This window comes from Camelus ferus, chromosome 2 (genome assembly GCF_009834535.1).
Source record: "Camelus ferus isolate YT-003-E chromosome 2, BCGSAC_Cfer_1.0, whole genome shotgun sequence".
In the NCBI taxonomy this organism is placed as follows: Eukaryota; Metazoa; Chordata; class Mammalia; order Artiodactyla; family Camelidae; genus Camelus; species Camelus ferus.
Genome location: NC_045697.1, coordinates 32,132,848 through 32,193,795, shown reverse-complemented (window position 1 = coordinate 32,193,795; position 60,948 = coordinate 32,132,848). Strand labels below are relative to the sequence as shown.

General features: G+C 36.7%; 1 protein-coding gene across 1 annotated transcript; it reads left to right on the top strand.

The window, feature by feature from the left end:
- Positions 1–976: 976 nt before the first annotated feature.
- On the top strand, positions 977–26,034 carry YIPF7 (Yip1 domain family member 7). Its single transcript, XM_006193896.3, has 6 exons — positions 977–1,087; positions 2,562–2,678; positions 9,931–10,091; positions 16,656–16,801; positions 22,082–22,263; positions 24,737–26,034. Exons 2-6 carry the CDS (start codon positions 2,563–2,565, stop codon positions 24,897–24,899), a joined length of 768 nt encoding a protein of 255 aa, XP_006193958.1. The 5' UTR covers positions 977–1,087; position 2,562; the 3' UTR covers positions 24,900–26,034.
- Positions 26,035–60,948: the final 34,914 nt, after the last annotated feature.

Genomic DNA, 60,948 nt, shown 5'->3' with positions numbered 1-60,948 from the left:
TCAGGAGCAGTCAGATGGAAGAGATGCATAGGGCAAGGTGTGGGAGACGGTGAGGGAATGCCATGCCCTCTCCACGGGGGTGCTACTCTTCCAGAAAATCTGCATGTTCACCAACCCAGAAGCTCTCCAAACTCCATCCTTCAGGGTTTTATGAAGGTTTCATTACATAGTCATGGTTGAGTAAATCATCGGCAATTGGCAGTTGATTTAACATCCAGGTCCTCTTCCCTCCTCAGAGGTTGGGGGTGGGACTGAAAGTTTCAACCCTCCAGTCACCTTATTGGCTCCATTGGCAACAATCCCCCATCCTTAGAAGAAGTGCAAAAATCACCTTGTTAACATACCAAGGGACACCTTTGTCACTCTCAACACTTAGAAAGTTCCAAGGATCCATGGACAAAGACCAAATATATATGAGAAATATGTTTTGGTCATCTGAATAACCAAATACATATTTTTTCTTATAAGTCACAATATCACAGATGCCTTCCAGTGGTCAAGATTGGCTGGAAAATGGGACAGAACATGCCCTTTATGTAAGGAGCTCTCCTAGATCACATTAGTGTGTCCATCTTGGGCTGCGTTGGAGAAGTAAGAAGCAGGGGGAAAATCAGAGGTACGTCGTGAATAGTCTTCCTAAATGCTGTTTCTATAACACTCATTTTCAAATTGTTCCTAAGATTGTCTAGGGTGAATATATTCTTATAAGCCATGAAGTGGAAGGAGTGTTAAGGCCTCTTACTTTTCATTGTTGACCTCAAATAAATATTTTAAATCAGAGGTTAATGGTATATTATTCACACAAGGAAACTGAATCTACCATTTACTTTATCAAATTGTTTGTCTCTAAATGGTTCACTGTGTTTGTACCCTTTAACAAGTGTTGGAAGGTACTGTGTTGGTTTTGGCAGGCTGTTTTTTTTTTTTTTTTTTTTTTTGGCTGCAGCATCTGTTCAGAGTGTCAGAGTACAAATTTAGAAACTTGTATATGGAGAAAGCAAGTCATCTTTTCATGAGCTGATTTGTTAAAAATTTCTCAAGGAAAGCTACATTGTTGGAGGATCTTGCAGCATAAAATAATATAAAGGTATGTGTCTGATCCTTCTAAAGAATTTGGCATTTAAACAAAATATGAAGCTGGGTTATGTAAGGACTCTAATGCCAATTGTCACATTACATGATGATTTGCATGTTCTGAACACTTAGTGTATTCTCCAGTAAAGTTACTCTCTATGCTTTATAGTAACATATTTTCATGGACTGAGAAAGTTATGCTGTTAAATTTTAAATTCTGTGAATTACAAGCTGCTAAAAGATTTAACACTCTCCCAGCCTTGATTTTTAGTTTATAGAATTCACAGCTACTTTTATATACGTTACTAATGAAAAATCTTAATTTATTATATCAGATGTTTGAATCACTGCATCTAATTTTAGAAAAGCTTTCTGTATTTCCCCTGAGCTGTAAAAATTTGATATATTGGACAATTGTTACTTGACTATTTCTGATTAATAAGGCCCCTAGAACTAGGGACATTTATGCAATTTCATTTGAAATTTATTATGAGTTATATTCTATAGATTATTATAACTATATGAATTACTTTTAGTGATTTTTAAATTCACTCTTTTGAAATAGAAAGTTTTTCAAAGGAAAATAAAGGCTAAAATGTTGAGTTGAAAACCACATTTGTCCAATTGAAAAGAATCTTTACTCCAACCCCTAATTTTCATCCAAAGAGCCACTATTACCCACCTCACTATTACTTTCTTCCCCCATCTGTTCCTCCTGTCAAGTCTTTCTTCTTCCCTCTAATCTTCTAGCCATTAGGTCTAAATCAAGGCCCTGCACTCCTCTTCATTCTCAGAAGTGAGTAGATACAATGTACAGGGTGTATGCAAAGACAGAGTCCATTCCTTTAGCCGAGTTAAGTCTTTCTTCGTCTGACTCAGCAGAAGCCCAAGTGCAGCAGACAGGGCAAGAGAAAAGGAAAACGTTCTAACCACCTTTCAGGAAATAGAAAGAACTGGGAGATTAATTTTTAGGGTTTGTCTTGTTTTAGAGAACAGAGAGGATGTTATTACCCTTTAAAGCTGTAGGAAAAATCAAACTCAAATAGTATTATTATTATTAGCCATTTGCTTTTTGGCTTTGCAATAAATGTGTGTGTGTGTGTGTGTGTGTGCACGTGCTCGTGTCCTTAAAGTGAGGAACTAACATTGTTTAAGAGAAAACCTTCTAGATGCATACTAACTTTTAAACTTTCTCTTAAACTGCTGAGAATGAGGTACTAGGTGAAGAATGTTTTTCAGATCAATTAAAGTCAAGTTTTTCAAAGTCACAGTCCTAGTGAATGAAAATTTCAGAAAAGTTAATTGAAGATATAGGTTTTATAAATGACTTTCTGCCATACATTTCTACACCCTTTCCCCATTCAAAGAATATTTTGTTCTCTAACAGGAATCCAGCCATAATCACATTATCTATTAATCCTTGTAATATCTAAAAAGAAGTTTTATGGACTCATAAACTTATCAGTTTTTCACTCTTAATTTTTCAGGATGTCCAACTTGGGACAGTTTGACACTGACTTTTACCAATCTAACTATACCATTGATAATCAGGAGCAGAACTGCAATGATTCCAATGCCTATGAAAATTTTTATGGATCTAGAAAGTAAGTACTTGATATTGAGAAAATATGTTCTCATTTTAAGAAGTCATCATATTTGGTAGGGGGTTTCAGGTAGGGAGGTTTCCTTGGGGGAAGCAAAACCTCTCCCCATTATATCTTAGTAAAGTGCTTAAGAAGTGTCAGGAAAGGGCAGAGAAATGAATTCAGTTCTCCATGAATGCCTTTGATCGCCTCAGGCCCATTTATAGGTGAACAAATTGTCTTCCCTTTTCAAAATATCACTTAACAGGGAGCATGAATACAGGCCCTGGACAAACAGAAAACATTTTCCTTTTACCTGATATTTTCCAGGACACGCTTAAGAAATAGATTTTATTCAGTTTAAAAAATATCTATCAAGGGCCTGCTTGTGTGTCAGGAATTAAGAAAGGTGCTATAAACCCAAAGATAAAGAAGAAATCTCCAATCTTTTCCCTTACAAAATTAAAAAATTTAAGTTGGAGAGGGCTGCCATTAAGTCACCAACATAATTCAGAATGTGTTAAGTTATTTGAGTTGACAGTTCAAGTTGAGTTGAAAATAAATTAAAAAATGATTGAGAATTTAGCATTTACCCTTAACTAGTGGCCCAAATAAGGTAGCTCGAGTAACAAGAATTTGGTGCAAGTTCTGGCTCTCATATTTGATTTTTTGTGGCATTGAGAAAGACAACTTCCCTTGACTGAGTGTCTTCCGCTGAGAAATAAGAACATCAGTAATGCCTACTTTGTGGGAACTGTCCGAAGAACAATTGTGAGAATGTGTGGGAAAGTGTGTGTTAAAATAAAGCTATTATGTAAATGTTATTTTTTCGTATAATTATAGCTTGCAGAAGCCATGGACAGTTTGTTGTCTAGTCACTTACACTTATTGTATTTGGTTAGACATTCGTTTCTTTGGGTATTCTTTTCTGGGTTTAGACTAATGAACTGGGAAAAGGGTCAGACCTTACGAATTTCATAATAACTAACATTTATTGAGTTCTTACTATGTGTTAGGTACTCTTCTGAGCTTTTTGTAAATTAACTCATTAGATCCTCGGACAACCTGGAGATGTATATTATTACTATCCCTATTTTACACATGAGAAAGCAGGGACCCAGAGAAATTAAGGAACTTTTCCAAGGTCACCAGCTAGTAAAAAGTGGGTTTAAGATAATTAGACCTAAAACTAGAGTGGGCATATAATTTATTGTAAAGTCAAGATGTTTTTCAGAGTAAAATGTGTGCTGTTAATAACAATGTTGGTACAGTAAGAATAAACTGGCTCCTCGTAGGCAAACTGGGATGTGGTTACTGTGCTATTCTAACAAGTTTAAGGCAAATAATCACATAATAAATATCTCAAATTTATTAATTCTTGAAGTTTATTTTTCAAACACATGTAAGTACCTTGAAATCCTCGGAAGGAGGAGGGAAAGACAGAATAAATACAACACATAGTGGGGACTCTTCTGTTCCATCTTTGCCCAGGACAGCATGGACACTGTTTTCACTGGATGGTCACCCCTACAGATACAGGCAGGTCGGTGTGTTTTCACAAGCCCGGTCTTAGCGACTCCTGCTGACCGGCTGCTCTAAGGCGATGGGGAAAGGTATTGGTACATAATGTTTTTAAAACTGTAGAACCTAAGTATCTGAAATTTTACCTCATTCATGTCCCTAGCCTTTGCTTTCTAGCATTAAAAAACAACCCAAACCTTTATCTATCTATCTGAATATTATCACCAGGCAGAGTAAATGTGTTTAAAATATTTATATGAAAATTCGGAGGGAAGGATTAGGCTGTAGAGAATTGGCTCAATCATTGCAGAATCCAACAACAGAAAAGGAACTTAATTTTTTTCATTTATGATTTACAATTTGGAGGGTCAAGAGAAAGCAGAGAAGTGTGTGATGGCACATGGAGTAGTTTGAGCGTGAAGGTATTAGAGGACAGTGACTCAAAATACAGAATCCACATGCGAGCTACCTCACAGGCCTTTATCCGGCTCTGTTCTTCTCCTGTTTTACTGAAAGAAAGCAGTCGCCTTCTGTTTCTTTTCTTCCTTCTCTTTTCCAGATGGAATACCTGAGTAGCATCTGCAACCTACATTGTCAGACTAAACTAAACTAAAAAGTCCAATAAGACAGGGACAAAAGGTTTCTCCCTTAAGCAGAGACTCACAGACCACAGCCTTCTCCCCCACCCCACTTTACCCAATTTTCTTTTTCCATCTGATTGCATGTATCAATGTTGCCCAGAAATTACAATGACAAAGAGGTGGAAATTAATATAGCCAAATGAGGAAAAGTTATGATTATCTTATGTCAGGTTATGGCCTAGCCTACTTCAGATGCTTGGCATTTAAGTCCAAGTCCTGATTTGGATGTGGTAACATTTAAATTCCAACCCACACTGCCAGTCTCAGGAATTAGGAAAGGGCATATTAGCTGTGGTAGCTTTATGAGGTACATAAAACACAGAGTCAGGTCAGCAGTTTACTAGTGTACATCAAATAACTTGAGAGATTTGATCTTTTAATCATACAGGGCATAGTTCAATTAAAATATAGCCCAAATAAGAATAAGACACTGATCATACTGGCAAAAGACATAGGAATCCAGTAGAGAATTTTAATCAATTAATCTCGGTCCTTAATTGATTAAATCTTTAAAGATTAAATCTTTGATTGATTAGTTATAATCAATTAGTCTCCCTGCCCTTGCTCCATCCCCCTCATACCCCCTTCATATGAGAGCTTGTTTTAAAAAACTTGTTCTGCTCAATGAATAACATCGTGATCTGAAAGCTGGTTGAGTGGGCTTACTAAGACAATGAAGATATTTATGTTTAAAAACAAGTTTTCTAATAGAATGAGCAAGCAGGAATTTTGGCATTAAAAAAACTTAATTATCCAGTCGTTCTGATAGCCATTCTTTCCAATACCTGCAGCCAGTTATCTAGGCTACATTTTCCCACTATATTTTTCCAATTTTTGAAGTGGGAAATCTATTCCAATCATTTAAAGTAAGAAGTTGCTATTTCTACAGAAAGGTGACAACTGGAAAATTCTCTTTGAATGTCCTCAGTAGGACTTTTCCAGATCGATACTGAATCACCAGCTCTTCTGAATCCCTAGACCTGATCTCCCTCTAGTGTTTCAAGCATGGTCAATGGCTCTGTCAATGGCACTTCCTAAAACACATGCCATCAAACTGACCCTACATGAGATGTTCTTACCAAGGATACTTAGAATGCATGTTTACTGGCTCAATGGGAGACTTACATAGATAAAATGTTTCTGGGCATCCAGACCAATTTTTTAGCCTACAGGGTATTTTTGTTGTCTTAACGCTGTTTCGGATGATAGAGTTGCAAATTCTGAAAACCTTCATAGTCTCAGGTTCCTGGAGGGGTGTGATGTCACCTGACTGTGTGAAATATGCACATCCTTGAATTCTAGTCCAAGTTGGAGGTAGATGTATAATGAATTGTACTTACCTGATGGTACATTCCTTACCACCTGATTTACACTCCAGCTCACCATGTGACACTGGGAATCAAGTCATCTTGCCCCATCCGCCCAGGTAGGGCTGACAAAGGAAAGCAGAATCAATTGACCACCATGATGGGAGTCCAAACTGAAAGTTCTGGAAAAACAAAACCTCTAATCAAATATGTAGCTAGCGATTATGTAATGGGACACAGAAAACTGACTGGGTACAATGAACATATTTCTGCAACCACTGAAATTATAACTGAGTCTTCTAACAGTGATTTATATTTACATTGGAAGGTAAATGTTAAGTCCTGCTGCCTGAGATTTCACTAGGTGGAGACTATGTCATATCTTAGCACGACATCATCTAAGTAAAGATGGGCCTCCGCAGGCTGGTTGGAGCTGTATAACCCCAATGTTAAGTGGGGTTTTTGGTGGTACAAGGGAGAATATTGAAGAATTAGTGAGCATACAGAGGGTTTGTACATGGACCAGGTGTGTGGCCATGATTCCAGGCTTGGAGACAGAAGTCCTAGCACGAACATAGTAGAGATTCTCCAGGTAGGAAAACGCAGAGTGAGTGGGATGTTGTGGGAGTCAGTCTGGGTGTTTCAGGGAGACCAAAATGGGAAAAAGCTATAGATGATCAGCACAGAAGGGATGCAGACTCTTGGCCTCCTATTCATGCTGTTTTCTCTGAGGAAGTGACAGACTGAGAGACAACGATTTACAATAGAGAAGATGCTGTTCCAGGGTGTGTGGAAAGTATCTGAGCTAATGCTTATCGATCACTTTTTGTGTGCCCAACACTCTTCTAAGGGCTTTGTTTATCTCAGATAATTTAATTCGTAACACCTATGAGTTCTATTATTATCCTCATTTTACAGATAAGGAAACTGAGGCACAGAATGTGAAGTGATTTGCCTACTATTGTAAAACTGGGACTTGAACCCAGGCAGCCTGACTCCACAGGCCATGTTTGCTAACCACTCTACCTGGTCCAGGATGCATCCTACTGTAGGAGTATCATTACAGGTAGAGATTTAGCACACAGAGTCGGAAAGCAAAAGAAGGGAAATGTGGCAAAGAATGTGGCCCGTTGTCCTAAAGGAGCCCTTTGCAATCACTTCACAGTTGTTTAAAGTGACTTTTATAGGAAGAGGAGATGCCCGCTAACAAAGCTAACGTTTAAATCCTACCAGCCAGAGTCCAGTGTTTCTTTTGGTCTAACTCATTTGCAATTTGGAATAATGTGCTAAGTTGGAAATCATCAAAATTTCAGTATCTACCTTATAGAGCTATTTAAGATACTGTGTAATCAAGGAGAAGAGGACTATTTTGTTGGTATACTCTGCAAAACTCCCATTGCTGTGTGGAGTACAGATATAAACCTAAGTATTGGGTATACTAATCTGACTCATGCAATTGCCTTTAATTAATTAATAATTCAGGGATGTAGGCTTAACAAAGTAGTTAGTAAGTTGCCCAGTCCCAATCCCACTGAATTGTTTTCATGAAACGATACTATAAGCTTGAAATATGTCACTAAAATTATAAGATAACTTCATTGGCATAACCATTCAGAGCTGACACCATCTAGTAAAAAAATGATAACACTAGAATACGTGGGACTAAATGCAGTTCAAGATAAATGGTTAAAATTATGGTTGTTTATAGCAATTTTTGGAAAAAGGCTTAAAACATGAGAATAGGGTTATGATGTTACAATTTACAATTTGCTGGGTGGGACTGTGAACTAAAAATGTAATTATTTTAGTATTGCCTAAGTTTTGTTCATTTTGATGTAATATTAAATGTTATAGTCAACATGTACAAAATCAAAGAGAGAATTTTAATTTAGATAGTGACAGAAGGAGACCATGGTAAATTATATAGGATAAAAATTTTGAATAAAGGATCTTTTATCAACAAACAAAACATTCAGGTTCTTATTTGTAATTCATTTCTACTAGAACTTTTAATAGTAGGCCTCCTTCACTGAGAAAAATAAAAATAGGAACATGCCACGAGACTAAATGAACAATAACAGTAATTGGCATTTTCTGTGAGGGCTTCAAGAAGACTTAAGCCAGGTCCCTGCCCTTAATGAACTTACAGCAGAGTTAGCAGATGATTAAATGTATGCAGCTCTTTCTATCGCAGTAGCTTTATTTTCCAGAAGAAATTGTTCTGTCTGGCTTACTCAATAAGGGAGGTTGAATATATTATTCTTAGATTTCATATTAACGTAGGAAGGAAAGTATGAGAAGCCATTTTGTAAATATTTTAACACAAAGAGACCACAGGGAGCTACAAAGTTCAAAATCCTGTATTCTATTTTTAGCTTAGCTTAAGGAGCATTGATGAAAGAAATGTAAACTCGTTAATAAGGACAACTCTTTATGTTTCTTTTTCTTCATGTAAAAACAATTCAAAATGACCAAATAACCTCATAGACTAACCCAATTTTTCTGTCTTCCTTTCTCTAGCTCTAGCAAGAAGTCCTTTACTAAGATTGTTGTTTTCCGACTGTCTCACACAAATTGTGGAATAAAAACCAAATAAAAGCACAGTCAAGGAAGTATTGAAACATCACGTTTCAACAGAACTAAATTGCACATTTCAGAAGAGGGACAGTCAAACACTCCAAGGTCATTCAATCAGCAATAATTGTAGGGAATGGCCAGAGCTAGAAAGTCTACTTTATGGACAAGACTCAGTTTACATATTTATTTTTCCCTATGAATTGACTATACTAGAAACTTGTGATTTTTTTTAATTGCTGCTTCCACAGATTTATAGAGAATGTCATATTTGGTGATTGCCCCTGAAAATCAGTGAAAAAAGCAGCTCTATGTAGGGAGCAGAGCACTGCTCCCACAGACAACTTCAGTTCACAGTCCAACACCTGAATGTTACTGTGTGAGACTGTCATCCAGTCTCCATGATCTTCTTTTTTTGTAAGATGGGGTTAAAATTACAATACTGCTTGGCCATAAGAAAAGAATAAGATAATGCCATTTGCAGCAACATGGATATACTTGGAGATCATCATACTAAGTGAAGTAAGTCAGAAAGAGAAAGAAAATACCATATGATAATCACTTATATGTGGAATCTAAAAAATGATAAATGAAGTTATTTACAAAACAGAGACAGACTCACAGACATAGAAAACAAACATCTAGTTACCAAGGGGACAGTGGGGTAGGGAGGGATAAATTGGAAGTTTGAGATTTGCAGATACTAACTGATATAGAATAGATGAACAACAAGGTCCCACTGTATAGCACAGGGAACCATATTCAATACCTTGTAATGCCCTATAATGAAAGGGAATATGAAAAGAAATATAAATATATATATGTATAAATGAATCACTATGCTATACACCAGAAATTAATGCAATATTGTAAAGTGACTATAATTTTGAAAAAAATTTTAAAAAAAGGTCAATAAGGCCTACTGGCACCCCCTCAAAAAAAAAAAAAAACTACAATTTTTACCTTGAAGAGTTTTGCATGATAAAATGGGGGGAAAGTGTCCAGCACATTGTACATCATTAATAAATGTTAGTCAATATGAGTCATTCTTCTAGAGAGTTTTCTCACAACTAATTACCTTTTTAAAAAGCAAGTTAATTGTTTCATGGGTGAATGCTCACTAGCATTCACTAGGAGAATTCAAAAAAGGGAATTTGTGGTTTCTATCCTTGATGTGTCATGATATCCCTTTCTTAGATGTATAAATATCAGTATTTCCCTTTTTTCTAGACAACCAGCTGGTGAGCAGCCTCCGTCTGCCTTCATCCCACCAGAGATGCTCATGTCACCAGGTTACGCGGGACAATTTTTTCAGCCAGCATCCAACCTGGATTATTATTCACAATCTTCTTACATTGACAGTTTTGATGAAGAGCCTCCTTTACTAGAAGGTAAGTTTAAGGAAGTGCTATTAATGTGTGCACAGCCCGAAGAATAAAAGCAATAATCAGCACTTAATGTGTGCTGACGGCATGCCGAATACCATGTTTTATGTGTGATTGTTCCACTTATAAACAAAGTCTGCCTAAACAGCATGCTTAAACTATTGGGAGTTCATCTCACAGTTTCTGTGGGGAGAATTAGAAGTAGATACGTGCTATCGCTGTGCTAGTCTTGCAGTTTCTAAATGTTTCTTCACTGTTTCTTAAATGTGAACGCCCTGGCCATATCTAGACAACAGTGAAGACATCTTTTGGCAGAATGATTATATCAGAGTAACCACCTTTCCTACCCCAGTGAATGAAGCTTCTTCATAACAGCATATTTTATTATTTTCTGCTATGTTTGCCTGGGAGCAAAGAGGGTAGTTTCTCAATATTGTTTTTTTGTTGACATGGAGAAAAGACAATTTTTTTCTCCTTCCTGGATCATATAAGCTGCCTCATCTCAGCCAGGTATGACTAAGTAGGGAGGAATTTGACTCCAATAAGAAGCACTGATGGCAGCAAGGAAATCTGGGGACTCGTGCAGTTAAAGATTTCCCCCAAAGATTTCAGGGATCTTCCATCCATTGATTTTTTTTTCAATCCAGCCAATTTACATCCCCTTATTTTGCTCTTAAACAATGTCAACATGATGCTAGAAACAGGTGCTAGAAAACTAAAATTCAAGATTTTTTTTCTAGCTCTCTTCTTTTTTAAAATTTTTTAAAATTGAAGTATAGTCAGTAACAATGTGTCAATTTCTGGTGTACAGCATAATGTCCCAGTCATGCATGTATATACACATATTTGTTTTCATTTTATTTTTCATTAAAGGTTATTATAAGATATTGAATATAGTTCCTTGTGCTATACAGAAGAAATTTGTTTTTTATTATATTTATATATAGTGGTTATCACTTGCAAATCTCAAACTCCCAAATTTATCCTTTCAAATTTGAGAGCCATTGAAAAATATTCACAGGCTAACTGCTCTCTTTTAAATGGAGCCCAGTGGATAGGTTAAACTTCCCAATATTTTTACATCAAAAAATCATTGCTTGCTTCTTAGGAACACAGTCAGCCACCTGGCATTAAAACACTCTTCTCTCTTTGCCTTCAATATTGAAAAAAAAAAAGGGAAAGATTTCTGCTGTTCAGAAAAGCACAGAGAATTATATAATAGATTTGTTGGCTCTTTAGAAGCCAGTTAAGTTTTTGGATCAATTATGTTTAAGCAATTCATTCTAATTTGCCTCTGCATCTAATAAACCAACACCTGAAAATTATAAGCTATTCTTATTAAATGTTTTCCTTGACTCCACAAACATCTCCACTTACAAAAACTTACCAATTGTCTAATTATAAAAGTAAACTATATTCAATATAGGAGTTTGAAAAGTATAGAAACATATGAATAAAAATATAAAAAACCACCTAAAATTTTGTCTCTGAGACATGACTACCATCAACAATTTGATGTAATTTCTTCCAGCCTTTATTATAATTTTATAAATATATATACACTTAAAATGAAATACTATTTCTTTGAATATGTGTCTATTTATGAATACTTAAGAATGAAAGTTGTATCATACTAGGAATATGAATTTTTGTATTTTTGAAAGTTACCTCATAGACATTTCTATACATACGTTTTTAACATCATTAAATATCATTTGAAAACATGATATGTATAGTATTCTTCATAATATCTTATCATATACAAGGTTGTTCCTTTATAATAAATACGGCTTTGGTGAATATCATCGTAAACAACTTTGACCTGAACAGAATCTCTCCTTAGATCTAAAACATTGGGATTACTGGGTCAAAGGTATTTACACTGTCAAACTCATCCAGAAAAATGATGACCCCATACACCTCCAGAGTAGAATATGAAATGTCTTTGTTAATTTTATAGGCAAAAAGTAATACTTTGTGTTTCTTGGTTACCAGAAAATTTAGACCTTTTTCATATATTTATTGACTGTTTTTACTTCTTCCTGTTTTTCCAATTCTTTGTCAGATTTCCTATTGGAATCTTAAGATTTTTTTCCTTTCCTATTTATAGAAATATTTATATGGTAAAGATATTAATTATTATCTGGAATATGTATTTCAAACTTTTTTTGCTAGATTGTGTTTGCTATCTAATTTGTTTATGGGACATTAGGACATATGGACATTTTAATATTTATGTTTTCAACTCCACAAAATTTTTGTTGATAGCTTTTCAATTGCTTTTTAATTTAGAATATATTTCTCCAGCTTTAGCTACTGCTCATATCCTCTTGTAGATTCTTAAATTTTTAAATTATATTTTTGTTTTGCACTTAAATTTTTGATTCATTGAAAATTTTTTTAGGTTAGTATGTGAAGGAGGATTTAATTTAATTTTTTTCTTTAGTAATTAACCAATTTGTCCTGTAATGTTTATTGAAAACAATCTTTTGTTTTTTACTTGTCTGAAATGCCTCCATTCTGATATTCTAAACTACAATACATCTTCCCCTAATGTCTCCTTAAATTTCAAATAGGAAATATACTAGATTTTCCCTCCTACTTTAGATAGCTCAGAGAAATTTCTAGATTTTTTCTCTTTGTGATTGTTTTAACCAAATGTATAGTGTATTAGAAGAAAGAGTGTCTAATGTAATTTTGCATTTTAAGTCAGTGAAATTTCTAGACTCTGATTCATTATGCTCTTCATGCTGGGTGATTTGTGAAAGCCTCAAGCTTCATCTGTCTAAAAGATATAAAAAGGCTTTAGGCAGGATTTCTAAGATAAGGTGATAAATGAAATTTACTAGTTTATATTGAGCATACACTAAAACAACCTATAAAATTATGAAGCTATAATAATTAACATCCCTTACACAAAAACGTTATTTGAAAATGTGCTTGTTTATTCCTTTAATAATTTATTGTCTAAAAGACTTGTTCGGTTTTATGTAAGAAGGATAACTTGCTATTTGATAATGTCAACCAATACGTTAACAAATACATTTTGAAAAATAATAGTCAGTTCCGGTCTGTCAGACTAGAAAAATGACTGTGATATTTGGTATTTATATTTGTAGCATAGCTTGATGTTTATATTTGAAAGGCCAATGCCACAATTTGCATAGAAAACAAAGATACTAATTCACTTTTATAGCTTATATATCATATACTTTACTACCACTAGATGACAGCAAAACAATGAATTTTGCATTCAAATTTCACAGCCGTTTCATCTTTTATCTGATAAAGTAAGGTGTTATATTTGGGTATCTACAATTAATAAATACGTACAATCTCACTTGCATACCTTGCAGCAAATTTGAAAACAAAATATTATGGAGATGTATTTTGGTAAAAACATAAAATCTTTTTTCTTATGAAAATATTTAGTAGAGCTGATGTTCACTCATTGTTTCATGATTCAATGTTGAAGCATGTGCAAATGTTAATTATGCCATCAAATAAATGGTTGAAATCAGTAATAATGTCTCATAAAGCATTTTCATCTGGATTTCTTCAGGAATAATTATGCTTTTTGAGGGAAAGGATACTTTGAAGTAAAAGCCACTTTATTGTGGTAAATACTGAAAATATATTGTTAACAGAATGTCTAAATTAAAAATAAAATTTGAAAAGCACATAAGCTTCAGGTGAAATTAATTTAGATTACAGCATGTCTCAGTTTTTAAAGTCTGCTATTCTAAAACTCACATTAGACATTCTAACCTATTTTAAGCTTGGTTAACTAACTGCTTATATTCTCCAAACTGTAATTTCACTAAGAAATACAAATATACTGTAAAAATAAAAGGGGAAGTTGAAATGTAAATGATTTGCTATTAATTTACCCAGTCAAATTCTCTCTTTGCAAGCATGGGTTGGATAGCAATTGTCAACCTGGTTGTGAAAAGGGTGATTCAGACCTGGTTCAGACCATGTCTGGCTGACCTTCTGAAAATGTCTAGGTCCCTGTTAGAACAAGGCTCCTCTATGTCGTGGCTATCATTGAAAGTCCATCTGAGATTCTGTGTGTAGAATGGCAGCTTTGCAAGGTGTTTAGTTGGTATATACCACTGTAAAAGAAGTTGAACTATACCCTGTCTCTGAGCAAAGAGGGTTACTAAATCCTGAGAAGGAAAGTTGAATGCCACATACAAATGATTTAGGGAGACAATCCTTCATGTAGGAGAGTTGGGCTCACTTAAAAAATATACAAACATCATGAGATTAGATGCACATTGACTTGACCACAGCTTTGTGGTTAAAAGCATTGTTCTTTTTTTAAAAATTTTTTTCGTATCCTTTCACGAGCCACTTTCTATTTCCCCTACTTCTAGCCCCTGGCAACCATTTTTCTACTCTTGACTCTGTGAGTTTGACTTAAAAATTTTTTTAGATTCTACGTACAAGTGATACCATGCAGTATTTGACTTTCTCTGTCTGTCTTATTTCACTTAAATCACTTAGAATAATGCCCTCAAGTTCCACTTGTGTTGTCACAAATGGCAGGATTTCCTCATTTTTAATGACTGAATAGTATTCCATCATGTATATACACCACAACTTTTTCATTTGTGCATCATTCAATGGACACTTAGGTGGTTTCTATCTCTTGGCTATTGTACGTAATCCTGCTGTCAATACAGAGATGCAGATATCTCTTTGATATCCTGCTTTTGTCGCCTCCAGATATATTCACAGGGTGGCATTGCTGGTTCATATGGTAGTTCCGTTTTCTTTTTTTAATTTTTGAGGAACCCCCACACTATTTTCCATAGTGGCTATACCAATTAACATTCCCCAAAACAACGTACAGGATTCCCTTTTCTCCACATCCCCATGATCTTAAGTGTTTGATGTTAAGCCATTCTAACAGGTGTGAGATGATATTGTGATTTTGATTTGCATTTCTGTAATGATTAATGGTGTTAAGCAACTTTCTATATACCTGTTGGCCAGCTGGATGTCTTCTTTGGGAAAAATGTCCATTCAGTTCCTCTGTCCATTTTTTAATTGGATTTTCTTCCTTCCTTCCTTCCTTTCTTTCTTTCTCTCTTTCTCTTTCTTTCTTTCTTTCTTTCTTTCTCTCTTTCTCTTTCTTTCTTTCTTTCTTCTTCCTTCCTTCCTTCCTTCCTTCCTTTCTTTCTTTCTTTCGTGGTTTCTTGTGTCAGATTCTCCAGTGCCAGAACCTAGATTTTCTGTTACTAGCTCTGTGACTTTGGACAGCTACTTAATCTCTCAAAATCTCAGCCATCTGATGCACAGAGTAGAAACAAAGTAACAGTACTAGCCTCATTGCATGGCAGCAAGACCAATGCATGTAAATCATGTAGGGCTCCCAGCAAAATTCAGTAAAAACATTCAGTAAAAATAAGTTCCACTCTCTTTAGTTGAAATATGCACTTTATAGTAGTTTAGCTCCAGTTTTTCCTAACCTCCACCTCACTCTGATTTAAATTTAAAATGATAGAAGGAGGGTAATCAGCTTGATTATTGGTTCCTAAACGTGAATTTATATTCTTCTCTGTGAATTTTTTTTTTTTTTTTTTTTAGTTTTTTCCTGCTCAGGATGCATCTTAGTTTATGGAAGTGGTGAGAAAACTAACCGATGTGGTGTTGGTATTTATTTCCATATTCAGTGAATGTCAGATGACTGGGATACTTTTTTTTTTTTTAAATAAAAAGACATATAAGAGGAGCAGAATCTAGCAGAGGGATCTGTAAGGTGGCAGACAGAATTCTTTGAAAAAAACAAGGCATTGGAGAAAAACTTGGAAATTTCTGAATAAGTGAGGACTCATGGACACTGGGCCCCACTGATTTTGGGTATTTAATCTACCATCACCCCTCGTGAAAGGGAAAGGTTAGCTTGGCTCAAGAACTTAATCTCTGGATACACAGACTCAACAACACAGAGCATTGGCCTTGTTAAAATATATGTACACATCATGATTACTCTCACTTGCTGAGATAGCCATTGCCTTTGCTGGAGTTTCAGGCGGTTAGCAAAGACTTGCTCTTCCCACCAGGCAGGGTGGAAGGACAATCCCAAATCTGGACTAACTACCTTTACTTTAGTTCACACAGCTAACTGAAAATTATGCATGTTTGATACGACAAATTTTCAAAAGTGTTAGCAAGAGAAAATGCAGGAAAAGGAAAGGTCTAAATAGGTGATAAGATGGGACTTTCAGTTTGTTAGCTACCATTTAATTTTATTTTTTACTATAGAATGTCCATTTCCTCTTTTTGGCTCTATTTTAAGCTTGTATTTGCTACATAAGGCAGGGAAATTTTCCTTGATGGAATTACTTCTCTAAAATGTATCTTTTAGCTCATTGTGTAGGGAAAAAGTCATTTTTTAAGTTTGCTATATATTACATACAACTTTATGAAGGTATAACGATCAGATTAAAGTTCCAAGTAAATGAATCGTATATGTCAACTTCAATTAAAGAATTTTACTCATATTTGTTTTTCTATATTTGTATTATCTCTTTCTTTCTCTCTCTTTTTTTTCTTATGCAGAACTTGGAATTAATTTTGATCACATATGGCAAAAAACCTTGACAGTGTTAAACCCACTGAAGCCAGCAGATGGCAGCATTATGAATGAAACAGACCTCACGGGGCCCATCCTGTTTTGCGTTGCCCTAGGAGCCACGCTACTTCTGGTAATGGACACCAGCAAGCATCAGATCTTTTCTTTTTTTTTCTTTTTTTTTTTAAATTGAGGTAACTTTGACTTATAACATTATCTAAGTTTCACATGTACAACATTATGGTTCCACTTCTGTATATGCTACAGTGAAGTATCAAACTTTAACGCATGCCCTTTCGAATGTGATTTTTGAAGAGATCTTTGTAAATATAGAAGAAAGCGTGTCACTTTACAAGGTGAATATTGTTTAGCTCATAACTACAATTTTTTTTGAGAGAGACATATTTAATGGAAACATAATGACAAAGAGAAACTTCCATCACTTATTACAACAGATGAAAAAAAAGGTAAATTTAAACAGAATTTCAAAAAACAAATCACCAAGTCAAATTTTCAACAAAGCAGGAAATCATATAAATGATTTTCTTGTTATTAAATCTTTCTTTCTATTAAGAAAAGACTATCAATCCCCAAAATTTGGAGGAACATATGGATTTGGGAGAGAGAAGATCTAAATTTTATTTCTTGTTTTCTGTAAGATTTCTGTTGTGACACTGGACAAATTCCTTCTCTTTACTCATCCTTTTCTTTGATGGGGTGTACCTCTAGACTATTTCAAATATTCCATGAGGTATGAGATAAGTCTCCTTGTTTCTGGCTATGCTACTACGAATAAATTGACTTGCAGTGATAACCAGTGATTTGTTTATTCAAACTGTGTATTTCCCATCATTTTAGTTTTCTGTTTTTTTAGGAAGTTATTTCCCACCCCACCGAACTTCACTATTTGCCTTGTGTGTGAGCCTCATTCACTTTTTTTTAAAACATTTTTTTATTGAGTTATAGTCATTTTACAATGTGTCAAATTCCAGTGTAGAGCACAATTTTTCAGTTACACATGAACACACATATATTTGTTGTCACACTTTTTTTTGCTGTGAGCTACCACAAGATCTTGTATATATTTCCCTGTGTTATATAGTATAATCTTGTTTATCTATTCTACATATGCCTGTCAGTATCTACCAATTTTGAATTCCCAGTCTATCCCTTCCTATCCCCCTCCCCCTTGGCAACTGCAAGTTTGTATTCTATGTCTATGAGTCTGTTTCTGTTTTGTATTTATGTTCTTTTTTTTTTTTCTTTTTTAGATTCCACATATGAGAGATCTCATATGGTATTTTTCTTTCTCTTTCTGGCTTACTTCACTTAGAATGACATTCTCCAGGGACATCCATGTTGCTGCAAATAGCATTATGTTGTCATTTTTATGGCTGAATAGTATTCCATTGTATAAATATACCATTACTTCTTTATCCAGTCATCTGTTGATGGTCATTTAGGCTGTTTCCATGTCTTGGCTATTGTAAATAGTGCTGCTGTGAACAGTGGGGTGCAGGTGTCATCCTGAAGTAGGGTTCCTTCCAGATATATGCCCAGGAGTGGGATTCCTGGGTCATATAGTAAGTCTATTCCTAGTCTTTTGAGGAATCTCCATACAGTTTTCCACAGTGGCTACACCAAACTGCATCCCACCAGCAGTGTAGGAGGGTTCCCTTTTCTCCACAGCCTCTCCAGCATTTGTCATTTGTGGGCTTTTGGAGCCTCATTCACTCTTTAAATCTGAAGGTAATAACATTAGGGGTCACCAAGAAAGAAAAACATATTTCCACCTAAGTTAAGTTTAGAAGACATTCTAGCTTATAGTTTAGAAAAAAATGTTTTCTCCCCTCCTCCCCTCAAAGGAGATTTAGAAGACATGAGAAAGTTCTGTGATTTTATACTAAGGAGATAATGACAATATATTAAAAACAGTGGATGAAAAAATATGGTCAAAACATCTGAAAAGTACAGTTTCATTAAGGCACAAAGAGATAAACTCGGCAAGAGACGTGACATAGGAAACCAAAGATTCTAGGAAAAGACCTTAAAATAACTATTCAGTTTATTTCCCCTTGTTATAGCTCTCCACTTCCCATTAAAACAACTGCTTTTTCCCCAGTGTAGCTATACTTCTCAAAAGTAGCTGTAAAAAGTATTCCCAATTAAATCAATTTTCATTTTTCATTATTAGATACATAATGCTTATCAAAATTCTGATAGAAATCTAGTTTCTGCATCGTAACATGGTCAATAAACACATCATGTTTATCCCATACAATAGTACTTAGTTGTAGCATCTTATTTCTTCCTTTGAACTACATTAAATCCAAGTACTCTGCAAATCTAACACTACATTAACTAGAGTTTTAATTTAGTCTCTAATATGACTTCTGTCTTTGTCTTGGTAATTTGATAATCTTAGATTAAGCTGCTAAGTAAGATCATGTGAATGAAACAAATAGTCAGAAACAATTTAATATATTAACTCATCTTTCTTTTTCAAGTAATTTGCAACATAACAGCTGTTTGTTTTTCCATGGAAAATACTACCATTACCATCTCTTAAAGGAAAGCATTAATCTCATTAAGATCTTTTTTGGGTGCATAATGTTAGTTGGAATTATTTAAATATCCTCTTTTTTGTTTTAAGTGCAAAGCAATACAGGCGAAGAACTGAAATGGAAGTGAAAAAACTGGATCTGCCCCTAACTTTGCCTCTAGGTGTGGTCCTGAACCTTTTGTTTCCTATTTCTAGGCCTTCAGTTTCTTCATTTTGAAGACAAAAAAGAAAGGTTTTTAGAAGTGGTTCTTAAGGTTCCTTTCAGTTCTGAAATTTTGGAGAATAGATGAAAATGCATATTTTCTCAAACTTTTTAGGCAAACATTTTCACTTCAGTTTTACCATTAGACGTGATTACATCAGTATTGATTCTGATCCATGTAGAACAATAAGGACAAAAATGTCAACTGGGTGTTAATAAAGCCAGATTTAACAAAGAATCCATTTGAAGCTAAGTTAACCCTGCCCTGAGTATTGGAAATTAAAATATAAAGTATGATTTTCTGGGCTGGTATATGCATTATACTAGAGAAAGCAAAACTAAATCCAGAAACAATATTCAAATCTGTTCATTATCTCTGCAGGTGTAAGATTCATAGTCTCATACTTGATTTATGTTGAAATAAGACTTAATACCTTTTAGTGGACTTTCTTCATGTTGAAGGAAGCAAACCATAAAGAACAGCTTCAAACGCACAACACAAATTTAATTTCACTTACTCTTCCTCCTAAAATTATTTTCATCTCAAAACACGAACACAAGTATTTTAAAGCTATGATTCCATTTAATTTTTCTAGTTGAGCTGAGAGTGTGATCTGCAAAAGGAACATACACAACCAATGCAGAAGCATAATCAGAACAATAAGTATTTCAAATAAAAATATAGTAATCAGGGTGGTACACGGATGATCTGAGAAATTTTGAAGTTAAAAAGAAAATGAACATTTATTTTCCATTTCAACTACAAGTCCTTGTTAGAATTTGAAACAAATTAAAAAACGAGAGTGGCCCCTGCCAAATGGAATTGCACCTTAAATTGGATAAACTAACAAGAAAAAGGGATAGAGAGGTCAGTAACTCTTACAGAAGAGAACAATTAGACTACCAAATTAGTCTTACCTACTCTCTACTTATTCCAGTCACAAAACTGGTAAGGATCATGGTCCAGCTGTGTGTCCTTTGCGTGTAGGGAAGTAGTGTTTCACCCTTATGACGATCCCTACCTAAGAATTATCCCATCCAACTAAAATATTAAGTCGAATGTTTCTCTAGCACATGAAAGTGATTTGAAATTGTCACTATTTTCCAACAGACTCACACAACAGAGATATGTTTCATGCCTATTAGCATTATTAGCATTATTTAGCATTATTTAGCATGCCTATTAGCATTATTAGCATTATTTCACAAAATATTCAGAAGCACTTATGGCTAATGCAGCAGAGCATCCTGCCACATACAGCCCAGGGACATTTTGTGAAAGGCCTTAGTAGTGTTCAACTTCCCCAACTGCAGAGGAAGAAAAATTCAAAATAGGTGGGCAATTTTTAACATTTAAAATGGTCATAATATTCTCCATTAATTAACTGCAAAATAAATATCTCTTTATTCTGTGAGACATAAGAACTTCATGGATAATAGCTATGGAAGAGGGAAAAAAAGACAGCTAAAAAAGTTCTCTCACAATCAATTTACCAGATTCTTCGTTGTTTTTGTGTAATTGCCATGAAACTCGGAGTCAGCCTCCTCAAGCTTTCTCTATAATTTCTGACCAGCTTAATGTATATATAAGCAGCTTAATGTATGTATAAGTATTCTCTCCTGGAGCTTCGGCATTCTCAGGTAGCAAACATCTAAACAGCCCCTGTTGAATCAGTAGTAGTTTGTGACCTTCCCTGGGTGAGTTAAATGGAGCTACTTCAGTGACAGGTCTCCAGTGTTCTGTGGGTGGTGGCTATTTTTCTGACTCCTCACAAGATCAGTGGTATATCCTTAACACTACTGACTTCCTTTAACAATACTTCCTTTGTGATTCATTACCCACTGATTTACACAAATCAGCTTTTCAAAAGGTCCGTTCAGTCAAACCAGTACTAGGCATTATGAAAACAAAGGATTCTGCAGGTCAGATAAGTTTGGGATATGCTGGGTTAAATAAGGTTAAATAAATTCCATTGTTTTAGAACTTATGAGAGCTCCTGCCAACGGTAAGGACCTAAATTTTAGAGCCAGGCTGCCTGGGTTCAAAGCCGAGCTCCACTACTTAGCATTATTTTACCTTGGGCACTTTATTTAACCTCTCTGCACCTCAGTTTCCTCATGTTGTATAATGGATACAGTAATGGTACCCACTCATTGTGTTGTTGTGTAGATTAGATAAATCAGTATATGTGAAATGCTTAGAATAGAACCTAACATAGTAAATCCTATAGGTGTCTGCTGATACTATGAATATGTCTTGTAAATCTCCAAGACTAAATTGAGATTTTTTTCATTAATTTATTCATTCTTTTAATTATTCAACAAATATGGGGAGAAAATACATCCTTACTTGTGCTGGTACCCTTAATAGATAATCTATGACAAAAAAATTTAACCTAGAAATATTTTGTCTTTTCTATAGAATGCCTGTGCCAACCCATGTATAGTTGGGGGTGTCTGTTTTCACGACGTGAATCCGTATCATAGCCAGTGTTTTTTCCAGAACTCCCAGTCTCCTGATGCTTATCTGACAAAGATACGAACAGCCTTGAGCCGACTGATTCTAAACTACTCTCTGCTTTGTTGACATTCTGATTTCTTCTTGATGTTTGTTCTGCGTTGAAACTGTTTTCTTCCCGTTGTTCCAGGCAGGAAAAGTCCAGTTTGGTTACGTGTACGGCATGAGTGCCATCGGCTGCCTAGGGATTCACGCCTTACTAAACTTGATGAGCTCCTCAGGGGTGTCCTGTGGCTGCGTGGCCAGTGTGCTGGGTTACTGCCTGCTCCCCATGGTCATCCTGTCCAGCTGCGCCGTCTTCTGTTCCCTGCAGTGAGTGTCTGTGGGCGCTAATTGACCCCATGTGCGCAATCATCGCTCAGGCTTGCCACACCCATGCAACGGTTAACCTCTTTCTGATCATTTTGGTAGTGGAATTGGGTAAACAGGCTATTAAAAGCCACATAGAGAGTCAGGAAAGTAGGTCAGTTTTGGCTTAGGTGCAGTTCCTATTTCAATGATTTAAAAAAGAAATTAAACCAAGTTATCTTCAAATCTGGCACTTTGTAAGTTGTCGCATTCTTCAATGTGAACTACTGTCATGGGTCATATACCAAATACAGAAAATTCACTTGTTTGAATTTGGAGGAGTAAGACAAATTGCTTCAGCTCCCAGGCACTCTGGCTTCTACGAGGGAAGCAACTGTTCCTTCTTAGCCGGGCTCCTTGTAGTACAGAATCCCCAGGAACCCTGATGAGGATATTAATGCTAGAGAACTTTATGGCATATATGCTCAGTCATATTTTTTTTTCTTTTTTACTTCCTGGGCCATTAGGATTTGCAATTCAAAAATATTAATAAGGATCCAGTAGATATGCTTCTGTGGGGCATGTCCCCCAGGCATTTGCACATCACTACCACTTTGGTTGAGGACAGCAAGTAATCACATAGCCCTTTGCACCTGCCATGCTCCAAACACAGTTAGAAATAAGCATTTGCCATCAGGGCGCATTCTTCCACATCCAAAGGAGACACAATTCAGATTTTTCGTGGGTGATCCAAGTTTTAGGTTATTAACATTGGATTAGGGTATTACATAAAGAATTTGCCAATGCCAAAGATAAACATTTTAGAAGGCCTTTAATATTTTCATTTAAATCTCAGATAATTTCTTCATTATGTTATTGAGGGAAATGCTTTTTTTGTTTTAATATGGTTTCACTTTGAAAGCGGCATTCTTGAGAATAGCATAGAGCAAACCCTTAGTTTACCAGCGAGTAAAAAAAAGGAATACAGCAGAAAATGGAAACCTTGAATGTGTAAATACGATGTGAGTTATAGGTATATTTATTGTCTTGTCCGTGGAAAAATTCCGCTTTTTGTATGTCATGTTCTTTAGCAAGCTATTCTGTTTACTACATTATTTGGTACGGATGTCTGATGAGTTACTACAGAGTTCAGTTTTACAACTTCTATTTTGTCTGATGCTTTTGCCAAAGAATACTATAATGATCCACCATTTAAAAGTTCTAAGTTTTAGACATTATTTCTAGCAAAGTTGAGCTTTGGGGTGTCTTAAATGGCTCCAGATTATTAGGGAAAGAAGATAAAAACAAGTCCTGAATTTTGAGAATCATCAGAAGTCTGGACCTTTTCCATTAGATTTTCATTCTGAAATGTAAAAATTTAGAAATCCTTTAAATTTTATTAATGAAGAATAAACTATTTGACCCCTAAGACCATTAGACTGAAATTGCCTTTTAGGGCATATTACTGTAACATTCAAATTAATCATGTATAATCTCACATTTTTGTTCACAAAAACCTGTAAATGTAATCACTCTAAATTTTATTTTTAACAGAGATTAATGAAACCAATAAATAAAATATTAATGAAAGTATCTTGAAATATTATTTATTTATTTATAATCTAAGGCATTATAAACTATATTGTACACTTTTTCACTTATTTTGCTTTGGTTCAGTTATTAAAAGGAGGTATGTTTGTCCTTCTCACAAATAAGAAACACAATTCTCAATTACAGGTTCAACCAGGATCAGGTGAGGCAGTGGAGTTGGTGGTGACTAGAACCATCTGCCCGGAGTTGCAGCTCTGGACCTAATGCCCATTTTACTGTGCAATTTTTGTCAAGTCACTTTATTCCCATTTCTCCCTAAAGAACCAATTGCCTCCACAGTTCCTTTTGAAGATACCAATTTGAACAAATAGATTTCAATATTATTATAATCCACATGAACACCAACCGAAGGGATCTTTAGCAATGAGGTAGGAGCCACACACATCAAGTGCCTCCCCTACTTGAGCCTCGTGAGGCTTTGCTGTCTCAGATAGAAACCTGGAAACGGCCCTGGGAGACTGGGGAGTAGGAACCCCACTGGAATGCAAGGCCAGTTATTTTTCTGCCCATATTGCAGGTAAATTCAGGAAGAAAATGGGGCAAAGAAATCTGTAGCTATAAAAAAAACCTCTAAACTGTTTACATAGAAGAATTTCAGAAGTTGGGATTTGAATATTAACATATGAGAGTGACTGCAGGTCAGTTCTTCTGTTTGTGTTAACCTGAGTTTTACTGACCTATACAATATTTAGCTTCTGTTCGTGAACCTGACTCAAAAATTTTCTGACTGGCTGAGGCCTTTGAATTTTTTGTTTCCTCACTCTCATTTTACAAATGGAGAAAGTCGTTATAAATATTGTACCAAGGACATTCCAGAGGCAGCTGTGATTCAATAATCTCTTTTTCTCCAGGTGTAAGATAACCATCTCTTTTGTCTTTGCCGTAGGGGCATCTTCGGAACAGTGTCGGCCCTGGTCATCATCGGCTGGTGCAGTCTCTCAGCCTCCAAAATTTTCATTTCTGCCCTGGACATGGAAGGACAGCAGCTTCTCATTGCCTACCCTTGTGCCTTACTTTATGGACTTTTTGCTCTCCTAACAGTTTTTTGAAGAGCGTTTGAGACAGCATTACAGGATTCTGTTTGTTTGCTGTGCAGATTATCCTGGAAATGTATTAGCATTCAAATTTGGTAATATGATTTCTATTTTATTGCTGTTGAGAGAATAATAAGCAGAGAGACAAAACAGCACTTAAGGATGGGGCTCTAATAGGCTGTTTGGTTTGAATGATGATTTGCTTTTGGGTTGGTGCATTAAAACATTTTAGAATGCTTTATAAAGGAAGATAGTTGTACTGATGGACCCTGCTTTTCTCAATAGATGTATTTCTGAGAAATTGTGAGTAAATAAAATCATAGGCTGACTGGGTAAAGGAAATCTGCAGTGAGTCTTTCTAGAAAACTTCATGATGACTCAGGCTGTGTGCAAGTGATTAAAGTCACATTGTCCAGCACCTGTGGAGAATTGTAGGGGAGGGTTATTTGGGGTTTTATTTACCTGAGAGTCAAAGAATCTCCTGTCTTTCAATTCACTTACTTTCACAACTGTTGTTTGGTCCCATGTGAACAATGCATTGACTCACCACTTTTTCAAGCCCTCACGTCCTTCTCACTTGGTTTAGACGTATGGTCCGTTACTATATGTTCTGCCTTGAATACATACATCCTCAGTAACCTTGACATTTGCTCCCTAAATAGATGAATGTAACTGGAGGAAATCCAACTTGTTTCTCTTTAATTATATTACTGTATCTTAAATGGCTGCTCAGTATTGCCTTTTGAGTCCTATTACATTACCCTATAAATTTGCTTTCTCACTTTCTGAAATGATTGTGACACACCATTTCTTCACTGCTCAAATCTGCAATATGCCTTTCTTATTGTTAGTTGATGACCTTTCTTATTTCACTGAAAGAAACATCCAGGAGAAAAATGTATCTTCCCATCACAAGATAAGTCAACCTGCATGCATCTTTATAGACAAATGTGTATATATGTTTATGTATATGTGCGCACACGCACACACACACATACACTCCCTCTTGTCACACATTCTCTCTTTTCACTTCTTTTCCTCTCCACATCCAGCCTCTCCACCTGTGTAACCGGTGTTTTCCTGTTGACCTATCATTCATATCAGCACATAAACATGTTTCAATATCTCTTATCTTAAAATAAAAATCCTTTGGCTCAACATCACTCTCCAGTTATGGCTCATTTCTCAGTGGCAAAAATCTTTGAAAGGGTGGTCCATTGTCTCTGGTTCCACTTTAACACCATGATTTCTCTTTTTTGCAGTCAAAATTTCATCACTCTCTTCACCAAGACCACCTTTGTCAAATCAGCAACAACCTCTACATCTTGCTAAATCCAATGGTCAACTCTCAGTCATTCATGTTGTGTAAACCCCCAGAGGTATTTGATTACCCTCCTCACCAATTTCCTCTACCCCATATGCTGAAGCACTTCTTTACTAGGCTTTTGTCTTTTCGTCCATTTTTATCTACCTCACTATTGGCTCCTTCTTTATCCCCTTGGCTAGTTTTTCTTCCTCTTCTCAACTCTCAAGTTTCCTCTCTGTCTGTACTCACTTGCTAGATGAACTCACTCAATTGCATCGCTTTAAAATCTAATGACTCCCAAATTTCCAACTAGAACTCTCCCTTGAGCTCTTTATAGGTATATAACTTAATACTTTCATTTGATTTTTAATATAATACTCTCAAAAATAGCATATCTGAAACCAAACCCTCGCTTCCGTTTTGTTCCTCCTCCCAACTTACTCACCTCTACAACAGGAACCACAAATCACCCAGCTGTTCACTCTAAAAACTAGTAGTCTGTCTTCATCACTCTTTTACTTTGACACCCAACATCTAATCCACAGAAAATCCTATTGAGTCTATAGTCAAAATATATCCCAAATTTGACCATGTCTCCTGAGTGCCTTCACTGCCAACACTACCTGTTACTTGACTGAAGACGTCTCCTAACTGGTTTCTCACTGCTACACTGTCTCCCCAACAGGCTTTTCTACACACAGCAGCATTCGTGATCCTTTACAAAATGTAAATAAATTGTGTCATCCCAAGTCCAAGACCCTTTTACGATTTTCACTCATATTTACAATAAAATCCAACCTCCTTTTTATTGCTCAGAAGCTTGCTACTCAACAAGTGGTCCCCAGCTTCCTCTGAAAGCTTGTTAGAAATTCAGAATTGCAGCCCCTGCCCCAGATCAACTGAATCAGTCTGCACTGTAACAAGATTCCAGACGATGTGCGTGCCTCAACAAAGTCTGAGAAGCTCCAGCTGAGGGAACAAGGATCTGACTGACCATATTCTGCCTTCCTGACCTCTTCTCTTTCCATTCTTTCTGTTGTTCACTGGTTTTATTGCTGCTTCTCAGACCGCCAAGTTTATCCACCTCAGGACCTTTGTACTTACTCAGTGTACCTGCAACATTCTCCCTACACATCTTTCATATCAGTCAGGTCTGTTCATATTTTACCTCCTTAGAGAGGCCTTTACTGGCTGTTCTTCCTGAAGTAGTACCCCTCCCCACTTTGCTCAATCTATTCCATCAACTTGTACTTCAGTAGTTCTTACAATTACCTGAAATTATTTATTTACCTCTTTTCTTTCTTTCTCTCCTCTTTGATTTCAATCTCTGAACACTTTGAGGCCAGAGTCCTTGTCTATATATAATAGTTTCTGACAAAGAATAGGAGATTAACACATATTTATTGAATGAATGAATGAACAAATGAGATTGTGATTGGTGAGGGGGAGCAGACTGTGACCCCCAAATATGTCACTATGGCATGTGAATTATTTTCAGCTGAAGGCAACCAAGACCCAACAAACTCAAAACAATTTTACTTCTCCCTTAACTGCCTAAAAGAATTTAGACAGGTTGCCTGGCCCAGAAAGAGAGTTATTTCCAGAGCTAACTTTTTATTCAAAAGACCTATCTTAATGGCAGGGCAAATATCTAATTACCAAACATCTGCTCCTGTGATTGCCCTGTGAATGACCCTCCTCCCCTCTGAATCTCCAGACTCCTGCCCCATTCCTTAGCTCAAGATGGCACAGTCAACTGCTTGACTTATTCTTGTGTCTCATATTTTTGAGTCTTCTATATATATGAAATTAAATTTGTTTTCTCCTGTTTATCTATCTTATGTCAAATACATTTCCTGTCAATTGACTATCTTAGGGTCAAATTTAATTATTTGGCCAGCCAAAGAACCTAGAAGGGAAGAAGAGAACTTTTTTTCTCTCCTACAGCGGGTGTTGATCATTGTAATAAACAAGACAACCAAGGCTGCAGCCCTAATATGAATTACATTGGGAGTGGGGGGAAAATAGACAACAAACAAGTAAACAATAAATAAACAAGACAACTACAGAAATATGAGAAGAGTGCTAAGGAGGAATGTGTAGAAAAGAATGCAGGACTGTGATAAATGTTAGACTTCTGTACTTTTTAACTCATTAATGAACCTGTTAATGAAGCATGGAGTCTTCTTAAGTTCTTGCTCTTTCTGTTTGGACTAAGATGATCTTACTGGCTCTTTGTTTAAGGGAGGTGAAGCTAGGATTCTGCTTATTGTAATTGCAGTGATTTCTCTATGACATCATCCTATTTCTTAGAGGTACTTTTACATTATGGATTAAATTTCTACCTTTTAGAAAGTGCTTTATTTTTTTAAAAAAAGTTATAGGTGAAAATTGCTCTTAACTCCGGATTTAGGTTCATATTTTTTCTGTGCATAAAAACCCCAAAAATCTTGATTTCTTTACTATGAAAAATTATAACATCTGTATAAAAAGTCACATAAACAAAATACTAAATATTTCATAACAGCAAGAAATAAAAATAAATTCTATTTACTAGTTCCCAATGGCAGAATTATGAAATACATAAGAATTAATGTAAAAATAAATATAGATAACCGCTATAAAAATAATTGTAAAATATTAGAGGCAATTTTTAAGAAGATTAGATATGTAGACAGATAATAGTGTATCTTGGGATGAGAAAACTGGACTTTGCAAAAGAACCTCCTCAAAATAAATATATAGGGTTAATATAATTCCAATTAAAATTCTAGGAGTATTTTTCTTGAAGTTGGCAAAGTGATTTTAAGGTTAATCTGAAAAAATAAACAAATGCGTAACTGAAAAATTTAAAGCGATCTAAAAATATGCTACAACAGGCAGTGAGTGAAGTCAACTATTTTTCATCTCTATGGTTGAATATTAGGTAACTATATGAAAATATCTTGGAAGAATGATAACATGAGAAAATGCATGTGTTAAATTTCTGTAATTTTGATATTTCCTGAAGACTTACTATGGGTTGACCTAGATGCTTTATATTATTAACTCACTCAGTCCTCATAATAACTCTATGAAGCACTCTTATCACACCTCTGTTTTACATATGAAGCTACTGAATTACAGATTGACTAAATTACTTGCCCAATACTCAGCCAATAACCAGGATCTGAATCAGGAGAGCCTGATTCCAGTGCTCACAACTACAGCATAACCCTGCCTGTTACTGAGCAAAAACCTTACTGCATCTTTCCATGGCCATGAATGTGTCTACCACTTTCTCTACTCAGATTAGCCCTTTTCCCTAGACAAAACCAGGGCTTTACCTGCCAGGAAAAAAACAGCACAATAATAATAAACAGGAAGAATCCAGAGTGGCTCACAGGGCTAAAGCAGCATGTACATGATAAAGTGGTCTGTTTCTGATCTCTGGTTGAAATAAGCTATGCAGATTGGTTAGCATTTGAATAGAAAAATCTCACAAAATATAGGTCCCTTTCCTCCTTCCAAGTAGTGTTTGCATTATATGGGTTTGTATGGAATGGAGGCATTTTCCTTGGTTAATAAACGAGGGTATCTGTTTGGGGCCAGTAGGACGTGTTACAGAACAAATTATAAGGGGAAAGAAGCACATTTAGGGCAAACAACTAGAAATACATCTTTTGGTTGAATAGACCCTAGCAAATTTTTCACTTTCCCTTTTACTCAAATGCTTTCAACTTCTTTTATCTGACAATGTAACATTTTTTCAGTTTTCTGTTTTTACTGGTTGGATGAAAGTTATAGATTATGTGTAGCAAGTAAATGGCACATTTTTGAAATCAAGAGATGGCCTTCATTTCTACTGGAATGAATGGGGACATGTGCTGAAAATAAAAGCCCTGAATTACTCAGACTCAAGTGCCCCAGTTCACAACAGTTTAACTGGGGCAGTGGCCTTTGCAACATTTGATGACAGATGCTTGTCTACTCTGCTCTGATTCCCAGTGAAGCATGCCAACTGTAAGGCCACATTGACGATCTCCTGTTCCACTTTTTCTTAGAGTGCTGTAGCTTCTGTTCTGTTTTTCAGTGACACAATCAAGGATCCGTAGCTTTTCAAGTAGGTTTTCATTTCTGAGTGGAAGTCTGGAATGATTTTAAATGAGTGTTCTGGGACCCAAATTTCCATGTGTGGAAGGAGGGGTCATTTCCCACACCACCTACAAGCAATTCTTGGACACATGCAGGAAGTTTGATGATTCAACTCAATTCCATAACTATCTACCCAGAGACAGCATCAGATATCACAGGTTAAAGGTTCAGTCTTAACAAAACAGCCCCTTCCCCTACTTCAGATGCCAGTCCCAAGCCCAGGTTGTTACCTGTACTTTTGACTGAGTGGCTATAAATCAAAGATTCCCACGACTCTCTCCTTGGTGTCGATTAATTTACTAGAGCAGCTCACAGAACTCAGAGAAACATTTTACTTACTGGATTACTGGTTTATTATAAAAGGATATGATAAAGGATACAGATAAACATCCATGTGGATGAGATGCGCAGGGCCAAGATACGGTGACAGGGAGCTCCCCTGCTCTCTCCAAGTGTGCCACTCTCCAAGCTCCACATGTTTACTAACCTGAAGCTATCAGAACCCTATCCTTTTGGGTGTTTATAGAAGCTCTTTTACATAGTCACAGTTGATTAAATCACTGGCCACTGTAGACTGATTCAAATTCTAGTCCCTCTCCACTCCCCAGAAGTGGGAGGGTAGAACTAAAAGTTGCAACCATCTAATTTCATGGTTGATTCTCTTGGCAACCTGCTTAGGTGAGGGCTAAAAGTCGCCTCATTAGCATAAAAAAAGACACCCTTACTATTCTTATCACTTCCAAAGGTTTTTTTATTTTTTAATTAAAAAAATTTTATTGCACTCATCAATTCCAAAGGCTTTAGGAACTTTGGACTAGAAATGGGGGTGAAGACCAAATACATAGATATATTTTAGAAATCACAATATCATAGAATTTTTAAGTTTAAAAAGCAAATCAGGCTATGTCACAGAGAATCCAAAAAAAAGATTTAGATTTATTTCATGGAGGTGAAATTCATGGGCTTTTACACTGCTGATCAGTTATGCTAAAGTGGTGAAACTATTATGAGCAAGGACTTTAATGTAGAAGAAAGAAAAGAAGAAAGGAAGGAAATTCTAGATTCTAGTCCTGGTTCTACATGTAAACAACTTGGTGACTTTGAGATCATTATGTACCTTTCTGAATATCATTTTCTTCATGTAGAAAATGAAATGAATGATACAGATTTTGCAAAGTCCTTATGAAGACTAAATAGGATGTTGTAAATATATACCTAGCCTAGCGCCTGGAATATAGTAATTACTCAGTAAATGGAAATTTAGCACAACTGTAATAAATTCTCTGGGATGAGATTATAAGAAATACTATTTGCTATTCCTATGTATCATGAATAAAACTGTAAGTAAAGGATGATGACCTTGATTGATATACCTACTTAGTGGAAAACTTTTTTCTGGCGTAGTAGTGCAATTGGTGAGGGTATTGTGTCAAAGCCAGTTCAACATTCTTTGTGTTATTAGAAATATTAACATAATCTTACAGATTTGGAAGAAGGGATCTTTGTTTAAGTTTCTTTATTTGGTTACCAAGCATCTGAAGCTCCCTCTTATATTGAAGGTATTCTCCATCTCCCAAAGCAGAAAACAAAGTAGGCAGTTATATCCTCTCATTGATCCCTGGAAGCTAGTGGCATGTGAACAAAGATCAGCCAATTAGATACTCTTGTTTATTACCCAGAATCCTGATAAAGTGATTCAAGGACAGAGGGGCACTTAGAATTACTCGTGGAAACAGAAGTAGTGCATATGTAATTGGGGTGATAACCTGCCTAGACTAGACTTTCTCTCCAACAAGAGCTGAGCTACACTCTCTGCCTGCTTTCTTTTGAATTATGCCCTTTTCACAAGCTTGGTCCTCTTGCCTTAAAATTGATTCTATGGTCTTATACCCTCCTTATAAATCCCATAATCTTTTTATATTACCCAGAGTCAATTTCTGTTGTTTACAATCAAAAACTCCCAAGATATTAGTAAGCTAGTGAACACTTTCTTATCTTAGTATCACCAAACCTTTGGAATATACATTAGGTTATCATAATATCATTAGGTTATCATAATCATAATAAATAAAGATACTTTCTATGTTATCCAAGGAGACGACTGTTGTGTATGTAGCTCTCACATGTAGAACCCTGAGCAGCTAAACTCTCACTGTAGAGATATTATCACACAAATTAATGCCAAAAAAATGGCACTTGAAACTGAGTGTAATCTGAAGAGAGGATTTTGGTAACTAAAGTGTCATTCCCAGACTCTAGGGCCAAGTTTAGAACATGGGTTTTATCTGTCCCACCAGCAAACCTTCTGAGACTCTATTCGATGGTGTATAATTCGGCATAGAGGGACAAGCTAAGCTAGAATAAAAGCAGCATGTGAGAAGCAGCATGTTAAGTATTTCCTACAGGTGGAGTGCTGGCAGGGCAGAAAGAGTGAGAAACACGAGCCCAGGTTCCTCCCACTGACCGAGGGAAAAGCGCACACAGCCTCAGCGACCTAACAAGGGAGGCCACCACCCAAATGGGCCCCGCAACCTGTCTCGCCTTTAAAATGCGGTAACTAGGGAATCCATCCTTATTTAACAATATAGATACACACTTCCCTCAGAGGGTTCATTATTGAACAGGCAGGGGTGAGAGAAGCAAGCACAAGTACAAGCAAGGTTTTTCTTGTGTCAAAAGTGCATTAGAATATGCAAGGATATTCTTATTCCAGGGGTTATTTTTGTAAACCTTGACTACAAAAGCATTTGTTTGATATCTTTTTGGATATGACCCTGGGGTTGTTTCTCTGCAAGGACTCACTGAGCCTGGTATATTTTGCATAGCTATAACCTATACCCTATTCAGCTGCCCTGAGTCATGAATATTGTTAAGAAACAATGCTTAATTAAAACAATAAATCAGAAATATAAATAACTCCCCCCTGATGAATGACACGCAGTTAATGCTTGCTTGATCTTGTTAGAAATAGCACCTCCAGGAAGACTTCCCAAGATAATTTCCCTTTAGTATAAACTCTTTCCGATAAACCTTTCATCATTTACAAACTTTGATGAAATATCCTTAAATAGCCATTAGTATTTGCTGAAACATTACATTACATTTTCATATTATTTAAGAAATAATGAGAAATTCTATTTACTAGTCTTTGCTCTCAATGATAATTGAAACTAATCTTGAGAAATTTCTTTTTAACTTGAGCAGAATGAAGCAATCCAGAATATTGTAAGAGTTTCATTGGAACCATTCTGGATCGTTCATACAGCTTCACAGAACTTCAGAACTAGGAGCCATTTGGTTGTAAAAAGTCTTCTCTCCTGCATGAGTCAGAGCTGCCCTGCCAGGCACCACACCTGGGAGCAGCCAGCAGGGGTGGGTCAGTGGAATATTCTTTAGCTTTTCCACTCTGGCTCTCTGCATTTTTTCCATCCAGGGGTAGGAGAGAAAACATCATGCGTGTATACAATAGGCATGAAGGAAGTATCTGAAGAACTACTAATATAGTGGGCTTCCAGTATGTTTCAGTGTTTTATGTAAATGTCTCATTTTACCCTCAGAAAAAGCAATGGGTCATTCTGCCAGTACAAAGCATAGACTAAGAGAATACAATGCCTATCTCATATGCCCCATAGCATCACGGGTCTACCCTCTGTTGCAGGTATTAGAAATGCCTAATTCCTTGTCTACACCTTCTGTGGAGTAAAGTGTCTTGAGGAAACTGATTGCATTACTGATTGCTGGGGCTGCCATCACAAAGTACCACAGACTGGGTGTCTTAAACAACAGAAATTAATATTCTCACAGTTCTGAAGGCTACAGGTCAAAGGTTAAGGTGTCAGGAAGTTTGGGTTCTTCTGAAACCTCTCTCATTAGTTTGCAGGTGGATGACTTCTTCCTGTGTTCTTGCACGTTCTTCCCTTGGTCTGAGTTTTCTGTGTCCTAATCTCCTCTTCCAATAAGAAGGTCAGTCATGTTGGATTAAAGCCTACACATATGACCTCAGTATATTTTAATTACCTCATTAAAGGCCCTTTCCACAAAGACAGTCATCTTCTGAAGTACTGGAGTTTTGAACTTCAACATATAAATTGGAGGAAGGGGGAGAGCACAATTCAATTCATAACACTATGTCTCATCATTTTTATAACCTTATCACAAAGTTAATGCTTGTTTCCATCATACTACTTGTTTATCCAAGTAATTTTCCAATCTCTTCCTAAATCTGCCAAGAACAGCTATTTTCCATACCCCTTATGACAGAGCTCCACCCTCCCACCCCAACCCCCTTGTGCAGAAGTTACCAGGAAATATGGCTGCTGCCAACAATTCTTTCCCTCTCTGTACAATGCCTACTCTTCTTCGTGGATCTGGGCTGCTTGTGACTGATCTGACCAGTATAATAAGGGGAAGATGACACTGTGCCAGTTCCAAGCCCAGCCTTTAAGAGGACTGGCTACTTCTTCTCCCTAACTCTTGGCGCATTGAGCCATTGTGTGAGAAGCTCAGGTTCCTGTGCTGCAGTGAGACAGCACACAGAGGAGCACTGATGGGCTCGAGATGTCAGTGAGGAAGATGCCTGGGACGGTAGCCCTACCTTGAGGGTATGTTGATGGGAACTCTAACTAGAAGTACTATCTCCCCCGACTCCGATCCCCTTCCTTTGAGCCACAACCATCTCTATGCTCCCTTGACTTCACTGAAGCTTTGTCCCCATTCTATCACCTTGAGGATGGAGAGATTACCCTGACCTCAGAGAATTACTTTGCATTAGTGCAGTGCATAGGATCAGTCAGCAGCGAGGGCTGTCTTGTCTTCTGTCTTTCCCCTTATCTGGTTCTGTCCAAATTTCAAGCTGCTAAACAATTTAATAAAATTAATGTATTTTTTTAGGACAAACTCTAGTACTTTTAACATGAAACCAATTTCACATAATTTGAAATCTATTCACTGGAGCAACCATCCACAGAAAGGTTCTCAAATATTCTTGAATTCTTGAACCCAAAATGCCTGCTAAGTTACAATTGGTACTGTCAACATTCCTTGCACAATTTTAATGAGAAAAAAAATGAAAAGCACACTTCTTGGTACGGCCAGTCATTAATCACTGTAATGATAGCTGAGAAGTAAATTAACTGATAATATAACCTCTCCCCCTTCAGAAGCTAAGTAATCATAAAGGTACCACAGGAAAATTGGTTACATCTGAACAAATTTTTTTAAGGAGTGATGATAATTAAAAATGGTAAAAATCAAATCAAAGTTTTTTGGGTTTTTTTGTTTTGTTTTGTTTTGTTAAAAAAAGAAGCATTCTGAGAATTTCAACCTTGGAAGCTGTGCAGTTCTCATCTCTCTCCTACTTTCACTTCCTGTTTGCCACGTGGGCTGTGTGTGTGCCCTCTTTGTTGACACACCCTCCTCCAGGGAACCCCTTTGGATCCACTGAGGACTTAGGGTCCTTATTGCGTCCTGCTCTTCTCTCAAGGGACCTGCATTTCCATGGAGATGTTGTGTCCTGCACTCCATCCTGTCTGAATAATTCTAAGGAAAACAGAAACTGCAAGCTAAAAGCACTGCTAATGCTTTTGTTGAGTTTTAGTGTATTTGATATTCTTTGTAGGATTGACAAAGCACTGTTGGAAGATTGTGGGTTTGCAAATCCTGGGTCTATTGTCAATGTTGTCGAGTCACCTTGCACTATAAACTCCAAAAAACATCTTACTTCCATAATTGTAGTGATAACAAAAGTAATGTATATTTATTGAATATTTATGATACAGTCAAACAGATGGCTAGATGTCTCGTAAAACATATTTCATCTATGAGGTAGGTACTTTTAGTACCAACAGATGAAGAAAGTAAGGGAATGTGTGGATAAGTTGCCCAAGGTTATTCAAGCTAAGAAAATGAAGAAGATGAACATAAAGTGTTTTTTAGGGTGAATATTTAATAATCAGCTTTCTGGAGGGAGAGGGAAGCCTTGATCTGCAGCATTTGGGAGTTTCTGTGGTGTTAATATGCTCATCATGGTTGAGTCTAAGCTACAAATGTGATGTCACTGAGCTGGGCACAGATGTACAGTAAAACATCACTACATAGCACTTCCTTCATAGCCATCAGTTCTTACAAGACTGGGTGGACCAGTTTCAGCACACCACTGTATAGTAGAAGTCTGACTTCTGAGCATGTGCATCTAAAGATTATGCCATATTTTCACTTTCTGCTACTGGAATTTAAAACTGGAAGAATTGGTATAATTTGCCAGGTGTACGTAAGAAACTGGTGTCCGAATATTCTGCTTTTTTGATGTTTTATCTCTTTAACGTCAGCAAAAGGTAAGTGTCTTTCAACCTGGTTGGTAGTCATAGATTGAATCCTTTTGGAAAGATGCTGACTTCCTTTGTGAATTCCCATGTCTTCAGAGAGTAGGTTGGGGACTGGATTGAGAAATTTTTATAATCATACTGATAGAAACTTATGAGGTTTACAACACCAAATTTTAGAGGATGTAGGATGTAGCTCATCCAACACTTATTCCCAACCTTTTCCCTGTGGGTAGAGCCTAAATTTTGTTCTGACTTTATGTCCACACATCCCCATGTGTTTTGGTAAATCTTTATGAGTTTAAGGCAATTTTCAGATCCCATGAACTTTGCCAATGATGGATTTTAGTTTGGCCATGTTATCCAAATATGGCTAGGGAGATATAAAGGGATGTCTGAAACATTCTGAGGAAAGTTTCTGAGTTCTTAAACACACAGACAAAGAAAAGATAGTCACTTTTTCTACCCCTTTCATTGACATGGGAGTATTTGATGTCGGGAACCATAGCCATATTTCTGTGAGGTAAGCTGACTCACTGATTATGACAGAGTGGGAAGATGGTGAAATCCTGGGTTGTTGCTGATAACTTTGAGCTGCTAAATTAATAACCCTACAGTTTCCCTTCCTCAGGATTTCTTGTTCTATGAATTAATAAACCCCCTTATTTGTGAATCAGTTGGGTCTTCTGATTCTTGGATCCTTAGATCCAGTCTCCTACTATCCTTGTATTCCCAGTTTTTTCAGTCTCTTTTTCCTCTGGACTTTTTGTTATATCCTGTCTTATTTAAATATGTAAATATATATACCTTAATTAAAATAACATTATTGCTAAAAAATTCTAACCATCATCTGACAATAAAGGGTTACCATAAGCCTTCAATTTGTAAAAAACACAGTATCTGCGAAGTCCGATAAAGGAAGCACAATTAAAAAAAAAATAGGTGGCCCGTGGGAGAGTCGCCCCTGCCGCTGGTTACCGCCTTCTCGGCTCCTCTTGGCTCAGCTGGCTCTGTGCCTGGAGCTCTTTCTCCCTGTGTAATTAGTGCCGCTTAATGTATGTTACCAAAAATAAATATAACTACCCCAGACTAGATGCAGTATTTTTTGTATAATTGGATTTCCTAATACTGATATTTGTCATCCCCACAGAAAATGTATTTTTTTTTAAAGAAAATTGTTTTTGAAAATAAAATCAGATGGAAAATTAAAAAAAAAAAAAAAAAAAAAGGCTGGGGGGGGGGGGTGGGACACAGGGGAACGAGAGGCTGAGGGCAGAGGCTTCTGGCTGGTAGTCCCAGACTCCCAATAGGAAGGGAGAGGGTGGGTAGAGCAAACGAGGCCCCAGGAGCCACCAAAGGGCACCAGGCGAGGACAACACACATTCCAAAAAGAGGGTAAAACCAGTCTCTAAGACTCAGCCTTTGTCCTGTCGGGGGGCGCGCGCGCGCACACACACACACACACACACACACACACAACACACGCACACACGCACACACGACATAAAGGTCCTGGGGCGAGCAGCATCTCCCCAGAGATTCCCTACTCAAGCCAAAACGTGGGAGGGGGGTCAAGAGCAACTGGAATGAAGCCCCCTGCTTTATCACTTGGGGTGAGTTTTTGGGTTTTCTTCTCAAAAGAGAAATTTAAAAATCTACAACACATCACGCCAGATTTCGTAATCTCATTTTTAATGGGCACGGATCCGCCTGGCCAGAGAAGAATGCTCGAGAATCTGGGATTTACACAGCTGTATCAGACTGTCCACAATGGGCCTTGGGTCTTTCTCTCGGGGATGCCTTCAGGAAGAGCCAGAAGGAGCGGGACATCACACTCAGAGCGCCTTCATCTCGGTTCTGTCTGGGCTTCCTTGGATCCCGAGCAAGGCCAAGCACGTTCTCAGGAAGACCTTCTGTTAAGTTGGTCTTGGTAAGCCGGAGGGCCTGCTTTATACATCCCCAAGGAGGCGGCAACGCTGGTGGAAGGTGCGGCAGGCCTTGTCCTTGGGCAGCGGGTGACGCGAAGCGGGGGCGAGCGCGGAACTCCGGGTGCGCCCGGCCGGGGTGCAGGGCGGGCAGACGGTCCGCGCCAGCCGGGCGCACAGCGCCTCTTCCCGGCGTAGCGGATGGGCTCCCGTCCGGAGGTGTCGCACACCCCGTCTGGGGTAGCAGGCTCGGGCTGCCACGCGGGCGCTCGCCCCCCCGTACGCCGCGCGTACGCGGCCCTGCAGCCCCCGAGGCCGAGCCATCGGGGCGAGCGGGACGCCAGCGCCGGAAGGATCTGATCTCACGGCCTCTCCCTGGACGCCGCCGTCTCGCCGCGAAAGGCCGCCGGGGCAGCACAGGTGGGAAGGTGAGGGGTCGTGACGGGCGCTGGGGCGGGACGAGGAGGAGGGCTCCAGGACGCCTGTGCAGGTCGCTGGCAGACCCAGCTGCCCCCGGCCTCCAGGCCCATCCCTCAGGGTAGGACCTGAGTGGGGCTGGGGGCGCGGGAGCTCTGGCTGGCTGTCCCTGCTGCTGGCGTTAGGGGCTCGGGGCGCCGCGCCTTCTGCCCTTTACTGACAAGTTGGCTCTGAAACTGGTTGCCTTCCGGTTGGTGATTCTGGAGGCCTGTTTCCCAGGGTCCAGGCCTAAAGGTCCAGGCAGCTGGGGAGGGGGAAAGCTTCCTGCCGGAGACCGTGGGCTCTGGAGACCCTGGGCTCTGGAGGCCCTAACACACCTCAGTCCTGTCACGGGCGGGATCCTCTGGCCCTCAGCCCTGTAAATGTGTTCAGTGGGTATAAAGCCTTTTTAAAAATTTTACTTATTATTTACATTACATTATATTTTATTTTTTTTTACTGAGGACTGTCATTAAACATAGTCATTTTCTAAAAAAGAAAATAGAGCTTTTGGTAATGGGGTACTTTGGCTAATATTTGACTACAGATTTGGAAAAGTTTGAGTAACAGCTGGGAAAAAAGAAGCCACAAGCCTTGTCTCTTAAGAGCTAGAGGCATCAACAATCCTTTGAAACAAATCATCTTTAACAGAGAAAAAAAGGTTAATAATCAGTATAGGTATTTTATTTATATAACTGTACAGGCAGGCAGTACCCACTTCTTATTCTTGCGGAAAACTAGAGAAACAAGTCGCTAGCATGCAGCTGTTTTAAACTGAAAATTCTCTTTCTGTGATGCAAATTGTTGTTTTGGATGAGTCAATGATGCTCTGCCTTTCTGCCTTGGTAGGTTTTTTGTGGTGCTGGGATCAGGTAGGGGTTTAACTTGGAAATGGGAGAATTTTCTCCCTGTTTTTTCCCTGTGTGGGTATGGGGTGCACTCCATGTATAAAGTGTTACCTATTCTTATGGAGATGTTTATCTGTGTGGGTTTGTGATAATCAGTTGCTCACAGAGGCATAAGAAACTGAGATGCTGAGAAGCAGAGGAGGGACATGTGGGCCTGAGCTTCACCTCATTCCGTAGGAAAGAGTGTAAAAAAAATGTTCTTACAAGATAACTGGAATCTTCTCAGAGGTCTTCCAGAAAGACTCACATACACGCAAAAACGATGAGGACCCATTTTAGATTAATGGAGACTGAAGAAACGTGACTGTTGAATGCAATATGGGATCACAAATCAACATTTTAAAGATTTATGAAGAACACTATTGATACAGTTGGCAGCACTGAATATAGACTCACATTTCCCACCTGTGGTAACTGCATTGTGTTATATATACCACCAGCAATCGAATCTCAAATGGCAAAATGTTAATGGGTAAATGTAGACGTAGGATATATAGGTGTCAAATGGTATTTTCTAACAACTTTTCTGTAGGTTTGAAGTTTTTCAAAATATACAAGTTGGAGGAAATAAAAAGAAAATAGCCAAGTGTCCATCAACAGATGTTTGGATTAAGAAGATATGATTATATATATATATATATATATGATGGAATATTAACTCAGCCATAGAAAAGAATGAACTATTGCCATGGCAGCAACGTGGATGGACCTGGAGAATATTACACTCAGTGAAATAAGCCAGACAGAGAGAGACAAATACTATATCACTTACATGTGTGATGTAAAAAATCATACAAATGAATGTATATGCAAAACAGAAACAGACGCACAGATGTAGAAAATTAACTTGTGTTTACCAAAGGGGAGAGGGATGTAGGGGAGGGACAAATTAGGGGTATGGGGTTAATGGATACAAGCTACTATATATAAAATAGATAAGTGACAAGGGTAGTATATACAGCACAGGGAATTTTACCCATTATCTTGTAGTAACCTATAATGGAGTATAATCTGCAAAAATACTGAGTCACTGTGCTGTACATTGGGTACAATACTGTAGGTCAATATACTTCAATTAAAAATAAATTTGTTGGAGAAAAGCTTATAATTACTTAGTTTGTGGTAGCTCAAATTGGATTAACTGCTGGTAATCTGCATGTGGTGAATGACTCTGCATTGGGAAAATGGTACAGTTGAACCATTGCATTTTCAAGTGATTATCCATTTGTGGAACGAGAATCAGGACACATTACTGATGATGGCAGTGGTGGAATTTTCCCTGAATAGAGCAAATATGTCCCCTGTACGTCTTCCTGCAGAGGAGCATAAAGTAGGAGAAGAAATAAGAACTTGAAAGGCAGACCTTCAAGTTAAAAGGATAAATGTGGGAGGTAGGATCTAACATTCACAAAGAAGTGTTAGAACGTGCAGGTGTAGCTGGGGTGGAATGACACTAGTCCGTGCCGCATGGAGGTAGCCTTTTACCTAAGCCTGGAAGTGCTTGTGTACTGAGCTTATGGACTTGGGAATCTCTACATTTGGTATTAACCCTTCCTTGAAGTCTCATGAAATGTTGAACTGAGCTCTGCTAGAGGGATATAAAGGCAGACTCTTCATACCCTTCCCAAGCTAGGTAGTGACCATAGTAGTGGTTTGTAGATGATCATGTGCTCTCAGAACTGCTGGAGGCCAGCAGTAAAAGACCTGATGCTGTGGTCCTATGGCTTCATGAACTTCAGGGACTACCTCCAAGAGAGACTCCCCAGAGACAATGGTGAAGACATTCTCGAAAGGTCATGCTAAAGTTTACAATTCAGTCTGGTGAGGTTTTAGGACGTTTGTGATTTGCACCATTAATGGCAACATGATTTTAATAATAGTCTTAGTCTTGGTTCAGGTCTAATGTTCATACTTAAGGAAGTGTCATATCTCCCCTGCTTGGGTGTAAGATTCTTTTGTGCAGCAATCATAATTGATTTTTCTTCTTACCTCTTACTGCAGTTATTACATTGTATCTATCTGGTATGTATTGAAAGACTCTCTCCTTGACCAAATTTTAGACAGGGTCCTCTGAGCCATCCTCTCAGCTAGTTTCAACATTTGGGCTTTGGTGTCCCTCTTTGCACTGCCTAGTTTTAGCAAAAGTCCTGCTAAGTCAATTTAGCAAGAATAACCCCTCTCCATATTTGATCACCTTCAATAGCTGATCAAATTCCTTATCCCCTACTGTCTCCCAGGTAATATCTGATCACCCAGGCCTGCCTTCAGCAAGAATCCTGTCAAGATGGTTTAGCTAGAATCCCTCCTTACCCCTGATATTTCCTCTTACTAATTTTCCATCCATTTACCACCACCCTGATTCTTGGTGTAAATCCCTACTTGTTCTTGTATTCCGAAATGAGCCCGATTCTATACTGAGGTCTCTTTTCCCCTATTGCAATAGATCCTGAATAAAATAAGTTTTTACTGCTTTAACTGATGTCCAGTTCTGGGTTTTCTTTAATAACATTAATTAGATATATTTTGAGTGGAACTGAACCCACATTCCATTTCACAATACCAATTTTGTGATTGTTGTGACTTTAAAGAAAGTTTCTTTGCAGCAACTTTGACGAAACTTGTGAAAATGTATAAGAAGAACTTTAAAAATTCATCTATTAACCTCCACTTTGCAGTGATTACTATCTATAAACACTATTTTAAATGCCACAATATCCTAAGCCATCTTCCCTTCTCTGAAAACAATTCTGGACTTCCCTGCCATCTGAAAAATAATATTCTCTGATCTTTAGGCTATATTGATGCTGTCTGGCCACCACACTCTGCCTAAGTGTTCTTATTTCATGTAGAATCTCTAGCTGTATCCCTGAGTTTGCAAGCTGAAAGTTGACAGACACTGAAGCTTGAATGAGAGCTGAAGTGCCTGTATCGATTAACACGCCTTTTAGACAGTGCATTTCCTGTGTCCTGATGACCCTGTTGGCAAAGTATCTCTGTCTTTGAATTATGAATAATACTTGTATGAGAAGCTGCCTCCTTAATTTCTGAGTTGCATTTCAGTGGGGCCATTATAAATAGAGGATTAAGTTTGGCTACGTGTGGGATTTCATTGAGAATGATGCAGAGTGCTGTCCCTCCCAGAATTTGGAGTTGGTCTCAGTGGTGCCCCTCTGCCAAAGGATTCTCATATCCTCTGCAGGCTGTTGATATCAGGGAGTGCTGGTAAGAAGTATATTTTCAATAGTTCAGGTATTCATCAAAGTTTTAGTTCTCTGAAGTGGAGATGGTAGTGAAGCCTGTTCTCAGCATTCATCTGGACCTTATACCTCCAATCGCTAAAACAGTTGGTTTCTGTTCAGCTTTTTGTTCTCTCTGTCTTAAGATGGACTGAGACTCTTAGCATACAAATTTTAGAAAATAAGTCAATTGATATTAAAATCTTCTGTATGCCCCAAAGCTTTTATTTTAACACAGATTCTGCCCAAATCCAAGAATGGAAAGAATATTCAGTTTGATCTTGTCCTATAATCAAGCTTTATTTTTATGCAATTTTATTCTCTTTGCTAGAACTTTGTGTGAATTAACAGTGGAACTTAACCAAATCATCTTCATTTTCAGAAAAAAAAGATCATCTGAATCAACCTTACCCCATAAACCTCATCAGTAAAACTCAATAACCAAGTTGACTTTAACGCAGACTAAACTACACCAAGCATTTAACCTGGAATGCTTGGGAAACATACATTATACACTTCCTGAAAAGATTCTTAAAAGGAGCATTCATTAGGCACTGAAATGCTGACCTGCTTTTGTATGAGTAGAGGGTCTCAGCTTGTCAGTTTCTTTGTTTTTGTCAAGTGAACGCTTCCTTCAGATAAAAACTTTCAAGTGGCTTCTGATTTAATTCATGAGTTTTAATTTATATGAGTTTAATTGTTTAGAATAACAAATAAGCAAAGTATGTGCGCGTGTGTGTGTTTCCATCTATCTATCTAGCCACCTATGTTTCATTTTTTACGAGGTCACATACTGAATAATTGACTTAAGTAACTGAAGCATTATAAAGCGTCATAATATGAAAGTCACATAATGTGATATGGATGACCAATAGCAATTTGTACGTATAAAATATAAATATATATTTGAATGTATGTGTGTGTATTTTAAACTTGTTTAAGAAAATTTGTGCATGCTGGAAATTTTTTGGAATGTTATTTATCAAGCAGAGTGCCACCAATGTTATAGATGGAACCAAGTTACTAATTATGTCATTAAAAAACATATTTTGAAAAAATGAGAGTACTGATTTGAAATAATGGTACTGTTTGTTTAAGACAAAAGGTAAATGTGCAAATCTTATATTTTAATTTCAGAATTTGTGCTTTTCTGACTCCAGCAAAGACAGGACAAGGGAGAATATGGAGAGATCACTATAAATCCAGGTACACATCACCTATTTAATACTACGTATGCGGTTGGGGCTTAAAAGCAAGAAGATGTAGCTCCTCCCCATAAAAGGCTTACAATCTGTGTAATGGATTCTTGCCTATAAATATAGAATGTAATTATTTAGCCTGGTTGTATGAAACGTAACAGCACATCATGACCTCGCTGCTACCTTATTACTAGGGGAAAATGAGGGACACTCTTCTGACTTTCAAGGCCAAATGTGTGTTAGCTCGAGACTGATGCATTAGATAGGATTCTGCAGATGTTCTAGTTACGATCTTTTAGTTGCAGGAAACAGAGACTCACTCAAGTTGTCTTAATAATGAAGGATTTATGGTAAGGAAACATTTAGGGCAATTAGAGAGACATAGATGGAATAGGGTTCCATGAATGGAAACCATAGTAAATCTGGCCATCATACAAATGCAACTTGATCCAAGGCAGCACTAACAATTTCAGCAGCCAAAGTTCGTGAATTGTCAGGAGCTTGACAGCAGTGCTGTGTTCTTTGTGTTGACTTGTGTAGTCTTTCCATTACTCTGCCTTCTAACTCTGCTTCCTCAAACCTTCAGCTTGCTGTGACCATTTATGACCCCAACCCTAAACCCTTCTGGGCCCTGTCTAATCCTCGTGGCTGCTTTGTATTCTTAACAGCTATACACTTCACAGTTAATTGGTAATTTTTTTTTTTTTTTTTGCTTTTAGGCATTTAACAGATAGAATTCTTGAGATCTAGAATCTTATAGGTCTTTTCTATTAGGATGCTTATTGTTTTAATTGCTTTTTAAACATTTTAATATATCAGTGTTAACTGATTTTTTATTGTAAAATAGTTTTCACAATTCATTATTTGCTTTTTAATTTTGATCAGTGTTTTCTGACATACTTTAGCTTTACATTTTTAATTGTTAGATTTATCTGTCTATCTATCTATCTATCTATCTATCTATCTATCTATCTATCTCTTCTTCCTAGATTTTGCTTTTGCTAACAGACTCAGAAAGGTCTCCTCCTCTACAGCATTATGTAATTATTCCCCATTATTAGTGTGTTTTGAATTGTAGTCTACAGACTGAGTTTGCTTACTTAAATGTAGAATCCTGGTGCCCCACCCTAGACTTATTTTATTAGATTTCTCTTCAATGTGAGACCCAAATAATCTGTTTTTTTTAAATCAAGAAAAAGAGTTTATCTTTTTGCATATTACAATTTGACATAGTTGGTATATGTTTCTAGTACATCATGAAGACTACAAATTACTTTTAAATGATTATAAAAGGAAATTATTATTTGAAAAAGTCCTGCAAAACAGAAGTATATAAAATAAATGTGAAAGTTATCTTTTAATTATTTCTTTGGGGATGAAGAATATTATTAATAAGTTTGCTTTGAATTCTTCAGAACGTGCTTTTTACACAGTGAAATTTTGATTGTCTTACAAATTGGGACTAGATGATCTTGTAGACGAAGAATTAATTTGTAAACTTCTGTAATACTTTCTTCTTTTAACAGGGAAATCTAACAAAAACTTGATATACAGGTTCTTTTGTACAATTCAAGGATTCCTGCAGCAGTAATATAGATTATGCATCATGCTATGTTCAAAAACTAATAAGGGTATTTAGATATACTTACATTGTATAAAATTTTCACTCAGGTTACTTTATACTATTTAAAAAATTCCAAAGGAAATATTACAAATTATCCATTATAACATGAGCTGAACATAGTAGTAAAGCTATTCTTATTTTATTTTCTGTCATGCAAAGTTCCTTGCAAATTGTTATAGAGGATAAATTACTTTTAAAAATTCTGGTCTTGTGGAGTTTGATCTTGTTGATAAAATTTTCAAAGGACATTGAATGTCCTCAGAAGTGGCAGTTTTACGTCAAGTGCAAAAATACATGTTAATCTTGGATGACAGTTTGTCTTTTATCATGGCTTCCCATGTATTATTGAACTTGATTTTGAAGATGAGCAGGCTGTCTTATTCAGCTGTTTGACCAGAAAGAAATTCACAGTCATTAGGTACAGAGCAGTGATTTTCTTTTTTCTTTAAAGTTGAATGTAGGCTTTTGTTTAACCCATTTAGTAAATTTTAATTGCACTATTTTAATTGAATTTTGTGATAACAATTTTCTAGTGCTGTCCATTGCAATAGCTGTCATCTTGGGCCTAACCTTGGTATATGTTAGCATGCATGGGCTTTTTAGTCCACGGCCTTTCTGATTCACTGGACTATGGAATTTATACAAAAGAGAATCCACAGCCATGGTTCTCCACCAAATGTGAATCTACTCGAAAGTCTGATTGTGGGACCTAAGGCCTATTTTCAGACTCTTGTCTTCTGTATCTGTACCTGTTCCCTAGGCAGGCATCTTGTCTAGCCTCAGACCTTTAGATTTGGCTTCATGCCAATGACTCCCAAATTTCCCAGGCAATTAAGGACTGAGCAATCAATCTTCTATCCTCCTGGGTAGAGTGAAAGTCCCCACTGAAAACCCTGGCTGGGAGTACTGCTGAAGAGGCAGAAACTTTCCATGGGAGTTTCTAAATGTAAAGTAAACTGAAAAGCTCCTAGGGTTGTTTTGTTGTTGTTGTTGTTGTTGTTGCCATTTTATAGAAAGAACTGAGTGAGAATGAAACCAACACAGGAAAAATCACTGCTAAGAGGTGGATGAAGATGGATTTTTGGTTAATTCATTTTAGCACATAAGCTGGAACAAGCGTACTCCTGGCCTTATCAGTAACCTTTTTATTCATACAAGCTAAAATTTACCTTTACTTGCTTAAGCTGTTTTCAATTCTCTGCAAATAAATCAATGACACAGAAAATACTTAAATACTAATATCAAATGTTAAAAACACATATACTTTTAAAATTTCTAATATTTCAGATAGTCAAGCATATGCAAAAAAACCCCAAAACTGTAGTTCTTTTTGAGAAATAGAATTATGTAAGTTTTTCTTTAGTGACTTTTTTAATCTTCAGATTTTCTACAAAAAGCATCTGTGATGTTTATAGTTGGAAAAGCTATAAATCTAATATGGTAAAACCTAGCTTTTCCATTATTATGAATGTTATTTCCTCAATATTATTACTGACAAATATTCTCTGTGCTTGAATATAGTCTTGCTTGAAAATTCAACTTAGCAGTTTTAGTTTTACTTGATGCATGATTTTGAGTTCATTTTAAAAGAAGAACATACACCTGGCAAATAGCTTAATCTCAATTCATAAAGATTTTTGTTTCCTACTTTAACCGTGTGTTTTTTAACTTATAATTCTCACCTCTAAATTTCTAATTTTTTCTTCCTTTAATTGCCTATAGATTGTCTTCCTACTGCTTGTTTTGAAATGTTCCAGTGCATATACTTTTCCATTTCTCTTTGCCTTTTAGAACGTGACATGAACTAGAACTGTTGCTTTATGTGCATTTGAAAGCAGTGTCTTGTGAATAGCCACATGAGTAGTTGTGATGGAAGTGGACAGTCATTGCTATTTTAAGTGCTGCTACTACTGCCTCTGTAAAAAAAAAAATTAGATTTTTAAGCCTTTGTGTTTTGAAAAAGTTTGCAGAAGACTGAAACATGATGTGAGTTGGCTCCTATTCTGGCTGATATCTAATTTATCCCAAATTATCATATTAAAATATTATCCAATATTGAATAAATTTTCTATCTAAATAGAGACTATGATTCATTGTAAAAGCATTTGATACACCATGGAGTTATTGGGAATTGCAGTGTGTTAGTAGCTAATGCATAAATGTACATGGAGCATTAGTAAACATGAGGCATTTGGATGCTCAGATGCCATGTAACAATAGAATTTTTCTTCTTTCTAATGTTGGGAGAAGAGTCTTACTTAACTTAGAAGTTATTTCTTCCAGATATCAGAATGGCCTTCAGCAGTAAAAAGAGAAAATATCTCTGGGAATTTTTAGGCAGCTGCTCAAGAAGATTTGACAGAGGTGAAACTGGAAAAGAATCACATCTATGGAAAATTTGCCAACCTACAAATCTGTGTTAGGGTTATAGGAATACAGCTGAGAAAGTTTCTGCATTGAAGTCAGCCTGGATCAATTAAAGAAGAGACAGAATTCTCTGAAGTTTGAATAGAAGTTCTTATAAAAGGAAGTAATTAGCCTGACATGAACCAGTTTGGGAACAGAACAGGGTTAGTGGGTGGGTTACAAAAACAAAAGAAAAAAAAAAGAAAAGAAGGCAAAAATAGCAGAAGCAGATCTGGCCCAGACCTGGGACAGAGAGAGTCCCTTGGGGAAACCTAACTAAGAGTTTTAGTGTCTTAGAGTGGAAGGGCTGATCGTTCATACAAGAACCATACACTGGTCTTAACTGCTTTTGTGTGATTTGCTGTTATTGTCGTGTAAGACTGCATAGTTCATTCCATAACATGTATTCAATTCTTCTCAACTTTCTTTTTGGCCTAAATTAATAGAGCTTCGGCTATTGTTAAGTAGAACAGGAAGAAATTAAATCTCATTCAGTTTAGTAGAGCAGGTATTTCTTAAGAGCTTAGTAAATGGCAGGCATAATACTTGGTGAGAAAGGTGAGATGCTGCTTCACACCTGGAGGCATCCAGGCAGCATCATGCAGTGTTCAAGGAGTGTGAACACGACGTAATATGAGGTTCCTTTATCCAGCCCTCAGTGCTGCGAGGCTGAAGCGCTGGGGCCAGGTAAGGCTTGCTCAGGAGGTGGTGCTTGATGTGAATATTGAAGAAGAGTAAGAGTGTGTTATGCAAACGGTAGAAGTAGACTGGTTGGGGCTGGCACAGGGTGAAGGAATATTCTAGAATCAGAGAATGGGATTTGTAAAGGCAGGCCAAGATTGTGCTGCTGTCAATGAACAGGCCAGATAAACAGCATGGTTTCTGTGACTGTTTCTTAATTTTTAAGGATGAGGAGTAGTTATTTACCTTGGTCCACATCTCTGTTAATTGCTAGTATTAGAAATTTTGCTTTTTTTAAAAAACATGAGATTTCTTATACATTAGAAGCCTGGATTTAGTGTAATATTAATGGTTTGTAATGATTTGGTCGTATAATCACCTAAAGTTGGAGATTCCAGTCTAATGGGCTTTCTTATTTTTCATAAAGCATGTGACATTGTTATTTTTGTAGTTTTATATTTTTTTTGAAAGTTGTGCTTCATATATCTTAGCCCATTTTACTGTAATATCTAGAGGGCTTTGTAAATCAAAGTTTATGTGTTTTAAAGTCTTTTTTTTAAAAGTAAAGCTGGTGGTTAGGCTTCAGAAATAGACACATTTACAAAAGAAGGGTATTAGAAGATTAACAAAGAAACCAGTTTCTCAGTAATTATAAATATTTACCTCCTTTTATATAATTAATGTGCCTTCAAAAGAGTGGAAATACACACTCTTGATATCATATAATCTATATACAAAAGCAAGTAGAACTCACTCTTTACAACAGACATGGTAGAGAGAAAAAAAAGGCATATGAATGAAATTCTTTAACCTGGGCATTTTTGTAATGCTAGTGAGCCAGAAATGTCAAAAAAAATTACATACTTCTGAGTTTGCCCAAAGCAACAAATCTCTCAATCCCCGTTTGTCTTTTGCTAGACTCTCTTTTTTTCCTTTTCTTTGCTCTCTTTTTGTAGTTAGCACACAGTGGGTAGATACTTAGCTGTTTCAGGATTTCACAGCTTTCTGTGGATCACTGTACAGATTAAATAATTTCCCCCAAGTAACACTGTGGAAGAGGAAGTCCTATAATGGTACTTAAAAATCAGAATCTAATAGGATGTTGGCTACTGCTTTGATTTCCAATCATTTTTAAGGACTCAAGTTCTATTTCTTGAAATACTGCGATCTAATTATTTTGGTACTATAAAGATCTCCTTTACTTAGTATTGGTCTGTGATTCTTGTAATTCGTTGAGAGTATATTAAACTTAAATACAAATACACGAATAAAAATTTTGGTAATGTCTTGTCTTCGGGACTTTCTTCAGTGATGAAGATGTATGCTAATGATTTTTCCATATAAAAGTGCCTGGATCTATTTCTTCTCTTTGTTCTCCCAATCTGCAAGTATGCAGACAAAAATTAGTTCATATATTTTTATGGTTTCCCATCTAAGGTTAGATTTGCTCTCTTCCTAAGCTACTTAGTGTAACTCCATTACTTCATTTATCTTTGCAGCTGTAGCCAAAAGCTCTGAGTGTTTTATTTCCTTACTTTAAATGGATTGGGAAGTTTCCAGTGACAATAAGGTTAGCTTTATTGACTATATTTCTAAATTATGGTAATTCTTCCGTTGCCCCTTCTATGGACTAGGTATGGTTGTGCACAAAGGGAGAAAGTAATTGTATTTACTTCAAAAAGAATGACTGTTTTGAATATTTTATTAGAACAGTGTTCCTCCTGAGTAGTATATAGTTGTTTTACTCTTCTTGAATTTTTTTAACTTCATGTTTCTCAAAAAGTAAAGACCCTCACACCTAATTTTTAAGCAGAGTAATTACTTAACTTATATTACATGTTTTCCTACTCTTTGAGATTAAATTCAGACTAGAACTCAATGAAAAATGACAGTTTTATGTTGCTAAGGCCTGGAGATTATTTCTGATAGTTACTTTTTAATGATCTTTACTTTAAAAGAAAAGGAGCTGAATCAAATTTTGATTTATAAGAAGATGAGGCCAGGGAGGAAGATGAGGAATGGGGACCAGGCAAGAGGATGCTGGGCTGGGAGACTCAGATGGTTCTGGAGTTGGAACAGGGATGGCGGTCCCACAGTCATGAATGGTGGTCATAGAGATGCTGGAATCTGCAGTGCCTGCCAGGGAAGAACTGAAGAGAGAGAATGATTCCCTATAAGTTGCTTCAGTCAAGTACCTGGTGTTGCCCAGAGAGTCTGTTCCAGCACCAAGGCTCGGAGCAACCTGCCTGGACAGGCTGTTGACCACATTTCCCCCCAGGTTTATTACAATATAATTGACACGCAGCACTGTATAACTTTGAGTGCTGTATTGACATGCAGCACTGTATTATGTGTAGCGTAATGATATCACTTACATAGATCATGAAATGATTACCACAGTAAGTTACTTAACATCCATCATCTCATATAGGTACAAAAGGAAAAAATGAAAAGAAATTTTTTTCCATAAGATGAAAACTGTTAGGATTTACTCTCAACAATTTTCATATATATATATATATATATATATATATATATATATATATATATATATATATATATGATACAGCAGTGTTAATTATAGTTATCATGTTGTACATTTCATCTTTAGTACTTATTTATCTCATAATTGGTAACCACAAATCTGATCTCTTTTACTATGTTTGGTTTTGTTTTTTAGATTCCACATATAAATGAGATCAAACAGTAGTTGTCTTTCACTCTGACTTATTTTACTAAGCATAATGCCCTCAAGGTCCATCCATGATTATTGCAAATGTCAGGATTTCCTTGTTTTTATGGCTAAATAATTTTCACGTGTGTGTGTGTGTATCTCATAAATTCTTTATCCATTCATTCATTAATGGACACTTAGGTTGTTTCCGTATCTTGGCTTATTATAAATAATGCTGCTGTAAGCATAGGGGTGCAGATACCTCTTTGACATAATGTTTTTGTTTCCTTCAAATAAGTTCTCAGAAGTGGCTCTAATAGATAATATGGCATTTCTATTTTTCATTTTTGCAGAATGGTGATCATATTATTGAAGTATTTTGTCCTGGCCAGGCCTTAATACCTTATCCGGCCTTCTTTAATCATTGCATAAATGGCATCAGCATCCTACTGTTGATTTAAGATCTCTAAAATCAAATTTTGAAATGCCTCATCTGTACATTCCAGCCATTTCAATTGTCTGTCTTGTTTGTCACTGTATCCCCACTGCCAAGTTTAGTGAATTGGACAGAGAAGATGTTTAATAAATACTTGTTGAATGAATGAATGAATGAATGAGAGATACCTTGATTGGTGGGAGAAGGCAGAAAATCTCCTACTTATATGTTGAGACCCAATGGAAAACATTAGAAATTTCCAAGTTGTGTATAGAGGTAAAAGGCCATTCCATTTATAGTTTAATTTGAGCTCTTTCTTTTCCCAACAACACACATATCACATCTCTTCAGATCTCTCTCTTTCCAGTACAAGTTAGCACAGTGTTCTTCTGCATCTTCATGCCTGGACCTTTCCAGAACGACCCTTGGGCCTACACTCCTTTTTCCTACTGTCTCTTAATTAAACGTTGCAAAATATCATTATCGAAAATCCTGTAACTAACTTGCATTAGTATAAAATAAGTTTAAAATGCTATTTTGTCCAGGTGTTGGAAGGATTAAGTTCTAGTCAAAAAGGTGAATTTCAACAGACAACTTTGAGGGCTCTGAGAAAAATACTTGAGTAAAAGTATATTTCAGAATCCTTAAAAGATACTAATTTTTTAATTTACAAAAATATAGTGTCTTCCAGTTATCTATTGCTCTGTAAAAAAAAATCACCCCAAAGCATAATGTCTTAAAAGAAAATATTTTCTCTCACGGTTCTGTGGGTTGACTGGGCCCCAGGAGGGTGGTCCTAACTTAAGTCTCTCCCAGGTCAGACTGGAGGCCTTAAAGTCTTGACTAAGCTAGTTGTCCCAGATGGCTCATTCACAAAGTTGGTAGGTGATGCTGTCTGTCACCTAGGAGCTCGGGACCAGAGCCCCTACACGTGGACTCCTCCTGTAGTTGGGCCTTCTCACGGCATAAAAGTGCCGAGTTCCAAGAGGGAAAGTCCCAAGAATGAGCATCCTGAGGTTCAGGAAGAAACCTGACCTCAGAAGCCCCTGAATATCACTCCCACCGAATTTTATTAGTTGGGCGACAGGATCTGGCCTGATTCAAGAAGAAGGAAGTTAGATTCAACTATCTGACGCAGGTGTGACGTGCAGCTATGAGCGGGAACAGCATTGACACTGGCCTTATTCAGAGACAACCTGCCACAGAGGACACGAGGGATGAGTAAGTAGCTTACTTTCCCACCTGTTCATCACTGGCTGTTACAATCACTGAAATTTGGCAGGGGTTAGAATTACCACCCATTTGCCAATAAATAAATTGCTAAAGCTTTCAAGTGCTGCCATTTACTTATTAGTTTATCCTTTTAATAAATATTTATTGGAGACATAAAGTGACAGAATACAGCCTCTAAAAGTTTACAATATAGTGGGAAAAGATAAAAGAATAAAAAGCCAAATCCCATCCCTCCGAAGTATCCTTGTGTATCACTTGGAGAACGTTCTTCTGGAACTAGCCATGTCTCTTTCCTGTTGTATATATAAACATGTTCATGTTATTATCTATACAATTATATCATTTCACATCAGCATACTCACATAAACATTCTACTTTATAATCTATTTTTTTAAAGAAAATGATGTATTGTGGAATGATGTATTTCCATGTCAATAAAATTGTAGGAGTGTTACATAGTGAGTGTTCTTTGGACCGCTGGTGATTCCATGGGCAGGTCAGCGTTTGCAGAAAAAAAACAAATGTAATTAATTTGTTTTCAAACATATTATAAATTTGAACTCTTAAGATTGATTATAATTTCATAGAAATCATATTATATTCTTAATAAAAATTAATGTTCTCAAGTTCTGTGCATATATTTAAGTTATGTTGGTCACTCGTCTCAGCTTACATTAGATTAAGAGAATGTAATTCCTAGAGAAATTATTTTCATGTCATTTGCATATAAATGTTTAGAAGTTTGCAGCTTCATTGGTTTCTACTGTAACAATGGATTGAATGGCCAAAAGTGGTTCATTGATGGTAAAACAAGTGATAAAAATAACAACAAAACTACAAGTTGAGAATAATATAATAAATTTAAGTCCAGAAAATCAGAGTATTATTGTTGTTGTTTTTAAATTTGGTCAATGTCTTTACTGTGGCAGGGAGTGTGTTTGAGCAAGAGAGTGGGCAGACTGAAAGGAATTGTTAAGAGCATACAGTGTAAGAAATTGAGATTTTGGAAGTGTTCAGTTTCTGGTGATGCAAAGGTCTGGTGAAGTACAGAGATAGGTCATTGTATCTGAGCAGAATGTTAGTATCACTGAAGATCGTGCCAGAAATTTGGAGTGATGAGGAATATTCTCAGGCAGGAGCTAAAGTTCAGTCTTTTTGAATAATTCTTCTAAAACAATGCTAAGTAATACTGATTATAAGGAAAAGAACCGTTTTAGTCCTACTTTTAATAGACCTGATGTCACTCTTAAACATAGTACTAAGTGTTGGTTTGAAATATACCCTTTTATAATCTTTTTAAGAAAATGTGTCTCTACTGAAAGAAAAAACAGCTTTTTTGGCATGTAGTTAAAAGTTCACATCTTCATTTTTCCTCTCTTGATCTTCTCATATTAGTCCTTTATTAATATTTGAAATACATTCTCTCAGTTTCATTTCTTATCTGTCTAACTTACTTTCATTAGTTGCTTGACTCTAACAATCTTTTGATCCCCACCAGGACCTATAAATCATTGACAAAGTCATCTTTTCTATGCTCCTCATCCCTCTTGTGTCATCAATATCTTCTTTAAATTCCATAGGCAGTAATTATAATCACACCCTTGCTTGCATGTTCAACTTCCTTGGTCTCTCTCCATCCATCACTCCCATCTGGCAAAACTCCAACCCAGCTTAAACCATATCCCCACACATACATGTGACAATAATAATAGTAATAAAATAAAATTGAGAAAAAAACACTAGTCTTGGAAAACTATGCAGGAAAAAGCCACTTTTGTAACCTCAAAAATGAGCAAAACCAAACAATGACTTTACTTGAGAATTCATTCATCAAAAAAACAAAAGAAAAGAATTATAATCACAAAACTCAAGACTATGGTTACTTACTTGGCTGGGGGAGAGTAGGCAGAGGAATGAGCTGAGGAAAGAGCACATTATTGATAATATTCTAGTCCTTGATGTGAATAATGAGTTCTTGAGCTTTTATTGTTATGCATTATAACTTACATATATCTTACATATTTACATATATAAAGAAAATAGTATTTGCAGGTGTAGACTTGAGAGAGCTTTGTAAGTTATTGTTAAGAGTTTTAGAATTTAAATCCTTTTTAAAAGTTGTTTGGTTTTTGATTTTCAAATTAACTCTGCATCCTGTATTTTTATTTGCTAATTCTATCAACCCTTTTCTCTTGATCAATTTTGTTACACATTTGGGCAATAGTCTACTTTATCCATGTTTTGAAATTTATCATTATAGTGTTATTATGAAGAATTCTGAAACAAGCAATTCAAGTTTCTTTTCATCTATTTTTATTACACATGGCCCTTTCATATTTTATATATTTAGTTTTCCAGCTAGTATATCCAGTGTTTTATCTTTTTCCCTTTCCACTAGAATTACTAAAACAAATACATTTTTTTGCTTTTCAGTTTTCTAATTTATTAATTCACTTTTATTATCTGAATTCCACCCCTACATTTGTTTTTGTTATTCTCCCCCTTTTTTAAAAAAATGAGAAATAAATACATTCCATATTACATATAGATTTTTTGGAGCACCAGAAACACTTTTCTCTAAAAATATTATAGATTAACTGTTTTGCAAGAGGAAAATGATGATACATGGTAGCCATTTAAAAATGTTACGAGTTTAGTTAGTAACATTTGCAAAATGCTAGAGTTGTCTCTGTATTGAATGGAGGGAAATTAAACACACACACACACACACATCCTGTGAATGAAAAATACTGCAAACCATATCAGTAAACAAAGAATGCTGAAGCCATCAAGTCATCAGCCATCCCCCCAGTGAAGACAAGCCTGCAGCCCAGCCTCTGCAGCCACTCACAGTGGTGCACTCTGAGGGGACTCAGAATAAGACAGGACAGGATACTGGCACTAGATAGCTAGGTGCTTGTCAAAGGAATGAATTCAATGAGCCCAAATATGTGCTTCCTCCCATACATAGAAAAGCACTAAATTCTTTAACTTGAGGTGCCTGGTTTTCTTTAGATAACAAGTAGTCCTTTATTGTTCCAACTACCTGGTCTTTGTTGTAAAGCTTCTATATATCTTAGCCCCTCCCCTACCTCTTTGGAGCAGTCCCTCAGAGCCATCTGAGAGGCTGTCATCCTGGCTTGAGTCCTCCCACCAAATAAAACATAACTCTCAACTTTTAGGCTGTGCATTTATTTCAGTTGACAACACACATGGAGTTTTTCTCTTGCTATATCAACTAAAGATAAAGTTAAATCTATCTTACAGAGAAATTTCTTTGATTAATCAAGTATTCCTTTTTTCTATCAGTTTCCTCATCAACTTAAAAAAATGCCTTTTATATTATAGGATAAAAATGTATTCATGCTTTAATTGATTCCCAGTTGGATAAACATAGTCCATACTTTATTTTAACCAAAGACAGAATTGTGTTTTTTAACTGTACAATTTTATGCTAACTTATAAATGTTTGACCAGTTTATCTTTGTTGTCCCTTATTTATCAATGAAACTTTCTGAAGTGAATTTTTCTGTAAGTAGGATATTAACTATGTCAACTGAAATAAAATCACACAATGTGAGAGCTGTGGGTTAAGTTTTATTTGGGGCAAAATGAGGAGTATAGCCTGGGAGACAGCATCCCAGAAAGCTCTGAGAAACTGTTCCAAGGAGGCAGGGGAAACTCAGCATTATATATGATTTCAGTGCAGGGGGGACGTGCAGTCAGGCACACATTAGGGCAGAGGTTACTGCTAGTCACAAAGAGCAGCTGTCACCATTAATGATTTTAGTGCTTTTCTAGATATGAGGAGATGCATGAATTGGGGGTCATAAAATCTTCTCCTGAAAATACCTAACTATCCGAAGGCCTGTTCAGCCAGTTTTCCCAGAGCACAGAGCGCCTCATTCCTGATCTCCACCCTGAACTCCTTTCAGGGTGTGTTGGAGGTCAGCAGCTGCAGGGACTCGTGATTTACTCCAAGCAGAGTTAGATGGAAAGTGCCAGTGTGATCCAATCTTTGTAGAGGCAGATGGCAAGTGCCAATTTTTAGTTAGCAGCTACAGCACATGTGTTTTGATATTTAATATTCTTTTTATAATCATTTTCTAAATAATTTGCAAGGGAGATTTTAAATTCTTCTTGGTGCCAATATTATTTTAATATTTTTTTCTTAACATTTCTAAGTGGTTGCATTTTGGTTGTTTATATCTTTTTTATTTGTAGATTAATTTCACTGTCATCAAAGAATGTAGTTTGCATTCTTTGGGGAATCACCTGACATTTTCGTTGTGGCCCAACAGAGGGTCAACGTTTGAAATTTTTTATAAGTAATTTTAAAAGGTATGTTCTTTATTTATGTAATATAAGCTTTTCTCTCTATAAAGCTATTTGAATGATCTGTTATTCAGATTTCTATTATTTCTTGGATTACCTTTGCTTCTTTTAAGAAAGACATGTGTTAAACTATCTTACTAGTAATATGTTTTTCTGTTTCCTTCTTTACTTGCAGCAGTTTTTATTCATATATTTCAACTGCACAGTAATTACCCACCTCAATTACTAGATTCTCCTCACTTCGGTATAAAAAATAGATATATTTCCACCACAAGACCATGAACACTTTCAGGAGAGACACTGAACTTACCGTTACATTTCCATGGCTGGAAAACAATAGAGAGGAGAAATCTTAGTTTTGAGTGAATGGCATTATTCTAAGATTTAAGCTTATAGAGGATGAAAAGCATTGCCCTCTGGAGTTTACACTCTGGGGAGGACATAAGGCACAAAGCATTTGCGCTAAGTGATTAATTCTCATCCTACACGTAGTACAAGCCACCCGGGCACAAACATCTTGCATCTATACCTCCTCTCTGGAACTCTCCCTTTAAGTGATACAAAAGATCTTATTTCATGAAATAAGTATGTAGACTTTCAGTAAACTTAGCCATGAGTAAATTTTTAGTAAAACTTTACAGTTCTTAAAGAGCAGGAAACTTTGGCATCTGCGATTGAGGGATGTTCTATTTTAGGAGCTGTAACATCAGGGTCTATAATTTATTCAGTCTATTTTTACCTATATCACGAACTGTTCTTTCGGATATTGTTTAAAACAGTTGATATATTGCTGTCATTGTAATCATTGTTCAATATTTATTGACCATGGGCCAGGATCTGTTAAAAAATTCTATATGCTGAGCATATGAAACAGAGAAAACAGCAGAGCTCAGCTAAATATTAACTACTATTCCCCTTTCCTTGGAATCGTACCAAGACTTTGGGAAATGTCATAATTCCTCTTTAGCAATATATCTGTGCTGTGTAACTAAAACCTACTTAAAATACTTGTCTATGAGGTAGAAACAGTAAGTTAGGTTCTCCTCAGTAATTAACAATGAAACTTTTAAACGAGATGCATATAATACACAAGAACTCCTCTGGACATGAAACCTGGCGAAAGCTTTCTCACACATTTCTTCCAAGGTAGAGGCAGGACTGACATGTCAGGAGTGCTTTTTCATGTGTGGGACAGTAACCAGTATACAGTGGCTTAATAAAAAGCACAGGGAACTATATTCAACATCTTGTATTAACCTATAATGAAAAAGAATATGAAAAAGAATATGTATAACTGAATCACTATGTTGTACACCAGAGAGTGACACAACATTGTAAATCAACTATACTTCAATAAAAATTAGATTTAAAAAGGTTTATTCTTTGCGCACCACAAGCAGCGTGGAGGAAGTGAAGCCTGTCTTCATGGTGCTCTTGCTGTCCTTGGCTGTTTCACCTTCCTGGTGGTGGGCCCTCCTCAGTGGAAGGATTTTTTTCTTCGTGTTGTCATCTAATCACAAAATGGCTGAGGTATCCTTAGCATCCTGTCTGCTTTGCAAACAAAAAAGCAAAGGAATGGAAGAAAGAAGGGCAGGGCCTTACATCAGAGAGAGCAAAGCTTTCCTAGAAAGCCTCAGCTTCGGTCTTAGGCCACAAATCATGTCGCTTGACCACGCCTCGCTGTAAGGGAACCTAAGGAGTTGAATGTTTTTAACTGGGTATGTCACCATCATGCAAAAGCAGTTTTCTTTTCTTTTCTTTTCTTTTTTTTCAGGAAGAAGTAGAAAGGACTGTTTTGTACTCATGAGCAGTTTTCCACGGGGACCTTTCTTTCATACTGGGTAGATCACTGCCTAGCATTAGATCAACATTTCTATCTATGCCCTGAGAGATACAGACAGGCAGACAGGCAAGGCCGTGGTGAGCTCACAGGGTATATTTTGTGAGAATTTGGAAAAAGGTAGATGTACTGAGGGAATGCAGTCCTATGTTGGAGCTGTGCCTTACATTTCAGCCTCCACTTACCTGTTTGTCAAAATGCCTGTGTGCAGTGAACAACCTGTACAGCTGTATGTGGCAGCCCTAGCGACAGGACAGAGGTAGAGTAGAAGGAGGGGATTAGTGACTGATCTTGGCTTCTTTGACGGAGATCCACTTGGTTCTATCTACTCTGCCCTTCTTTCATTTGAAAACAAAAACAACCATGCTCGACAATTACTACGTGTTAGCAGAAACTGTGAGGAAGATGTATGACATATTTTGCAGTCTTAATGAAATTTTCCTGGTGTCTTGTAAACTTTTGATAGCTGATGACAAAAAAGAAAGGATATTCCCTACTTCCTAGGGATATTTAAGCAAAACCTCAAGTCATCACAAAGAGCTGTCAGTGAGTAGGTTATTAAATAAATGTGAAGAGTTGTAATAATTATTACAGAAGCATGTGAACAGTGTATCTCAAGGAAACAATATTCTCCTCTGCAACTGGGATGTAGTCAACACTGCTGAAAGGAGAATACTGAGGCTGTCATCGTCCATCCTTCACTGTCCTTCTGCTGGATTTGGGATCCTTTCCCCCTCTGTGTAGAATAATTTAACAATCCCAAAAGGAAGTGCACATGACATCTCTCAGCCATGATTGTATTTACTCCATCTCTCCTGTTTCATCTTGATAGAGACGCTGTTGCCATCTTTCTGAATGTGGTGCTGTTTGCAGAACATAAGATATGATCGCTCTTTAAATAGAATGCTTGCCAATCATCCTTAACTGCCTTCTCTTAAGGCACTTTGTCTTTCAGGCAGGGTTATCAAGAGTAGGCTCAGCTCTTTGTTTGAATCTGTCAGATCTTATATTGCTTCATTACTCCTTGCTCTGTCCTCAGTTCAGCTCTGGATATTTTTGCCCTGCTATGTTTTTAAAAGAAGTTTAATAATTAGAATATATTCTGTATAAGGAAATAGACTCCTAGCTGCATACTATATTTTATTTAAATAACCTATTTATTAAAGCATCAGAGGAGAGACTTTAAGAAGTCACCTGGCCCCGCTCTTACCCTGCTTTGATCATTTGCCAAACAATTGGCATCTGATGGTCACTTTCCTTGTTAATGTTTTTACACAGTCCGCAATCTTTCTTGCTATCATTTTGCATTAATCATCCCTGTGTACACAGTTTTCCGTGTCCATCCACTCAT

Coding starts and splice junctions, on each gene's coding strand:
- YIPF7 (XM_006193896.3), top strand. CDS start 2,563: ATGTCCAACTTGGGACAGTTTGACACTGACTTTTACCAATCTAACTAT. Junction 2,679..9,930: donor AATTTTTATGGATCTAGAAA/GTAAGTACTTGA, acceptor CCTTTTTTCTAG/ACAACCAGCTGGTGAGCAGC. Junction 22,264..24,736: donor GCCGTCTTCTGTTCCCTGCA/GTGAGTGTCTGT, acceptor TCTTTGCCGTAG/GGGCATCTTCGGAACAGTGT.